The 70,629-nt window shown below is 51.9% G+C and overlaps 1 protein-coding gene across 2 annotated transcripts; it reads left to right on the forward strand.

Moving 5' to 3' along the window:
• Window positions 1-15,253: 15,253 nt before the first annotated feature.
• On the forward strand, window positions 15,254-45,870 carry CYTH4 (cytohesin 4). Of its 2 annotated transcripts, XM_068970135.1 has the most exons (14): window positions 15,254-15,340; window positions 24,524-24,606; window positions 26,483-26,547; window positions 27,813-27,879; window positions 29,378-29,496; window positions 31,172-31,252; window positions 32,831-32,943; window positions 34,990-35,138; window positions 40,047-40,158; window positions 40,260-40,262; window positions 41,533-41,609; window positions 42,071-42,142; window positions 42,671-42,825; window positions 44,051-45,870. In XM_068970135.1, exons 1-14 carry the CDS (start codon window positions 15,322-15,324, stop codon window positions 44,121-44,123), a joined length of 1,188 nt encoding a protein of 395 aa, XP_068826236.1. In that variant the 5' UTR covers window positions 15,254-15,321; the 3' UTR covers window positions 44,124-45,870. The 2 variants fall into 2 exon arrangements, with proteins under 2 accessions (XP_068826236.1, XP_068826235.1); XM_068970134.1 differs by lacking the exon at window positions 40,260-40,262.
• The last annotated feature ends 24,759 nt before the right edge of the window (window positions 45,871-70,629 follow it).

Raw genomic sequence — 70,629 nt, forward strand, 5'->3', positions numbered from 1 at the left:
GGGATTTTCCAGGCAGGAATACTGGAGTGAGCATTTCTGCCTCCAGGGGATCCTCCCTACCCGGGGACTGAACCCACATCTTCTGTGTCTCCTGCACTGGCAGGTGGCTTTACCATTGCAACACCTGGGCGCCCTCGTAAGACAGCATCCAGACTCAATCTTTCTTGCTCTGCATCTTCCCACTCACCACCCTCTGCTCTGGCTTAATTCTCAGGCTCCTTCTGGTGGTACAGGAGGCTCCAGATTTGTATCACCTACCCAGCAAGAAATCACACCTGAAAGTTTTGTTTTCCTCCTTGTTCTGGCAGAAGTCCCAGGACTGAATCTCACTGGCCCTACTTGAGTCATGGGACTACTGCTGAACCAGTTACCACAGCCAGGGGATGGAATATTATTAGCTGCACCTGGGTCATCCCTTCTCCACCTGCCTCCTGGAGCTACGGATGAGGTCAGCCTCATAAATCACCTGGACTGAACGTGGAGGTATGCTGGTCCCAAAAGAAAGCTAAGACCCTCTCTGGTTAAGGAAGAGCAGATGCCAGGTAAACATGAACAGCTGATGTCTCTAAATCCTGCCCTGGCCTTCCTTGACCTCTCTCCTACAGGCCTTCTGCCTGTCTAACCTCACTCTCATCTCTGGGCCCTTCATCCAGCTTGGAACCTTTAGCACAGTGCTCCACGGGGATCTGGTCTCAGTCCTTTTCTCACTCCGAAGCCACCGTGACCTCACGCAGTTCCGTGACCCTGTGGTCATCTGCACGGTGACGATGCCCAGACGCATACAGCAAGCTAGATCTCGCTGCGGAATTCCAAATGTGTCAACCCGCGATACTGGGTCATGTATAAACACGTATAATATACACATACATTTGTAATATGTAAATACACACCACAAATGCACATAACATAAAAATCGCCGTCTTAACTGTCTTGAAGTGTACAGTTCCGTGGTATTAAATGCACTCATAATGTGCATCCAGCAACCCCCCAGAGCTCTTTTCACCTTGTAAAACTGAAACTCTGTCCCCATTAAACAGTGACTCCCCGCCCCCTCCCCCCAACCCCTAGCAACCGCTGTCCTACTTTCTGTCTCTATGATCTTGACTATTCAAAGGACCTCATATAAGTGGAATCATATAGTATTTGTCCCTTTGGGACTTTTTTTACTTATCATAATGTCCTCACATTCCATGTAGTGCGGATGGAGCTTGCAGACAGTCTTCATTTTGCAGAATTACTTCAAAAAATTCTTCGTTTTGCAGAATTTCCTCTTCTTTAAGGCTGAATCATATTCCATCATGTGTATAGACCACATTTTGCTTATCCATGCAACCATCAATGGCTACTTGGGTTGCTTCCACATTTCAGCTATTGTGAATAATGCGGCCACAAACATGGGTATCTTTGAGGCTGTCTTCAATCTTTGGGGTCTATACACAGAAGTGGAATTTCTGGATCAAATGGTAATTCCATTTTTAATTTCTTGAGGAACCACCCTGTCGTTTTCTACAGCAATTGTACCTTTTACGTTCCCACCAACAGTGCACAAAGGATCCAATTTCTCCACATCTTTACCAACACTTGTTGTTTCCTGTTTGTCTGCTTTTGTAAAACAATAGTCACCCTAATGGATATGAGACTGTATCTCACTGTAGTTCTTCATTTCTCTGATGATCAGCGATGTTGAGCATCTTTTTATGTGTTTATTGACCATTTGTATAACTTCTTTGGAAAAAATGTGTGTTCAAGTCATTTGCCCATTTTTTACTTGGGCTGTATGTTTATCTGTTGTTGAGTTTTAGAAGTTCTGTATATATTGTGTATACTAATCCCTTATCCTGAAGGAAATCAACCCTGAATATTCATTGGAAGGACTGATGCCGAAGCTGAAGTTCCAATACTTTGGCCACCTAATGTGAAGAGATAGCTCATTGGAAAAGACCCTGATGATGAAAAAGATTGAAGGAAGGAGGAGAAGGGGACAACAGAGGATAAAATGGTTGGATGGCATCACTGACTCAATGGACATGAGTTTGAGCAAACTCTGGGAGATGGTGAAGGACAGGGAAGCCTGGTGCGCTGCAGTCCATGGGGTCACAGAATCGGACTTGACTTAGCAACTGAACAACAATAATACTTTATCAGATATGTGATTTGCAAATATTTTCTCCCATTCCCTGGGTTGCATTTTTACTCTGTTGATAGTGTGTTTTTGCACTAATATTTAAAATTTTCATGAACTCCAATTTATGTATTTTTTTGTTTTGTCACCTGTGCCTTTGATGTCTTATCCAGGAAAGCATTGCCAAATCCAATGCCATGAAAATTCTGTTCTATATTTTCTTTAAAGAAGTGTCTTGTTTTACATCTTACATTTAGGCCTTTGATCCATTTTGAGTTAATGTTTGTAGATGGTATTAGGTAAAGGACCAGCTTCATTCTCGTGCATGTGGATATCCAGTTTTCCCAGCACCTGTTGTTGAAAATAATACTTTTCTCTATTGAACAGTCTTGGCCTCTTTGTTGAAAATCATTGGTGTCTGTCTACTTTTAATCTATCTTATCAAGTCCTTTTTTTAAAAAAAAAAATATATATATATATAACTGTCAGAGCAACCTTTCTAAACTGTAAATTAGCAGTAGGCTTGACTCCCAGCTCTTCACATCAGGTTGTGTGATCCACAGGGTACTCAGCCTCACTCATCTATGAAACAAGATCACAATAGCTGTCTCAAAGGGATGTGGTGAGGAGCTCTGGAGACAAACGACATGAACACCCCTCTACAGTGTCTGGCACAAGAGAGGTTTCCTACCAAGGGTGGTTCCTTCCTGATCTATTATCAGTCGGGTAAGATAAGAAATATATGCTGTGTTCTGGCATGCAGAACCTCTCACAGTCTAGCAGCCATTTTTCTTTGAAAGCTCATCTCCCCGCCCCCTACTAAAGCCACAAGCACAGATTCTCTCACCTAACAGCCTGCGCTCCGACCTACAGGTGTGCCTAGGGGTCACCTGCTCAGCCTCACCTCTGTGGTCCTCATATGCTGTTCCCACCACTCGATCCCCCTCCTTCTTCTGCCTTCTCTCCTCCAAGCCAATTCACATAACCTCCCCTCTGGTCCCTTCACTGGTTATCCACACCCAGAATCCATTAATGAGGAACAGCTATGACCTGCATACCTGTCCCAAGAACTCATCACCTGCCCGTAGAACCATCAGAGGATGGCCTGCCCTATCTGACTGGCTGTCCAGGGCACGGCTGGACCTCACTCTGTCTTGAGCAGAGGCAGTGACATGAAAAGACAGATGTGGTTGTTGTGGGATCTCACATCCCTACCACTCACAGACCCTGGGACCCTGGACAATACACTTCACCCTGGGGACCTCAGGTCCTCATCTGTAAAATGAGGATAATCATAACTATTTCACTGAATGTTTGTGAACATCAAGGATCAATGGATTGTTTAACGATGTATTCAAGTATTACAGGAATGATTTTTAAATGTAAAACTCTGTCAAATGGGACTTGTAGATGTTGAATGGACACATAGGTCACCCAGGATGGGAAGCCAGGAAGCAAATGTAGCCCACCTAAATGGAGGATGCAGGTTCTCAGCCACCCTGGCAGATGGACAGATGGCGAAGGGATGGAGGAAAGAAGGGATGGTGGATGATGGACGGAGGCCGGGAGGGTGGGCCGGTCACTGGATGGAGTCAAGAGGCCGCCTGTGAGGCTTTTCCTGCTGAAGTCCAGCCTCCCCCAACTTACCCCCACTACCCCCCAAAAGGGGCTGGACTAGGGTGAGACACTTTGAGGCAGTCATCTCTGGTGCTAAAGGGAAGCCAAAGTCACTGATCAAGATAAATTAACCTTTAGGTGATAGCTTTGGAAATCAGGCGCCAAAAAGTCATGGTGAACAAAATATCGAAGTAATGTTAATTTTTTACCTTTGAAATAAAGATTAAATCTCATCCAGCAGTTGTATGACCTCATCTGCCTCCCTTGGTCCTGACCTTACCTACCACCCCAGCACCTCCTTACCCCTCACCCATCTCCCCCAAGGCATCATTTCCCCACCACCCGCATCCCCACCCTGAGCCAGCATGGAGAGTCAGGGAGGGAAGTGATGGAGAATGAAAAAGAAGGCAGGTTTGGGCCACCGCTGCCACGTTATTCCCAGCGCCCAACCCTGACCCCCACACAGACCCCTCAGAGGAGCTCCAGGCCATGGCTTCTCTGAGTGGTATCCCCTCAGTCACCACAGGGTGGAGCCCGTGGGCCGGTTTTGGTCTCAGAGGAACCCAAGGTAGAGGGAAGGGAAGAGGGTGGTCAGAACCTCCTGGGTTCCCCATGGCTGGGTGTTGGCTGCTTTTTGTGGGTTCTTTCATGAAATTCCTCACACCTTCCCTCGTGGGAGGTGCTGACATGATCCCAGGTTTTAGAGAGAAGGAAAAAGAGGCCCAGGAAGGGAAAGTGGGCCACAGCTGGTGGGGACCTGGCCGTGTCTGCCAGGCTCCAACCACTGACTGGGAGCCCAGAGCCCTTGAGCCTCGAAGAGCGTACTCTGGGTTGGTCTTGGGTAGGCAAACGAGCCCATTCTATAGAGCTGGAGACTGAGGCTGATGTGACTAAGGCCTTTAGTTCCTGTCACACAGCCAAGGGGGACGGAGGAAGCAGGAGAAGCTTGACTGCCTGGTATCATCCCATGCCTTCCACCCCCTGCCCAGAGTGACCCCCAGCCGTGAGGCCCCTTGTCCTGGCCTGCAGACCTGGGCCCAGAGAGAAAGTTCTAGCAGGCGGGGGTCAGAAGTCTTTGTCCATCCCTACTCAGTGACGACTTTAGCCAATTCACATGCCTCATCTGTCCCAGGACCATCTCAGGGCCCTGTGGGCCTGGGGTCACTTGAAGAAACCAAATGGGGCCTCCTCTCAGCACTCGCAACAACCTGGTGACCCAAACAGCAGAGTCTGAGGGGCAACCAAGGCAATTGGACAGGAGATAAAGAATAAAAAGCCCCACCACCATTTTTTCCTCTATAACCATAAGGGGCCTTTGAGCAGATTTCAGGATTGAGGGGATTTCAGGATTGCAGCCCCATTGCCATCACAAACTGATTTATATCAGCATCCCTGGACATGAGTCCTATGGCCCAGCCTGGCCTAGGGGCCTGGCTTCCTGATGACTGAAGGTTCTGGTTACCAGAGCTGCCATGATCACGTGGGGATGACCAACCTCAGAGAGAAACAATGGCTCTCATTTCATCCCAGGGCCCCATTGGGAGCATTGCCATCTCTGAAACCACGGTTAGCAGATGGAGAAGAGGTGCCGGCTGGCCACCTGCCTTTTGGTTAGAAGGGACTTTGCAGTTGTAAAACATAGAAGGTCGGGGATCAAAAAGTCCTGAGAACAGATTTCGTCAAACCCTGACACCCACCCCAGCCATTTATTCATTCGACAAATACTTAACATCACCATGTTCCTCAGGCTAATGTGTTAGAACCAGCCCCTTAGAGTTTATGATCCAGCAATGAAAACAAATATTATTGTCCTGAAGGCAAAAGGGAGCCAACTAAAGGTTCTTAGGCAGAAGAGTGGCGTGACCAGATTTGTGTCTTAGAAAGATTAGTCTGAGTACTATGAGGGCAAAGGGTCAGGTAAGGGCGGGGCGAGGCTTGAGGCCAAAGGACCTGCTTGGCCTGTCACAAGAGGAAGGACAATGATGGCCCGAATAGGGAGGTGGCAGCAAGGAGGCAGCACTCCTGAACAGGGAGCCCATGGCTCTGAGAGTCGTTCCAGACACCAGGCTCTAGGGAACATTGATTGTCCAGGCAGGGAGGAGGGAAGAGAAGGGGTCAAAATTGACACTTGGGATCCCACCTGAGTGACTGGGGGTGAGGTGGGAGCAGGGAAGCAGTGTTGCCCTTTGCTGAGCTGGAAAACACGCAAGGAGCCAGTTTTGAGACCCACTGAGCTGAGAAAGCACCCAAATGGAGCTGTCAGGTGGAAAACTGGAAATGTAGGTCAGGAGTCAGAACAGAGCACTGGACGGAATGTCGGTGTGCGGGTGCAGGCCTTGAACGATAAAGAAAAGGTTGCTAGCCTGCTACAAGCCACTGTGCCCATGTCTGCAGGGCCCGATGTGTTGACTGACGTGAGGAAGAGTGGCAGCTGGTGTTTTCCAAAGAGGGCACCACCAGTCTCCCACCCACATAGCCTCTCCCAGTGTGACCCTGTGACTGTGGTGGAAGTGACACCGAGAGACTTCCAGGGCCAGCTCATAAAAGGCGACTGTTTCCACCTGGCTCTTCCATGGGCCACACCCCTTGGCTCCCAAAGCTGCTGGCTACCCTGGAACTGCCATGTTGGAGGGACCATGTGGAGAGGCCACAGAGAGCAAGAGAGAGAGATGCCAAGGAGTTCTAGATGTTCAAGCCCACAGACCTGTCACCAAACATGTAAGACAGAGAGTCATCAGATATCCCAGGACCAGTCTTGGGCTGACCCAGTTGAGACCAACTGGGGTTGAGACCAGCTGTCCCCATTGAGCCCTGCCTACATTACAGATGTGTGAGCAAAATCAATGTCATTTAGACCCACCAGGAGGTTTTGGAGTGATTTGTTACACAGCAGAGCAGACTGGCACTTCATAAATATGCATGAACAAACACTTCAGGACACGTGGAGAAAGAGAGCCTGCAGAGGAGACTGAGAGATGGTCAGGAGGTCAGAAGGAATCAGAGAGTGTGAGTGAGTGGCCCAAGGACACACAGCAGGCTGGTGGCCAAAACTAAGTTTGGTCTCCCCTGACCACTACACTTGGGTTTTGCCTGAGATTTTTATTCCATCTTCTTCCCTTTCTTTCATGTTGAGAATCTGTATCTCCCAGACTCCCATGTATACAAAAATCTAGGAATATGAAAGTAGAAACTCAGGTTCAGGAGAAAAGAAGAAGGCAAATATGGCAAATGATGCTAAAACTGAGCTTCAGATTTGCCTGAGTTTCCTGGCAGCTGGAGTAAAAAGGGAAACAGGGCAAGTTACTCAGTTCTCCTTACTGGAAAGGCGGAAACAGACGAGTTCCCCGGTGAGTTGCATTTTCCTAACACCCTGCTAGAAGAAAACTCTGTGTACTCTTGATGTAAGGACCACTGAGTGACATCATGCCTTCAACAGCAAACACAGAAGTGGTTTCCTTATTTCCTGTAATAACCACTTTGCTAAAGACTGACCCCAGAGCTCTGAAGCCCAGAATATATCTTGACATCATTTCAGAGAGGAGGACAACGTCTCCCTTGCTGAGGTCTCAAGCATCTGAGCATATGGTGATTTTTCTAAATTTTTATTTATTTTTGGCTCTGCTGGGTCTTCATTGCCGCTCGCGGGATTTCTCTAGCTGCAGCAAGCAGCGGCTCCTCTCCAGTTGTGGTGTGCGGGCTTCTCATTGAGCTGAATTCTCTTGCTGCTGAGCTCGGGCCCAGTAGATGTGGTGCACAGGCTCATTTCCCCCATGGCATGTGGGATCTTCCCAGACCAGGGATTGCAGAAAAGGGGACTGGGGGACCCTCGAGGACATGTGTAAACTGAATGTATTATTAAAGCTCTATAATGAGACTTTTGAGCAAAAAATGAGACGGTGGTAGATTGAGGCTGACTCAAATTTACATTCTGAAGTACTGGGTTTCCATCTTTTGAAGACTGACAGAAACTTATTTTGGAGGAGTGGCCTCCAAAATAAGTAGACCTGATATCCCAGGGAGATGACCCAACCTCAACCAGAGTAACCCAAAAGTCAGAACCAAACTCTGGGCTGAATCCCTGCCTGCTGGTGGTGACCAGGGGGCAAAATGGGGGTGAGGCATCTCTGAACTGGTTTCCTAGTCTACAGAGCAGGGAGCTGAGGGGCCTGGGGGACTCCTCTGGCTCTGCCCCCTCAGCTGCCCTCCACTCTGGTACATCCCCTCCTCCTTCCTGGGACCCTCTCCAGTCACAAACACCCTGGGTCCCTAACCTGGCTCAAGTAAAGTCACTCCCTTCTTTAAAGTGCCCTCCTCCACCCACCAGCAGACCCTACTCTCACTCTTTCCTCTCCAACAACCCTGCACTGCCTCCACTTCCTGCCTGCTGCCCTTGCCTGGCCACTTCCCACTCCAGCCACCCAGCCGTAATGCAATGGACACTCAGGGACCTTCGACTCTGCCCCCTGACTCTGCTGGAGACACCCTCATCTCAGGGTCTCTGGCCACACCCAGGCTTCCTTCTGTCTCTCCAGCTGCTCCTCCTCCATCCCCATGGTGACCTCTCCCTCCAAGGCCCCACAGGCCAACACGTTGGTTCCTACTACAGCCCCTCCCTGGCTGGGAGAGCCCACCAACTACCTAGAGGCTGCAGACACCAGGGGCTCAGTTTACCAGGATCTCTGGCATCCAGGTGTGAGCATGGGTCTGCCCTGGCCACATGGGATGAACAGAGCCCTGGTGGGCGCAGCCAACTAAATATGAGATGCCTGGAGCTGCTGCAGCCACCTGGTGACCACGAGGGAGGGAGGACATGGGGATACACGGCCTCTGGCTTGTCTCAGACCTCAGCCCCACCCCACCCCACGATGCAGCCACCCAGGCCCACTGGAGACCTTCTGCTTCTTCCCTGTCCCCACTCCAGTGAACTTGGGAGGAAGGCGGCACCTGGGTCACCTTCTGCATGTGGGTTATGCACACAGTGCCCTTGATTTGTGCACGTGTGTGTTCCTGTGCCCAGCAGAAACTTCTGTCCCCAAACTACTGCAGCCTTAAAATGAGAAATCAGAGGAAATTATGAAGGATTGGAAAGGGGAAGCGGGAGTCAGGGAACCGCCGAGTGGAGGGCAGAGGCCTGGGAAGAGGAAGAGGGGCAGGGGAGGCGCAGAGCTCAGGCAAAACCAGATCCAGGCCTGAATTCATCCCAAGCCCCACCCTCCATTTTACCTCAAGCTTCCAAGCCTTGGCTTGTGCTGTTTCTTCAAACCCTTCCTTCACCTTCTCTGAAGCACAGACTCTTGCTTAAACTTCCAGAGGATTCTTTCCTTCCTTGTACACATACCAAGACTCCAGACCAGCATCCCTGCTCTGGGAAGCCCTCACTGAGTGGTGTGGCAGTGATTGGTCCAGGGATGGGCACGTGACCTCGGCCTAGCCAATCAAAGTCATTCCCTGAGAATCTTTTCAGGTACGTCCTCTTTCTGAACTCAAAGGTGACTTGATATGAACCTGGAGCCTTCTGTGGCCAGATTGGCTGCCCCACGGAGAAAACCCATGAGACAGAAAGAGCTAAGACAGACAGAGAATGAGCGAAAGACAGAGAGAGAACAAGGATATTTTGAACTTCTGGCCCAAAGCCAATCCCATCCCTGACTCTCCAGAAACTGAGTCAGTATATTCCAGTTGAATCCAGACTGAGTTATGCTTACTTACAAACAAAAGATGGCTGAATTCTGCATTATCCTCACTCTTTTTAATGACTCACACTGACCCATCATCTGGGCACAAAATAATTTATTAAGCATTTAGTCCCTGATTTGCATTTTGACTCATCCCTGATTCCCTGGTTATCAGTGATACTGAGAGGAGCCTCTGTGAGCTCACTCACCCGTTTGCACATATGTGCAGTTATTTCACTAGAGCCAATTTCTATGTGACCTTGAATATGAAAGTGTGCTTCACTGCCCGTACACCTATCCATCCAACCCTGTCTTTGGCTGCGGCATGGACCCTCCCACAAGTCTAGGTTCCTCTGTCCCTCTGTCCTACAGGCTCCCAGGAAGTCTTGTGGTCAAACCCAGATGAGGAGTGACAGGTCTGGTGGAAATCAGGCTTGTTTGGTGAGCCCATGGACTTTGAGAGCCCTGCTTGCTGCTCAGGTCTCACAGGGCAGACCCCCAGCAGCCCCCAAATGCAGGACTGCCCCACCCACCAGACCAATGCTATCTCCAGCTACGAGTCATGAGAAAAATGAGAAATCAGAGAAAATTGTGAAGGAGAGGGACTTCAGAGATGATTCATCCCAGATACTCACCCTACCCACCGCATCCCACCCAGTCCAGCTGGCTTAACCACGTGCCCCATGAAGGCCAAGATTTTTGTCTGTCATGTGCCAGTGCCCAAAACAGCACATAACACATAGCAAGTCCTCCATAAACACCAACTAAATGAGTGGACAAATGGATGGATGTATGGATGGGTGGGTGGGTAGATGGGTGGGTGGATGATTGGGTGGATGGGTGGATGGATGGAGGGATATATGGATGGATGGATGGATGGAGGGTGGGTAGATGGGTGTGTAGGTGGGTGGATGGATGGGTGGGTGGGTGGTGCATCAGTGGGAGGATGGAACACTCTGCAGCATGAAGGATTTCAAGGGCGGGTTCTGCCCCTTCCTCTAAGTCCCCTCCCTCTTCAGGTCTCAGTTACCTTATATGTAAAATGAAGTTATTGAATTAAACCACCTCTAAGCTCCTAGCAATCCACTCCAGTACTACTGCCTGGAAAATCCTATGGACAGAGAAGCCTGGTCGGCTACAGTCTGTGGGGTCACAATGAGTCGGACACGACTGAGCAACTACACTTCAAGCTCCTTCCAGGTCTCTTTCCCTGAGCCCACTGTGTTCAGATGCGGAATCCTGAATGTTGTGGCAAGCAAAGGTTTTACCCACATAGTTTTGCTACAATTTGATTCAAGTGCTTTTTGTCTTTTCCCTAAGGTGTGGACAGGATGCTGAATTTCGTTCTAAATGTTCAAAATGATGCTCCCATAAATTCAGAGTGGCCATGAAGTCAGCACAGGGCTTGAATCTGAGTTTTGCCTCTTCCTGGCTGCGTGACCTTGGACAATTCACTTAACCTCTCTGAGCTCAGTTTCCTCCTGTATAAAACAGGAATTGTAACACACTTCATTGAGATGTAAAAAGGATTAAATGAGATGATATGCACATCGCCTGACAAGTAGTGGGCCCTCCAGAAATAGTTGTGTTGGTTGTTTGGGGATTGTTGTGTGTTGTCCCATAACCAACTATGAACCTTCACCTAGTGTACATGAAGGAAACAGAGGCTTCTAACATCAGATCAGAAAGAACTTCAGAAACAGCCCTTTAAGGGGAGCCCTTCTCATCTTCACTCTTCTTCCTAATCTCAAATTCAAGCATAACAGCTAGAGATTATGCGGCCACTTTGGACCATGAGGAAACCTCAAGGACAGAAGCAGTAAGTTAGAAGGAGCCTGCATCACTGATTACCAGGCTTCCATGAGAGTAGTCCTGTATTACCTACCTTGGGCTTCTTTCTCGTAAGAGATAAATACCTCTGCTGCTGGTGCTGCTGCTGCTGCTGCTGCTACGTCGCTTCAGTCATGTCCAACTCTGTGCAACCCCATAGACAGCAGCCCACCAGGCTCCCCCGTCCCTGGGATTCTCCAGGCAAGAACACTGGAGTGGGTTGCCACTTCCTTCTCCAATGCATGAAAGTGAAAAGTGAAAGTTAAGTTTCTCAGTCGTGTCCGACTCTTTGCGACCCCATGGTCTGCAGCCCACCAGGCTCCTCTGTCCACAGGATTTTCCAGGCAAGAGTACTGGAGCGGGCTGCCATTGCTATACCTCTAGTTTCTTTAAACCATTGTTATTTGGGTTTTCTGTTTCATGTTAACAAACTTAGTCTTATCTGTCCCCATTTTGCAGATGACTAAAAACAAGGCTCAAAACAAGGGAGAAGTTCACACAAGTGGCAGATGTTGAGTCGGGATTTGAATCCAGGTCTCCATAGTTCCCCTACTGTTGACTCTACCAAACCCTTTGCCACTCATAGTGAGAGCACCTGAGCTGCAAGAGACGTGGGTTCAATCCCTGTGTCAGGAAGATTCCCCTGGAGTAGGGAATGGCACCTGACTCCAGTATTCTAGCCTGGGAAATCCCGTGGACTGAGGAGCCTGAGAGTCGGACGTGACAGAGCAACTGAGCACACACACTCCGCCACTTCCCCTTTCGTAGCCGTTTGTTTGTTTTCTGTGTCTATGATCTTCTTCTGTTTTGTAAATGAGTCCATTTGTAGCAATTTTTTTTAGATTCCACATAGTATGATAATCTCTAGGTCCATCCATGTTGCTATAAATGGCATTATTTCATTCTTTTTATGGCTGAGTAATATTCCTCTGTGTGTGTGTGTGTGTGTGTGGAACATCTTTATCCATTCATCTGTTGATGGACACTTGGGTTGTTTCGATGCCTTAACTACTGTAATAATACAAGCAAGTCTTTTAAAGGATAACATTTTCAGACCCATTGTTAACACTTTTTTGCACAGACAATGGTACCTTTCTCCCCATTTCTCTTTTTGAAGTGACCCAGGAAATTTTTTTTGTGCCTGAGGCCCAGATTTGTTGAGAAGGTTCTAGTTTATCATGAATATAAACTCAATAAGTGTCCTAAGAGACAACCTTGAGTTAGGCAAGAACCAGTGGGCAAGGGGTGGTGGCATAAGGGCAGGTCTGAAGAGTCCTGAAAGTTCTAGACCAGTAGTGAATAGGCCCAGCCACTGGTCCTGAGCTGGCCACTCACTCAAATTCCAACTTGGCCAAGCATCTCCCAGAAAGGAGCCCCAGTTTTCTCTTTTCTGCATGTCTCCATCCTCAACAGGCCACCCAGGGTAGCTGGGCCACAGGGCTTCTTAAAACCTTGCCTCGAAAATCATGTAATATCATTTTGCCACATTCTAGAGGTTGAAGAAAGACATAGCCCAGCCTAGATTCAAGGGGAAGAGAAGCAGACACCACCTCTTAGTGGGAAGAATGGCAGTGTCACAATGCAAAGGGTGTGGAGAGAGCAAATGGTGGGGATCTCAGCCAGCTTTTGCGTCAGCCAGGCCATCTCGACTGTGTGCCCTTCACTCACCCATTCATTCATGCATCCACCCATTCAGTGTATACATGACCACCTACCAGGCTCCCAGCACTTCCCAGACATGGAATACAGAGGGGAGCTTGTCTTCAGGGGGCCTCAAGACTGATGGGGAAACAGATAAGCAAGCCAACATGCGCCACAAAGTTACAAGGAATTCGTGTTTACAGATCTTTATTTACACCGCACTTTTTCTGATAAAGGATTGAATCAGCCTATCCAAAAAGGCACAAGCAATAAAATTATGCATTTTAACCCCCAAAGAAAACTGAAACCAAAAGGAGAAAGAAGATAGTGTTTGCTGAATAGCCAAGCACCTCACACATATTCTCTCCCTCCATCTTTTTCACAAGCTTGAGGAAAGGATTCAGTTCAGTTCAGTTCAGTTGCTCAGTCGTGTCCGACTCTTTGCGACCCCATGAATCGCAGCACGCCAGGCCTCCCTGTCCATCACCATCTCCCAGAGTTCACTCAGACTCACGTCCATCGAGTCCGTGGTGCCATCCAGCCATCTCATGCTCTGTCATCCCCTTCTCCTCCTGCCCCCAATCCCTCCCAGCATCAGAGTCTTTTCCAGTGAGTCGACTCTTCGCATGAGGTGGCCAAAGTACCGGAGCTTCAGCTTTAGCATCATTCCTTCCAAAGAAATCCCAGGGCTGATCTCCTTCAGAATGGACTGGTTGGATCTCCTTGCAGTCCAAGGGACTCTCAAGAGTCTTCTCCAACACCACAGTTCAAAAGCATCATTCTTTGGCGCTCAGCCTTCTTCACAGTCCAACTCTCACATCCATACATGACCACAGGAAAAACCATAGCCTTGACTAGATGGACCTTAGTCAGCAAAGTAATGTCTCTGCTTTTGAAAAGGATTATTATACCCCTTTTATAGTTAAGTAAACTGAGGTTCATGGCAGATAAATAACTCACTCAAGTTCCCACAGGTCCTGAATGGCAGGGGTGAGTCTCACTGCTGAGTCTGGCCTCAAAGTCTGTGTGTGACAACAGAGCAGCTGTAAAAGAGCTTTGGATTTGATGGAGCTTCCTAGCAGCCTGGGGGAAAAGGGAAACTGAACATATTGCCCAGTTCAGTTCAGTCGCTCAGTCATATCAGACTCTTTGCAATCCCATGAATTGCAGCACGCCAGGCCTCCCTGTCCATCGCCAACTCCCAGAATTCACCCAAACTCGTGTCCATCGAGTCAGTGATGCCATCCAGCCATCTCATTCTCTGTTGTCCCCTTCTCCTCCTGCCCCCAATCTCTCCCAGCATCAGAGTCTTTTCCAATGAGTCAACTTTTCGCATGAGGTGGCCAAACTACTGGAGTTTCAGCTTTAGCATCAGTCTTTCCAAAGAACACCCAGGACTGATCTCCTTTAGAATGGACTGGTTGGATCTCCTTGCAGTCCAAGGGACTCTCAAGAGTCTTCTCCAACACCACAGTTCAAAAGCATCAATTCTTCAGTGCTCAGCTTTCTTCACAGTCCAACTCTCACATCCATATATGACCACTGGAAAAAACCATAGCCTTGACTAGATGGACCTTTTTTGGCAAAGTAATGTCTCTGCTTTTGAATATGCTATCTAGGTTGATCATAACTTTCCTTCCAAGGAGTAAGCGTCTTTTAATTTCATGGCTGCATATTGCCCAGTGGACACCTAGATGAGAAAAAACTAGGTATTACATTAAGGGGAGGCAAAGCCCTGCTTAGCACTGAATTAATTTTTCTTTGCTCAAGGAAGAGTTGGTGAAAGAGAGTTTATGGGATGGAATTGATGGGGCTCAGCTTGGACCATCTAAGTTGGATGATCCTTTTTAAAAAAAAAAATATGTATGTATTTGGCTGTGCTAGGTCTTAGTTGCTGCTCACAGGATCTTTGTTCTTCATTGCAGCATGCAGAATCTTTAGTTGCAGCATGTGGGATCTAGTTCCCTGGCCAGGGATTGAACCTGGGCCCCCTGCATTGGGACTGGGAATATTAGCCACTGGGCCTTGAGGGAAACCCCCTGAATGGCCCCTAAGTTTATAGGCAGGGAGGTTCTGTCCTCCAGTAAGCATCTTCATCTGTGTGTGTGTGTTTCTCTGTGTCACTGTCTTTCTCTTTTCACCCACCCTCTCATCCCTCTTTCTGCCTCCTTTGCCTCTATTCCGCCCTTGCCTACACTCGAAATGCAAAGAATCCCTACCACTCAAACTCTGCCGGTTTTAGGAAGTACTGCTACGTCAAGAGCCTGCGCACCAGACCCCAGCAAGACAGGACTTCCTCCCCAGGCTGTGCTGGGCGGGGCGAACGGGAAAGGGCCTGGTGTGTCTGAGGTGACACAGCCCTGCCTGAGCAGCCCGAGTGGCAGCGGGGTCAGCGGGCTGCGGGAGCGCAGGCCACTCTCCCCCAGGGGCTTCAGAATGGACTTGTGCCACCCAGGTAAGCACCTGGGCCGACCTGGCTAGGCCTCACTTTCCTGTTCTATAGTATGGGGGTAATAGTGCCTGCCTCACAGGAAGCAGCATGTATAAATAGATAGAACACAGGTGGGACATGCAGAAGCAGGCGACAGACCTTGATGAGCTCAGGCTAGGCGCCAAGCTGTGTTGCAAGTAATGGGAGTCCAGCAAACCAAGCAGGCATGGCCCCTGCCCTAATGAGCTCACACTCCAGAGGAGACAGACAGTAAATATATGAATGTGCTGTCAGATGGTGACAAGCAGGATGAAGAACAGTAAGGTGAGATAAGGAAGATGGGAGAGGGTGGCCAAGAAGGCCTCAAGAGGAGGCACTGTTTGAGCAGAGACTTGTAGCAGAGAAGGGAGTGATCCATGTGAGTTTCTGGGGAAAGAACATTCCAGGCAAAGGAATCGTCAGTGCAAAGGCCCTGAGGTGGAATTGAGAAAGGTGGTTTGTGTTGAAGATGATGATGTTGGTGAGGATGATAACTGTCTGGGTGACATAATAACCCTGCAGCCCGTTTGGCCTCTGGTGGGCGATGATGGCCTTTGGGGAGGCTGAGGACACCAGCTTTGCCAGTGAAGGGACCGGCAGGGTTGAGCAGCAGGGGCTGTGGCTGAGAGTCTGCCTGGTAAGCAGGCAAGGAGGCTGAGCAGCTGGTATGAGAGCAGGACCAGGCTGTGTCGCGTTGTGTATCTGTGATGCAGAAAGGACTGGGACTAAACCTCTGTGCCCTGCATCTCAGAATGTTCCAGCATGGCCTGAAACTCCAGAAGACATAGGCTGCCTGGAGCTGTCCAGTTCCCCAGGTCCAGATGACATGAACCCTGTTAGCAACAGAACCCTTTCTTCAAACAAAACCTAAGACAGAGCATTCTGACCCCACCCACTGCGCCTCCCCTTGCCCCAAGTGTTCTGGGGAACACAGTTAGAGAACCACTGATCTGTTTCAACAGCCCTCCTTTACTTGTGTGCTCAGTTGCTAAGTCGTGTCTGACTCTTTTGTGACCCCATGGACTGTAGTCCACCAGGCTCCTCTCTGTCCATGGGATTTTCCCAGGCAAGAATGTTGGAGTGGGCTGCCATTTCCTCCTGCAAGGGATCTTCCCAACCCAGGGACTGAACCCATGTCTCCTGAGTCTCCTGCATTGGCAGGCGGGTTCTCTACCCCTGAGCCACCTGGGAAGCCCTCATTTACACATGGAACGAAAGAGGGGACACAGTCTTGCTGAGGCAGGATGACTCCACGCCTCCCGGCTGCCTGTTCAGCACTCTCACCAGGCCCCTGTGCTTCTCCTGGAGGCTTTTGGGGCCCGGTGGCTCATGGAGTGTATGTCTTCAGTTAACACATCTTAGTGGCAACTAGGGGGGCAAGAGGAGCCCCAGGAGGAGCAGTGCCAGGCTCAAGGTCACTCAGCAGCTGCGAGGATGACGGGAGACAGTGAAGTAATTCCTGCCCCCCAACTACCTGTCTTTGCACCATTATTCCTGGGGTCTTCAGACACAAAAATCTTTAGGATGGTTTGTTTCCACCACGCGGGGAGGTTGTCCTCAGGAGACTGAAGCTCACAGAGGTGAACTGGAGGACAGGATGGAATTGTTCAAAGTCAGGCAGCCAATAAGTGGCAGAATAGGGACAAGATCTGAGAGGAGTGAGAGCCCCAGTTTAGCCTGGGCTGTGGGGGAGGGACGGGAGGGGTGGGGCCTCCCAGGGAGGCCAAGAGGTGAGTCTCTGCTTCAGGCTGGTCCTGGAAGGACAGGGATCCAGCGGAGTCACTGCAGGCAGTCTCTTGGGAGATCTGAGGATTCCACGGATCAGTTCACCTATTCATTCGTTCATACAATAAGCAGTCCTCTGGTGTGCAGGTCCTGGGCTGTGCGATGCTGGAGACAGCAATGACCAGGCCACAAGCCCAGCCCCGAGGGAGCTGCTGGTCTGGCATGTAGGGCAGGGGAAGAAAAATCCTGCAGGACGGTGACCCAGGGCAGATGTGCAGAGGGGCACAGACCTGCAGCCTGGGAGGGAGACACTTTCCACCCAGGGCAAGGGTGATCTGGGAGGACTTCCTGGAGGAAATGAAGGGAAGAAAGGTCATTTCTCTGCTACCTAGACTGGGTCTTTATTGGAGCTCCTTCACAGCCTGGTGACTTTCCCTCTCTGAGCTCAGGAGTGTCATCTCTAAGTGGGCACCATCATCCCAGCAAGACCTAGGGAAGCGACCTGGTTCAGATCCCACCTCTGCACCAACCTGCCAGCGGTCACAATGGGCCTCTTCCTTCTGTGGGTTTCAGTTTCCCCACTCGTACAATGGATGGGATGGTGGCGAAGGGGCTGCCTCCCCACCTCCAGCTGTGGGTGTTTGATACCCGCAGGTCCCCTCCCCCGGGTCTGCTGAAACGCTGAGCGGTCTGGGCAACAAAGCCCCGGTGTGACCAAAGGCAGCCGTGGGGCTGGTGCAGCAAGACTGCAGGTTAAAAATAGAGGCAGCTGGGCTGGGGGAGGAAGCCACACGATGCGATGGGCGCACAGGGCCTCAGGGGCTGGGGCGAGTGTAGCTCTGCTGGCCGCCCCCCACCCCAGATCCCCTTGCTGGATTCAAGGCCCGTGGATCGCACCCCCTCCTGCCCTAGAAAGGGGAAGCGGGTCCAGCTGTCCTGGAAGTGGGGCTATGAGCAGATTTCTAAAAATATGCTGGGAAAGAGGAAGGACAAAGGGGAAGTAGAGAGGAGCTGGGGAGCTGGTTGGGGCGGCACCTGGGCACACTCAGCCGGCCTGGGCCTGGGGCACAAGAGGCGGGGCGGGGGTGGGGGGACAGCCCAGCTTGGTGAGGAGGAGTCGTTGGCAAGGGCGGCCTTCCAGAGGTATGGATTTACAGCCCGGTGAAGGGTAAACAGATCTCATGGCAGCGGCAGTTGTTACTATTTTAATATTCTTGTGTCTTTTATCGTTATTGTCACTATTCTTATTATTATTAAAAATCCATCTGCCGCGAGCCGCGCCAGTGCCTGAAACTTCGTCATCACCTGAACTGAAATCAGCAGTGACCCCTCTCAGGCTGCGCCCTTGCCACCCTTTCTGAACCTCAGTGCCCTCGGCTCTGAAATGGGGAGAAATCCCTACTTTTAAGCAAACAGGTGAAGCGTCGGAAAGCCCCTGTCCACCACGTGAGGAGAGCAGCAGGCTCGGGGTGGTCTGCACTGTTTCGGGGTTGGAGTGGGGTTAGACGTACTTGGCCAGCCTCCAGCTATTTGGGTCAGGACCTGACAGAAGGGGACGGTGGCCTGAGAGAGTTCAGGAACACACCTGCCAAACCATGAAAGGAGCTACATGAATAAAAAGGCAAGACCTCCTGGCGGTCCAGTAGTTAAGACTCTGCACTTCCAAAGCAGGTAGCACGGGTTCGATCCCTGGTCGGGGAACTGAGATCCCGCGTGCCATGTGGCCAAAAAATTTAAATCATTAAAATAAAATTGAGCCTTAAAAGAAAAATTTTTTAAATAAATAACCTCTCACTACCCCCTTGTCATTCCACTTTCCCAGGCGGAAAAAAATAGCACTTTCCCCAGCTCTATAATGTTGGCCTCGTTTTATTTTTTTACCCCAAAAGAGAAGGGGCCTCAGACTGCGGCCATCACCCTGCACCTTGTCTTCATCCTCCTTGGTGGTCAGCAGTTCTGGGTCAGAAGATCCACACTTAGAGTCTTGTGGGGGTTTTTGACGATCTGTACAGAGATGCCTGGCTGCAGAAGATGGGTGTCAAATTGGGTATCAAAGCTGTGGCCTCAGAGCCCCAGATGGGCCGGGGTGTGAGCCACAACTCTGCCACCTTCCAGCTGTGTCCCCTTGGGCAGGTCACTTAACCTCTCTGAGCCCCCAGTGCCTCATCTATAGAATGAGATTTAGAAATACCAGGCTCCAGAGTCAGGGTCAGGATCAAACAAGATAGTGGATGGCAAGAGCCTGGAGTGCCCAGGGCCTGCAACACAGTAGGGGCTCAACCAGCATGTCTTTCCTTTGCCAGCAACTTGGCTTGTTTGTGGAGCAAGATCCCAGATTTGCTGCGGGGATAGAGGAGGTTGGTGGTGCACAGATGGAGGGCCCCAGAGGAGATGGAGAGAATGAGTAGGAGCTGCCAGGCAGGGAGGAGAACGAAGGGCATTCCCGAACCAAGGAACAGAATGTGCAAAGACCTGTGGAGGGAAAGAGCAGCCAAGAGGCCCTCAGGCCAAGGGCAGGGGTGGGTGCAGTGTGAGATGAGCGTCGGCCAGGTAAGACTTGGAGTCTTCTTTTTAAGATTGATTTATTTGGCTATGCCAGGTATTAGTTGCTACATGAGGGACATTTAGCTGCAGCATGCAAACTCTTGGTTGCAGCATGTGGGATCTAGTTCCCTGACCAGGGATCAAACCTGGGCCCCCTGCATTGGGAGGGCGGAGTCTTAGCCACTGGACAATGGGATGTCATGGGAGACTGCATGGGAGGGACAGAGTGGAGGCAGGGAGGATTCAGGAGGCTCTAAGTTATCTGGAGAGAGTAGCCTAGGGTCTGGGTGAGGGTGGAGGCTGTGGAAACAGAAAGAAGATAAACAGGGCTTGGTGATGAAGGACACACGAGGCTGAGTGAGGTGTGTGTCAAGGTGCTTCCTGGGGTTCTGGCCAGGGTATCTGAGGGGCCATTCCCACAGCTTCAGAACTCAGGAAGAAGGCCAGGTTGAGGGGACATTCTAGGAGTTCTGCTTTAGTCGCAGAGACAAATGAGCTGATGGTCAGAACACAAGAGGGGTGGAAGGGTCTGAAGCTCAGGGCAGGGAGTTGGAGCTGAGAGTATGGGTGTGATTCCTTGGCCCAGGAGGAGAGGGGGTAATAATGAGACCCCACAGGAAGAGAGGAGAAGTCAGCCTGGGCCCCAGCCATGGGATCTCCATGGCTCATCCTTGACCATCTACCGTGGGGAGCATCCACAGGAACGTGGAATTCCTTCCTGGCTTCTATCCAGCAAGCAGCCAGTCAGGAATTTACTTGGCCTCCACCAGCAGGTGTACCCTGGGCGAGAAACGGGCCTTCAGGACAAACCCCTGCCAACAGGAAAACAATGAAAAGCAAACAAACACAAAAGTTGGATCTTTCACTCCAAAGTCAACTAGAAGTGACTGGGTTTTTCCACCGTGGAACTCAGCCTCCCTCCACTCCTGACGGAAGAGTTCCTGGTCCCAGTCTCTAGCACTGCCTCCACGCTATGGCCCCGCTCCAGTCTCCATGAAGATGGCCCCTCACTCTGTTCATCCCTGCATGTTTCCAAAGGCATGCAGAATCTACCTCTCCTGGGATGGAAGCTTAGGTGTGGGAAAACTAGGGTTCTGATGCCAGCACTGCCACTTCCTGGCTGTGTGACCCAGAGCAAGTCACTTCACCTCTCTGAGTCTCAGTGTCTTAAACTGAGAAAGATCCATTTAGAGGTTAATGAGACGCTTACTTTGTCCCTTGGTATAAGTGCTACCTCCCCTCACCTCCACCCCACTCCCACTTGGAAACCAGGATCTCTAGACCTCACAGTTGCAAGGAGAGAAAGGAAATCTCCCAAGGTGGTCACTAGAAGGGTGGTACCACTCCTGGTTCCTGAATCCCAGTAGATTACCTCTTGGGAACAAAGCACCATCTAATGGTCGTTGATTTAAGGTGTGTAGTACATCTTCAAGGATGGTGCCCCATCCAAGCAGTTTAACACCTCCAACTGACAGCTCAGCTGCATCTTCAACAGGCTGCTCGTGGCTCCATCAGGCCAGCATCTTCCAGTGGTGAAATGTGTGAGAAGACCATTGGGTCCTTAGGCCGCATGCTCCTCCCGCACCTTCTTCAGTGTAAAGAGGGCTCCTTGGTCCAGTGGGATGTTTTGCTGTGTTCTGGGTCAGCAGATTGAGCCCTTGGATAGTGGTGCTAGCCCAGGCTCTGTGGGCAGGAAAAGCCACCATAAGCAGAATGAGGGACCCAGTTTAATAGATTTGCTGCCAAGTTGCTGGCTGCTCTTGTCGAAAAACAGTGGGTCTCTGTTGCTGGCAGGTCTGAAATGAAATAGTGGCAGTAGCTTGGGGACCCTGGATGAGTGAGTCCACACAGGGCCTCCAAAGAGGCCACATGGCTGCTTCATCCATGTACCATGATAAAAGCATTGGGCTATCCAGGCAGAGACTGGCTGAGTCATTCTCTCTGCCTGGTGATTTAGTGACTCCCTTGTGGTGGCTGTCTCCTGGGGAACATCAGCGTGTTTACAAAAATCTTCACACTCTGCCCACTGCCATAGGGGCACCCGCTTGCCTCTTCCCCAGGCCTTTTTGTTCTCAGTCTTCTTTCTTTCTGAACAGTCAAGGCACCTTCTTCTACTCATGCATGCAGGTATATTCTCGCTTCACACTGCTTCTCTTTCCACATGAAATAGATGCCTTTCCCAAAGCTCTGCCTACTGGAAGGACTTCTCACCATTGTCCTTCTGGAACATCTTGAGCAGGGTTGTAGTTGAATAGCTATTCGGTTTTACTTGTAGCCAAACCCTGAGCCATCCATCCCAGAACTAAGTGCAGCCTTTTCCTCCTTTGCCATAAGGTCGCAAGGGACCCATCCGTGAAGACACAGTATGAGCTGGGGCACCTGGTGTAGCAGCAGTGGATGACATGGGGGTCTGGGTCAGCTGTCCCTGGGGCTTCCTGGATCCTTCTGTCTCTAAGGACTGCTGTTGGGCTCACTTGACTTTATCACTTGGTGGGTCAGACAGACCTATTCGGCTGCTTGATGAGGGGATCATTATCATATATTCTTGATATAGTGTTGCAGAAGCCTTCCTTCTCTGGGCTTGGCCTCTCCTTCAGTCAATAGGGCTTGGGTCTAAAAACTGGCTTGGGCCTTGACTCTTTATATAGTGACTGCCCAATGGGAGCAGTGTATCCTTGGGTGAGGCAGCTCCATTTGGGCTGAGGTAAGTTCTGAGGAGGGACTCAGCTGCGAGTCCTCAGCAGGTCACACACGCCCACACCAGCCACTGGGGGAGTGGGTGCCTTGGTCCTGCAAGGGAGAACCAGGAGGCATAACGTGGCATCCATTATATGTGTGTTGTACCCTTACCATATGCCACATACTCACAGAGTGTTTGGCCAAAGTCAGCATTTTCAGTCCTGACAACCACCCTCTAGGTTGTGGTTCATGTTTCAGAGACAAGAACACTGTGTTAGCTGTTTCACGGTTGGCTGATGTAACAAAAAGGCTCAGAATAACAGAGAGTGAGACATCCTCTTCTTCATCCAAAACTTCTCTCTCTCATTGAAAAATGATTCTTCTCCATATGGATGCCTGGAGCCCAGATTCCTTCTAGCCTGATGCCCTGCCATCTCAATACCCAGCTGACATCTCAAAGTCCAAGATAGCTGCTCAGTCGACAGAAGGGGGACGTAGGGAAAGGGACCCCTTGATATTCTCTCTGCTTTTATTTGGAAGAGATCATGTCTGTACTCGCAAAACCTTTAAGAAATGTGATCAGGCGCTTCCCAAAGTGAAGCCTTGAGAGTCGAGAGGATTTGGATGAGCAGACAAGAAGAGGCATCCTAGGGTGGAGGAGCTATGGAGGCCAAGGTGGGGAAGTAAGACTGTTAGACCATTTGAGGGCAGGCTGCAGTGGTGGGCTCTTGTTGAGAATGGTGGGGAACAAGGCTGGCTGGAGAGGCCTGGGAGACTGTGGAGGCCTCAGGACCAGGACAAAGACTTTCTCCTCTAAGGAATGAAGATTGCATGGAGATTTTGACCAGGAGAGTATTATGGGACAGAAAGCACAGCAGGGTGAATAGCAGTGGGTCAGCTGACCCAGGCAGGGAAACGGTCATAGCGCCTTGCTCAGGACACTGGAGCACCCACGTCTCCTTTCATTCATTTCCAGGTGAATTGTAGTCACCCCCACCCAAGTCCCACCCTGGCAGCAACTTGCCCCTTTGGAACCCTGGCCAGTCCCCCTCACCTCTCTGAGCTTGAGTGAAATGTCCCCCCAAATCCAGTTTCCTCATCTTTATAGTAAGGATATCAGGACCACCCTACTAAAGGCTCATTACCTAGCCTCTCCTGAAGGTAGCTGTGGCCATGTGACAACAGGTGGCCAATGGGATGTCAGGGAAAATGATTGCCACTTCCTGGTCACACAAATACATGACTAGATGAGAGATACATGATCCAGTGAAGGAATGAAGTTACGGTGAAGGATGAATGCCTCTGGCAAGTATGGCACTGAGTGCTTGCTGTGTCAGCCTCTTTCTAGGTGTGGTGTGTGTGCTCAGTCATGTCCAATGTTTTGTGGCCCTGTGGACTGTAGCCCACCAGATTCCTCTGCCTGTGGAATGTTCCAGGCAGGACTGGAGTGGGGTGTCATTTCCTCCTCCAAGGGATCTTGCCGACCTGGGAATCGAAACCTCGTCTTTTGGGCCTCCTGCATTGGCCGGTGGACTCTTTCCTTTTTTTTTAAATGTATTTATTTTGGGGCTCTGCTGAGTCTTGGTTGCTGTGCAGGCTTTTCACTGGTTGTGGTGAGCGGGGGCTGCTCTCTAGTGGTGCTCAGGCTCCTCACTGCAGTGACGTCTCTTGCTGTGGAGCGCGGGCTCTAGGGTGCAGGCTCAATAGCTGTGACACACAGACCTAGCTGTTCCGTGGCATGTGAGATCTTCCCAGATCAAGGATTGGACCTGTGTCTCCTGCAATGGCAAGTGGATTCTTCGTCACTAGCGCCACCTAGGAAGCCCCTTACTAGGTCCTGAGGATATAGCAATGAGCAAAATTGTTGAAACGCCTGTGCTCAGGGGGTTGAGTGGAATGAGTAGAATACAAACGACGCAAGTGAACAGATGGCTGAGCGAGTCTGAGTGAGTCTGTACCCAGAGGGGCAGAAGAAACAAAAAGCTGGTGGAAGGCGAGGGTGGGGCAAGAACTGCTTTAGAGAGAGCAGTCAGGGAAGGCCTCGTGGAGGAGGTGGCGTCTCAGCCAAGGCCTGAGTGAAGAGGGCAAGCAAGTCATGGGTTTCTGGAGGGAGGAGAGCCCTGGGGAAATGAGAGCTAGCCGGGTGGCTAAGGATGGAGCTGAGGGATGGAGGGGAGGGCTGGGAATGAGCCAGGGAACGACTAGCTCTTCTCTCTCCAGACCCAGGGGAGCTGAGCAGCGGAGAGGCGGAGGAGCTGCAGAAGATCAAATGGCACCGGAAACAGCTTCTGGAGGATATCCAGGTGTGTTCACACTCAGCTCACAATACACACGCTTTTGTCCACACTCATGTTCACGCCCTCGAACCGCACCCACACATGAGCAAACACTCTTACTCACTCCTGACGCAACCAGGACCAAGAGCAGGCCTAGATTCCAGCCCACTCGGAGCCTTGGCCTTGGCCCTTAGGAGTGGGAAGGACAGAATTCCCAAGGGGACTCCCTACTCCTGGCTCAGCTTCCAGGGCCTAGAGATAGCCACGAGAGCAAGGCAGAGAAAGGGAGCAATTGATTAAGCACCTACTATGTGCAGAACCCCACCTTCGTGGCCTCTATCTGGTTTCATCCCCATCCTGAGCCTCAGCTTCCACCCTCCTAACATGTAGACCATTTAGTCAAGATAATGCCAATATCTGCCTAGCACTTTGCCACCTCACCAGCTCTCAGACATTAGCTCATTGATTCCCAGAAACCTTCTGAGACAGGCGCTGCTTCTGCTCTTGGAATGAGCCATGCAGCTCAGTCCTGCCCCTGGGCCTTTGCACTCACAGTTCCCTCTGCCTGATACTCTCCAAGCCCTCCTTAGAGCTCCTCCTTCTCCTAGTTCATTCTTGGCTCAAATGTCTCTCCTCTTAGGGGCTGCCCTGTCCACCCTGGCTGTAGCTGCTGGAACCCTACCCTCCACCCCACCACGCATATACCTAGGATTCCAGAGAAAGACAAAGGCACAGGCTCATTCCCTCAGCAAGTACCTACCACCTGACAGGCTCTTTCTAGACCACTGCTTTGATCATGTTCTGTGTGGTCATTTCAATTGTCCCAAGATCCCAACCCCACTGGACCGTGAGCTCCATGTAAGGGGAGCCTGGGTCTGTTTCCTACCACTGCATCCCCAGCCCAATGGTAAGAGCATAGTAGGTGTTCAATTAATAATTTTGCATGAACCCACCCCTCATTTTATTTGTGGAGAATTCACTCAGTGACTGGGCCAAGATCACATGGACTTAAAAGCTCTAGGTTCCACGCTGCCCCTAGGTCCCAGGACAAACCCCTAGGAACCACCCCGCCTTCCAAGGTCTTGGTGGAGGAGAGGGAGGGCCGGGGTGCCTTCAGGGGCTCTTTCCAGGTGCTCATGCTGGAGAGGGATGCTGGACAAGCTGCCACCTCTCCCCATCTACCCAGTGGTGGTTGTTGGCAGAGTTAGGGGGTCCCCTGGAAACATGTTGGACACATGATCTCATCTCTCTGGGCCTCAGTGTCCTCTTCTGTAAATTCCGCTGGAATTGCAGAGTCCACGAGAAGAGAGCCTAGGCTGTCTTGTACCATAGTGCACCCAGAGAATCTGGCTTGTAGTGGCCACAGAGTCTAGGGTAGGGTAAATGGATGGAGGGAGGGAAACCAGAGAGGAGTTGGGCCCTGATCACAGGGCAGGAGTTTGTCCTTCCTGATGTGGAGGTAGTAAGAAGCTATGGACAGAGTTTGAGCAGAAGGGCCGGCACCAAGCCCTGCTTCAGAAAAATGGCAGCTGGGTGGAGGAGGGCGTGTGCGGAAGGTTGGACTCAGGGCGGGACACCTTACAGCAGCAGAGGCAGGAGATGGGAAGACTGGAAATAGAGTGTGGACTGGGGACTCCCTCACCCTGAGACAGGAGCCTCGGGAGAATTAGATACAGACAGAGGCAGTAGGGTTGGCTTGGGGTTTTGAAGATAAGAGACATCTGGAAAAGGGGTCTTCCTGGGGAGGGACCCTTAGTGACCGCTCAAGACAGAGATCTGGGAGTCATGCCCAGGGTGAGAGTGATTGTGTTGGGGGGGGTGATGGAGAGGGCTGTGAAGCCCACTTTGTCCTGGCCTCCACCCGCTGACTCTCCCTCTTTGTAATGCCCCTGCCACTCCACAGAAGCTGAAGGATGAGATCGCAGATGTGTTTGCCCAAATCGACTGCTTCGAGACAGCAGAGGAGAGGTGAGGGGCCGGCCGGGGACCCAGGGAAACTGCCACGGTGGTTTCTCGAGGATATCGCATGTCAGGAGTAAGAGTGAGCCAGGCCCTGGTGAAACTGGGGATCAGACCCCCAGAGGGGAGGCTCCGGGGTGAAATAGGAACACGGCAGCTCTGACAGTCCATCCTCTGGTCTGGTCTGGTCCTTGCTTCCAGACTGCCCCCTCTCTTCAGTACCAACCCCCCTTCTCCTGCCTCCTCCACCCCAAGTCTCTCCCAGCCCACCTGACCCCACCCCTGACCAATCACTGGCCAGCAGTATCCTGGGAAAGGTCAGGGAGGAGGAAAACTCAGCCCCGAGGATGAGGACCAGCAAGCCAAAGGCCTTATGGAAACAAAAGCCACGCCTGTGGTCAGGCCGAAGCTGGTCCACCCCACCCCACCCATGGGTGTCATCCACTCTGCCCCTTCTGTGGGAAGATGCCCTCTGGCTCTGAAACCTGCGGTTGGTCCTCTCCTTTCTCTGGGCTTCAGTTCCCCACTTGTGCAACGAGAAGGTTGGTCTGTACATAACCCCTAGGGCCCCAGGGCACTGACTCCTACGTTCGGTGTCTCAGAAGATCCCCACCCTGCCCCTGCCAGCCTCAGTTCTCTGATGCCTCTGATCTCCACCTTCCAAGCAGGACACACACACGCACACACGCATGCACACTGATGCACACACACACACACGTGCACAGCCCGCATGTCTCTAGATCCCCTGCTCCAGCCCCAGCAATGACAATAACATAATAGTTACGCAGCTCCTACCACCCGTTGTTTTCAATGCTTTAACCTCTCAACAGTGCTTGGGGTGCCGGAGGTGGAGTCACCCCCATTTTACAGAAGAGGAAACTGAGTCCCAGAGAGATGAAGTGACTCCCCTTGAGTGGGATTTGCACCAGGAGTCTGGCTCCAGAGCTTATGCTCTCCTCCCCCTCCCCCACCCTACCCACCAGCCTCCTTGTTATGTTGCTTCCACTCCAAGCCCTTCTAAATCCTCTCCCCGGGAGCATCTCTGGCTCCCGAGGTCACAGCTTCAGAGCTGGTTAAAATGCTGGTGCTGAGCCCATTGGAAATTGGCTCAGGAAGCGGTCCAGACCCTGCATTTCTCACATTCTCCCAGGTGACTCTGACACCACTTGGAGGTCCTTAAGGAATACTGGCTCTAGCCAAGGAAAGCGTCCTTGGGGATTGGAGGGGTGCCCGGGGGTCCAGGGGCGTCCAGGCTGATGTCTTTCCATCTACAGCCGCATGGCCCAGAGGGAGAAAGAGCTGTGCATCGGCCGCAAGAAATTCAACATGGACCCCATGAAGGTGGGCAGTGTGGGGGCTCGGGCTGGGGGGCCAAGGAAACTGCATGCTGGGCATCTCCACAGTCTCTCCTTCTTCCCCTCAACCGACACAATTACCTACTTTCCAGAGGAGGAAACTGAGGCCCCGCTGGGCTCAGCATCTTGTCCAGTGCCCCAAGCCATCAGGGCTGGGGGCTCCCCCACCCCACAGCCAAGTAGCCCCGGGGCCTGAGGTGGGAGCCAGGAGGATGATGGGGGCTCTGCGATGTCTATGAACTTGGGGTCCTGTGACTCTGGGCTCCTGTCTCCCACTCTGTGAGTAGGACTTTGGTTGGTCAGGCCTTTGGACACTGGGGCTCAGTCTCTGGAAGTGTCTTTTAGTTGCTCAGCTTAGGCAGCCTGTCCTGAGATGCTGGCATAGAGCCCTGAAAGCTCAGATCTCAGCTATGGTCTAACCCCCATCCCCACTGGTCTCAGAGCAACCCCAGCCCCCACCCCTCGCCCAGCTAGGTGGCAGCTGGGCTCCTTTCCTGCAGGAACCGAGACAGGAGGAAGCCACAGCTGACACAAGGAAGTGGGGTCAGGGCAGCCACGGGGTCCCTGGAAATTTACTGCTCTGGTTTAGAAAGCTGCCTCCTGTGCATCACAGATCTCCTGTGTTCCCAGACACAGAAATGGACCCCTGCTCCCATCCACATGGACCGCACAGACCACACACACACACACACTCACATTCCTTCCTGAGTGCCCCTCATGGAGGGGCCTCTGAGGGGTTTCCCGGACCATCTGCCTGTCACACAGAGCCTTCCACAGTCTATCCCCACTCTTCCAAGCAGCCTCTTCTCCAAAAGAAACAGGGATGCAAAGGCATCATCACAGAAAACCGGAGCCCAACCCCTCCAACTCCTAAAATTAGAATGACAGACTTTGAGTGCCTGGGTTGTGAGGTGAGATGTTTTGATACTGTCAAATCTGAAAAGTGGGGCAAGGCACACTCCCATTTTCATGTAGAAAGGGTAGGAAAGGCACTGCCAGGGCAAGTGTCTACCTCTGAACCATAGCAATTTCCTCTCCTTTTGATTGAGCTGGGATTTTTTTCTAATTTTTATACAATGGACATAGATTACTCGTGAGAAAAAAATGAAACACTATTTTTAAATAATACAAATAATAAGGGGACAAAAGGAATAGCTGAGTCATTCAATCTTAAAATTATAAATTCATTGAATCATCAAAGCATATGATCAGAGAGTGGCAGACTGAGGGGGACCTGGGGGAGCAGCTGGCATGAACCTGGTTCATGGCAGGCACCCATGTCTGTTTGCACACCTCTGCTGATAGGGAACTCATCACCTTACAAAGGCAACTTCAGTTAAGGAGGGTCACAAATTCCCAGAACAAGCTGAGCCAATGCTAGAATTCCAGGCCCCAGGGCTCTGGCCACAGGTGCTCCCTCTCTCCCCCTTCCCCGGCCAGCTGCTGGGTGGGGGCTGCTTACAGGCTCTGTGTACCACCTCCAGGGCATCCAGTATCTCATTGAGCACAAGCTGCTGACCCCCAACGTCCAGGACATCGCCCAGTTCTTGTACAAGGGCGAGGGCCTCAACAAGACAGCCATCGGCACCTACTTGGGAGAGAGGTAAGGAGGGTGGGGCCTTAGGAAGGCAGGGAATGAGGATGTGCAGCTGTGCACAGCTATGTGTGAGGGGTGGGTTGTGTGTGCAGGTAACTAAGGAATGAAGCATGTTAGAAAGGTCGTAGCTCCTGAGGCTTGAGCAGGTTAAGCCATCACTCTCCTTCCAGACCTTGAACCAAAGCATGTCTGCCTTCATTCCTTCCGTCATTCACTTAGAAAACAAGTAGATATTTTTAATATCTACTGTGCTTCCTGCATAGCTTAGTCGGTAAAGCATCTGCCTGCAATGTGGGAGACCTGGGTTCAATTCCTGGGTCGGGAAGTTCCCCTGGAGAAGAAAACGGCAACCCACTCCAGTAGTTTTGCCTGGAGAATCCCATGGACAGAGGAGCCTGGTAGGCTACAGTTCACGGGATTGCAAGAGTCGGACACGACTTAGGGCTATCGTTACTCGGCTTACTAGATGCACCAGGCAGTGTTCTAAGCCCTGGATTTACACCAGTGAACAAGACAAAACTACCGGGGTCGGGGAGTGGGGATAAATTGGGAGTATGGGATTAACAGATGCAATACCATACATAGCAGATTAACAACAAAGAATTACTGTGTGGCACAGAGAACTATATTCAATATCTTGTAGTAAACTACAATGGAAAAGAATTGAAATAAAGAATATATATATATATATATATATATATATATATACAAATCATTTTGCTGTACACCTGAAAATAACACAGTTATAAATCAACTATACTTCAATTAAAAAGAAAAAAAAAACTTCTGCCAGCAGGGAAGGTACATTCTAATGGGGAAGACAGGTACCAAAATATGTAAAGTAAGTTAGAAAAAATTAAAAGTTCTTTGGAACACCAACAAGCAAGAAAGGGAGATGAGAAAGTTCTGGGACCCGTGCTTCAAAGGTGGACTTTAAATAGCGTGGACACAAAGGGTCTCACAGAGAAGGTGACCTTTGGCTGAAATTTAGAGGAGGTAAGCAGTGTGGCTCTGGGGGAGCGGCATTTCAGGTAGAGGGAACAGCGCGTGGAAAGGCCCTGGGGCAGAAGCCGGCTGAAGGACCAACAAGCCATTGACACAGGAGCAGAGGGATGGAGCATGGGAGGAAGTAGTTGGCGACAGGTGGGGACCCCGAGAGGGCCCTGGGCCAAGGGGTACAGCACCCCCTCTCCCAAGCACCTCAGAGAACACTCTCCTTCTCCTTCTCCTTCTCCTAAGCAAGCTGGGAATGCAGCTGGCAAGAAGGGCAGGGCTTTCTGATTTCAGATCTGAGAAGACAGAGGAAGTGGGGGTGGACATGGTTCTCTCCATTTTACAGATGAGAATACTGGGGCTTGGGGAGGTCTGGTGGTTTGTGAGGGGTCACCCAGACAGGAAGTGACTCAGGACAGGCCACTCCGAAGCCAGAACCCTGCTCCTGACTGAGGTCAGTGCTGGTAAGCCAGGAGCGTGTGGGGGTCTGCTGTGAGTGGGAGGACATGGGTGTGCAGATAGCGGTGGGAGGATGGTGATGCAGGTCAGACATGTGAACAGACCAGAGGGTGGCTGGATTCAGAAGGAGGATGTCTCTCCTCTCCTCAGCCTCCCCAACCTCAACCCCCTCTAGAAGGGGGTACAGATGCTCAAATGTGTCCCACCCTCCCTTCTGTCTCCTCTCCAGAGACCCCATCAACCTGCAGGTCCTCCAGGCCTTTGTAGATTGCCATGAGTTTGCTAACCTCAACCTTGTCCAGGCCCTCAGGTGAGTGGTCCAGGGGGCAGGGGCCTGACTCCCAAGGGGCTGGAGGGGTGTTGGGGGCACCATCATCCACATGGCTAACAGCACAAACAAAGCATCAAGAGCGAGAATTAATTAATGAGGGAATTCCCTGGGGACCCAGTGGTTCATACTCAGTTCTTTCACTGCTGAGGGCTTGAGTTCAATCCCTGGTCAGGGAACTAAGATCCTGCAAGCTGTGCAGTGCGGCCAAAAAATTGTTTTTAATAAAGAAATAGAAGCAGTTGATGACAGTATCCCCAAAGAGAGCTGAGGTTAGATGAGAGAACAGGCATGGACTGCCTGTATCAGCACCTGGTTTGTTACTACTACTACTAATTATTATATTACATCATTATTATAATAATATTTAATCATTTTAATCACTATTACTATTATTATGACTGCTATTCCCACTGCTTTTTAAATTAGTGCTTATTTTATTTACTTTATTAATACAGCTTAGTGTGTACTACATTTATTATTGCTTATTATTTTCTAATTAGGATATTATTTTTGCTACTCAGTTTTACAATGATGGGAGGCATTGATATATATGGGTAAGGAGCCCAAACTCTGGAGCTAGACTGCACAGTTCATACCCTATATCTGCTACTCACCCCTGGGGAAAATCACCAAAAAAAAAAAAATAAAATAACACACCTCTCTGTGCCTCAGTTTCTTTATCTGTAAAATGGGGTTAATAACAATACCAACCTCTTAGAACTAAGTAAGAAAGTGCTTAGAATTGATCCATAGTAAGGGCTTAGTAAGTCTTGCTGCTGCAGATGATGTCTGGAAAACCACCTCCTGAGTAGGGGCATTTGATCTGGGTTTTGACAGATGATTAGGAGTTTGCAAGGGAGAGAAGGAAAAAAATCACCATTATCTAAGCAATGTGGCCTTCCCTCCAACTCTCATGTTTTTTAAAGGAGAGGGGTAGGTTGGGAGTCTCCAAAATTCATTCGTTCACTTATTCATTTCTTCATTCTCTCACTCACTTAACAAGCCTTCACTAAGCAGGCACTGGCTCAGTAAACACAGACCCAGTGTTCAAGGCTCAGCGGGAGATGTGAGAGGAGCGGGCATGGTCCTTGACCTTCGCGAATCCAGTTGGAAGATGTGGATATCATTCAGTTCCAAGAAAAGGAAGTTCAGCCAAGGAAAGACAACCTCCCCGGGGTCCATGGATCCCAGGGCCCAGTGGCCAGGCAGAGAGAGGCCTTAGATCCTGAGAATCTGCATTGGTCCCCTCATGGGCTGGGGTGGACTGGCTCACAAGTCTGGGCCGCAGATGGGCAGAGAAGAATGTCCACTAAGCTCCTGTTTTCTAGAAGAAAAGGCATTTCTTGGCACCCTCCTGCAGACTTGGTGCTCACAGCACAGATTCCACTGACCCTTCCCGTGAGTCTAGATGTCAGGTGCAGAGTCTCCCATTTATAGGATAAAGAGACTAAGCATGAGTGAGGCAGAGCAGTTTCTTGAAGGGGAGGGATGGGGGCCCTCTTGCCCCCCTCCGAGAGTCCTCCACTTCCACGGCCCATGGCTGTTCTCTGCCCCCAGACAATTCCTGTGGAGCTTCCGGCTGCCAGGCGAGGCCCAGAAGATCGACCGCATGATGGAGACCTTCGCCTCCCGATACTGCCTCTGCAACCCCGGCGTCTTCCAGTCCACAGGTGCCTACGTGGGAGGGGACCCTGCCACGTGTGAATTTACCTCCTGAGGCACCAGGTCTCTCCCAAGCACCCAGACCCTGGGAGCCAGATCCTGTCATCAACCCTCACTGAGCACCATATCCATGCCAGACCCTCTGCTGGGTGTGTGTCAGGCAGAGCTGCCTACATACACATCTCCCAAGGGTATGATCCTTGGGAGAGAAGGCAGGAAATAATGGCATGGGGTGCTAAGGTATCAGTGTCTCATCTGAGGGTGAGGATGGGGGATTCAGCATGTCCAGGCTGGCTTTCCTGAGAACCTGATTTCTGAATGGGGTTCTGAAGGATGTATAGGAGTTCTTCAGGAGGTCAAGGGGAGAAAGGGCCTTTGGGAAAGGGGTTCTAGTTTGAACAAAGGCACGGAAGCATGAAACAGACTGGGCAGGATGCAGGGCGCCAGGGTGGATAAGAAGGATATCAGCAAAAATCGGTCCTCCACACTTCCCAACAGGGTGGGAAAGAAATGATGGCAGGCTTGTCTTGGCCTCTTCTCTGGATCTGAAGGTAGCATAGCAATAACCAAGTCCAAGTAGTAAGCACTCCCCAGATGCTAAGTGCTTTACCTATGCAAGTCATGTAATCCTTACATCTACTCTACGAGGTCAGCAGTGTTCTCATCCTTTCAGATACAGACTCAGAGAAGTGAAAGGGGCTTCTCAGCAGTGCGTCCATGGACAAGTCCTACAGAGCATTTGCCCACCTTGTGGTTATACATAAATTAGGGATTTGCTTGCTTATTATCTATCAGCCCCACAATTTTAAACAACCCACAAGGGTGGGGACCATTTAGATTTTTTCACCAGTGAATCCCCATTCTGTGGCATTTATTAGCTACTCAATAAAAATTTTAGGAAGGAAGGAATTTTAAAGCACCAGATTTGAATCACTGTTGAACTATTTAATCTTGTGACCTGGGACATGTAACTTACTCTCCCTGTGCCTCAGTTTCCTAATCTGTAAAATGGGTGGGGGCAGTAACAGTGCCTCATTAGTGTTGTCAGGGGATGTAAAGAGCTTAGCATAGGGCAAGCACCATCAACATTAGAGCCACTGTTACCAGAGGTAAAATCGCTAATGAACATGAAGCTTTGTCAAAGTTAAATCTTCTAAAATATTGCAGGGGCTTCCCATGTGGCACTAGTGGTAAAGAACCTGCCTACCAATGCAGGTTAGACATAAGAGATGCAGATTCTATCCCTGGGCCGGGAAGATCACCTGGAGAAGGGCATGGCAACCCACTCCAGTATTCTTGCCTGGGGAATCCCATAGACAGAGGAGTCTGGCGGCCTACAGTCCATGGGGTCACAAAAAGTCAGACACAACTAAAGCGACTTAACACACCTCATATTGCAGATGGGGAAGCTGAGGCTCTGGGAACTCAAGTACTTTTCAAGGTCAGTCGGAGAGCTGGGGTCACAGCTGAACTTCCCTGGCTCTGGACTCAGGGCTTTAAAATATCACAGAGTAGCGATCATCTCCCTCCCAAACGCTCGCTCAGCCCAGCCTGGCTCCTGAGCACAAACACGTGAAAGTCTGAATAATAGAACAGGAGCTCGGCTCTGGGAACCCCACAATGCCAGCAAGATTACCAAGCAGCACGTGACCAAGCCCTGAACAGGGTAGCAAACAATGAGCATCCTCTGAGTTCCAAGGAGGCAGAGAACAGAGTGGGCAGGGGGCAGGCAGGGCTCCGCGGGGAGCGGGGCTGGAGCAGGAGGGTTTAAATGGGTAGAAAGGGGAGAGGAGGGCGTGCTAGGCAGGGAGCCCAGCAGGAGCAGAAGTGCCGGGTGTGAGGCACACAGGGGCTCGGGCAACTGATAGTTGAAGCTTGTTTGCAGCAGGGAGCTCCGGAAGAGTGGGAGGTGAGGCTAGGACTTGAATGCCAAGCCGGGAGGACAGGGTGCACCTTCAGGGCATTGAGACAGCCAACCCTCCGCCCCTGAGGGGTTAGGGCGGAGGAGGGGGCGTGGCCAGGCCCAGGACTCTGACCGCTGTCGCGTCCCGCAGACACCTGCTACGTCCTGTCCTTCTCCATCATCATGCTCAACACCAGCCTCCACAACCCCAACGTCCGAGACAGGCCGCCCTTCGAGCGCTTTGTGTCCATGAACCGTGGCATTAACGACGGCAGTGACCTGCCTGAGGAGCAGCTGCGGGTAAGAGGGGCGTGGCCCCGCCCAGCAGGTCTCCAGGCATCCAGGAGGAGCCTGCCTTTGGGCGGATGACCCAAGAGGGGCTCATCTAAGAGAGAGCTCTCCAGGAGGGGGCCCTCCCAGGTCAATAACTGTCTTGAGATGTGCTAAGTTGCTTCAGCTGTGTCTGACTCTTTTGCAACACTATGGACTGTTGCCAGCCAGGCTCCTCTGTCCAGGGGATGGACAGTCACAAAAGAGGTTGGTCCTGAAATGGGCTTTCACAAGCAGTCCCATCTTAAGAAGGAGGTCCAAGACTGAACACCCAGGAGGGTGTTTCTGCCCAGACCTCAGCCTTTGGGGAGCCCTAGACACCCATCACTCACACCTTCCTCGAAAGGGTGCCTCACCCCACCTAGTCTATTTCTTGGAATCTCAGAGTCTTAGACTCTCAGTGGGTCAGAGCAGAAAATTCCCAGTCTCTGCTCAAACCCCTCCCTCTTCCAGAGAGGAAGAAACAGGTCTTCCATAGGCTACACATCAGCTCGAGAGTTGAGCGGAACCCAGGCTTCCTACCCCATCCCAAAAAGCCCCCACCCCTGCTACACTGCACCAGGCTCTGGCCTGGCATGGGGCACCCAGGGATGATTCAATCCAAGTTCAGGGTCTGGTGAGAAGATAAAACACATGTGAATTCCAGCCCTGTCTGATTCATGTTATGCTGACCATAGGAACCTAGCTATGGAGACCCAGCGGACAATATTATCAGTCTCCCAGAGGCAGGGAAAGGGTGCCATCCTGGAAGACTTCACAGAAGAGGTGACTTTTGAACTGGCCTTGAAGGTTGAGTGGGAGTTTGCCCAGAGGAGAAGCAGGGAAAGGACATTCCAGAAAGAGGAAGTGGCCAGCACTTGACCTGGTAGGGAAAGGGAGGGGCAGCTGGAGTAGCCATCTGGGTACATACAGACAGTGATGGGCACCAAGGTGGGGCCAGAGCGTCCAGGGCTTTGAACAACAGCCTCCAGGGTTTACTTGCTTCCTATGGGCAACGTGGAGCTGGGAACTATCTTAGAAAGACAGGAGTGAGATTCAAAGCCTGGCTCAGCAAAAATGAACGGACAATTCATTTCTAGGATTAGAGGTGCCCAGAACTCTACAGAGTTTCAGTTCCCTCCGGGTCAGAGTCTGGCAGGAGGGGAGAAGACTATGTGAACCCCACCCTGGCAGCTTAGCACCCTGTGTGTGTCCTGCAGCAGAAGTCTGGTGGGGGTGGGGGAGAGCCTGGATCTGGAATGACTCTGGTGCTCTTCAGTGTTTGAAAACAGCCATGCCCTTAGCCCTTCACCCTCCTTGATCCCCAGAGAAATTTTATTTTGATTGGGGGCATGATATAAAATGAGGGCTTGAGAGTAGATTAGAGCTCAGGTCAAGTCCCATCTCTCCCCCCCTCCCCCGCCCCACCCCCGTTGTTCACCTCCTGGATGACCTTGAGTAATGACTCACCCTCTTGGGGCCACCATTTATTTCCTCAACCAGGAGAATGGGAATAATGACACCTGCGTCACAGAGCTGCTGTGAGTAGTAATTTTTAAAAACGTAAAGGGCATAGCCCATGCCAGGTACATAGCACAAGCTCTAAATGGTAGCTTAGGTCGCTATTAAGAATCATTAATAATTATTTAAAATCCGCAGCCCTTAGTAAACTGCCTGAAATGTGAAAGGCTTTTGAAAACTCATCTCACTGTGGTACTTGGAGCAGGAAGCTGGACACACCTGGTCTGGCAGGTAATGAGTTAACAGCCTGCCAGCACCAGTCCTGTTGGATCTCCCAGGTGCCACTTTTCTTGCTTCTGTCCCAGGAGAGCCTCCTTCAGCAGCTCCCTCCTTAGGCATTTTTCCCAGTTCAAGTCTTTTGTTAATAACAATGCGCTGCATTTGTATAGAGCTTGTAACTTTCTTCTCATAGGGCTTTTGGGTCTATTATCTCAATTTAGCTTCAAACTCTGCCTGGGAGGTCTGGAAAGGGTTTATTATCCTCCTTGGCAGCCAAGAGGCAGGGAAAAGAACAGAGCGTTGGAGTCACAGCCACATCCAAGTGCTAGCGCCTCCATTTTCTAGTTGTGTGACTTTAGGTAAGAGGCTTGACCTCTCTGAGCTCCCAGCTTATGGGATTAGTGTAGACATGTAAGGTATTTAGCACAACACCTATGTCTCTGGGCTGGCTAATTAATCCAGAAGCTTTCGGGGCACAAAGTGAACCACACTGGCCTAGTCTTTGCTCTTCAAGGCTTTTACAGAAAGCTGCTGTGGACTGCGGGGTCTTCTTGCTTTCTTTTGGGGCTTCATCTTCCCCATGTGTAAAGCAAGGACTCAGCTTTAAGTATCTTTAAGTATGTTTGTGGCTTTGCAGAAGGATATATAACATTTTTAAGTGACCTGATTTATGAAATTAAATTGACACAGACACATCACCTAAAGAGAGGTCACTCTGTGACCATGAGGGTACGCAGGTGGGAAAGGCTTTGGAGAGGTGCATGATGGGAGCAGGGGCTCAGGCAGGTTGAGCAAGTCTTGCCCTGGCCATCCTGATGGGGACAGGACAGAGTGCCTAAAAGACTCAGGGCAAAGGCACAGGGTGTGGACCCAGAGGACAGGAGAGCAAATCCCAGCTCCGCCTTTATGGCTGAGTGTCCTTGAGTGTGAGCCTCAGTTTCTCCATCTGCAAAGTGGGCTGATGACACTGACCTTACATTGTTCTCCTGAGAAGCAGACAAAGCCCCTCAAGTGCCTGGCTCCACTCACCATAACAGGGCTGCCCAGAGAGGGAACTGGGGTGGAGAAGGGAAAGAAGGAGAAGGGACAGAAGGAGCGCTCATCCACCCTCTGGTGTCACAGGTGGAGAAACCAAGGTCCAGCAAAGGAAACAGTTAGTTCAGGGCATCTTCTGCTTGTGGGTAGGGCCAGACCTCCTGGGTTCTTGTCCAAGCATCTCCATCAGAAATGACTGTATATTGGGCTCCTTAAGTTCTCCTGACAACCGCAGGCATCAGGTATCATCCCCCCTCCCCCCCCCCCCCCCTGCCCTGCCAGTTTACAGCAAAGGAAAGTGAGCTCCAATAGAGGTAGCTGGCCAGGAGGGCTGAGGAGTCCAGGTTCAAACCCACGTCTATCTGAGCCTTTCCCTCTGCAGAGACCAGAAAGCAAGATTTGGCAATGCAGATTTTGACTTGTTTCCCAGCTTCCAGTTTCTTCCTTGGCTGGAGGAATTCTCAACTCATGTCAATGAAAAGATGGGAGACTGATGGTCAGCTTAGGTTTGGCTAGATCTGGGTACTTCACTGAGGTCAGGGCTCAATCTGGTCTCTCCATCTCTGAGCAACCTCCTCTTCCAAGTTGGCTTCCCTCTTAAACAGGCTTTCCCCCAAGTTCCCCAGAGAGGACCTGGGCAACTCCAGGCTTCCATCTTGCTTAACAGTGTAGAGTCCCAGAATGAAGGCTTATCGGCTGGTGTGGGTCACAAGTCCCTCTCTGAGTCAATCGCTGTGGCCAGTGTGATGAAATGCTCTAATTAGCCAGCTGGGAGTCATTCACTCTCTCCTGGACCCATGAGGGGTGCTGAGTGGGCAGTGTCAAACCCCTGAGCAACCTGGACAGAAAGTAAGGGGGTGATTCTCCAGAGGAGAATAGAGGAGGTGGGGAAGGATGGACGCAAGGCCAGCACAACCACTGGTGAGTGGCTGTTGTCTTTCTGACTGCATCTACCCAGCCAGGAGAAGACAGCCTGATTTGGTGGTGGCAAGTGCAAGGGCGTTTTCTTACATGGGGTGGGGGTAGCCTGGTTTTACAAGGTACAGGAAATGTGGGTGAACAGAGCTTCTTTCCTTGTGGGGGCAGAATGTGTAGGCTGTAGACGGCCCTCAGAAGCTGCCAGGGGGCTCCCCGTAGGTGTCGTGAAGGATGAGGACCTGTCTGTCCCCCTGCTTGCCCCCTTGGGCCTTCAGAATATTTGTATAGGCTGCCAGCTTTGCTGACAGAGAACAGGCCTTAGAGAACAGAACTCCTTCAACCAGCCGGCGCTACTAGGGAAACCTCAGGGCCAGGCTGGGCCAGAATGGGAGAGACAGCAGGTCTCTCTGGCTGCTCTAGGAATGTGGGGGCTCCAAAAAGGGAAAGTGGTCCCTGCCCTTCCCCACTCACCCTACCTCAGCCAGCTGAGTCCTCTCCATCAAACCCAAGAAAACCTGCTACAGGCCAGCACCCTCCTCCCCTACTCTCTTAGCCTACCACCACCCCCAAGCTCCTGGATCAGAAAAGACGTTTAAAAACCAGCAAACACCATTTCTAAAACTTTGGGGAATCGAACAGTATTTGTGAAATTTTTCATTTAACATTTCGAGGAAACGATCTGAACAGCAGCACACACAAGCACAAGAGAAGGAAATGATTTCATTATGTCGATGATGGAGACCCAGCATTGTGCCTGGTTTTAATCAGCAGAATTAGACAATTTATAATGTTTTTCCCAAACAGTTGGAAATCTGGGCAGGTTGTCCGTGGAAGGCAGTGTCCCACAGCAGGGGGTTCAAAACAAAGAGGGATGATCATTGCCAACATCTATAACTCTCCCACAGGGAATTCTCAGCTCTGGCTTGCATACCTCTGGTGACAGGGAACTCATTGTCCTACAAAGTTGCTTCTTCCATATTTCAGCAGCTCTAACAGCTAGAAAGTCCTTCACAGAGAACTGAAATCTGCTTTCTGGGAAATTCCCATCCCCCAGAAGAGATCTCTGGTCTTTGCCTAGGAGAGGGGCCTATAAGAGGCAAGATCAGCATCTCGCTTTGAGGCACACAGAGTCAGAGGCCACATAGGCCAGACCCAGGCCCTGGGTGAACGTCACAGCAGATCTTTCCTTCCCTTCTCTTGGGGCAGAACCTCTTTGACAGCATCAAGAGCGAGCCCTTCTCCATCCCCGAGGACGATGGCAATGACCTCACCCACACCTTCTTCAAACCCGACCGCGAGGGCTGGCTGCTCAAACTGGGTGAGACGTACACTCCTGCACTCTGGGGCACATGCACCGATATGCCTGCAACACTCACGCAACACAGCTGACACACGCACCCATTTGACCTGAAGCCTCAGGTGGTGGAGTTGAGAGTCTCCTGAGCCCCAGGGCAGCCGTCTGCTTGCCCCAACCCTCCCTCCGTCTGTCCTGGGGATGAGGGGACAGTGGGGGTTGGAACAATGAGCAGGAAGGGAGACAGAAACCTGACAGATTCATAGATAAGCCCTTCAACCACAGATCTTTCTTTCTGAAGTGATTCTGAGGAAGCCCAGGCCCAGTGAGGTTAAGGGACCAGCCCAACCCACATAGCCAGCCAGTGGCACTGGCTGTCCCTGAAAGACGGGGGGGTCGGGAGTGTGAGAGGATGTGGCTTGGGGAGCCTCTCCTCAACAGGACGGGGGGCAGGGAAGGCCTTGGGCCTGCAGAGGGGAGCTGTGGTGGGTGCCTCAGCAGCAGCCGCCGCAAGTTCTAGCAGCGGAACTATAGGACCCGGCCATCTGAGCCTGCCACCCTCACACATGCTGCGCACCTCTGGGCAGGGGCAGCCAGCCAGGCACAGAGGCTTTCCAAGTCAGGGGAGGACAGACGCTGTATGTGGGAGCAGGGCCCTGGCCTGCGGGCCCATCCAGACCCTCCATCTCTCCAGGCCCACCTCCCAGTCCATCCACCTGCAGACTGCAGCCTCCTTTTCTTGCCCAGCTGATAGTTCTCAGCCCCAGGGCAGCTCTTAGTCACAGGTCCCAGCTCCTCCATCCATCCTTGGCCTCAGTTTCCACAGCTGTGAAATGGTAACAGTCATCCCTGGGAGGATTAAACATGTGGGGAAATGACCGTGCACTTGGGCTCTGGGGCTCAGACACTGGGGTTCAAATCCCAGCTCTGGTACCAGACCTTGAGCAGATGGCGTACCCGCTCTGCCCTGCAATCTCCTCATCTGTAAAGCAGGGTTAATAATGGTCCCCTCCTCATAGGTAGTCATAGGCGTTAATAAGTGAATGTTTCTTGAATCCTCTTGAACATTGCCTGGCAAATGAAAGGCTTAGCCTAACACCAGGCAGGGAGCCGGCCAAGGGATGAACAGAGTGGTGGGGGCAGGAGGAAAGTGCAGGAATGGCCAGCCTGCCCCTGGTGCCGGACTAGGGAGGAGCTCTGGGGCAGCCTGGAGGTGATGGAACCCCTCAGGTTTTAAGAGGAGGAGAGATAGATAAGGGGGAGGTGTGGCAAGCTAGGGGATAGGGGGCTAGGGTGGGGGCCCAGAGGTGGGCATCGGAGGCCCAGCTCTTCCGTGGAAAGAAGTGCGGGAGCCCAGGGCAGAGGAGGGTTAACTGACTCTATCACTGGTTCTTGCAGGTGGCCGCGTGAAGACCTGGAAACGACGCTGGTTCATCCTGACAGACAGCTGCCTCTATTACTTCGAGTTCACCACTGTGAGCCTTACTCTACCCTGTCCCTCTCTTCAAACCCTTTCCAGATTCTCACTAAGCAGTCCATCTTAGAGCTGGGGCCTCTTTGAGATCATTCGGTCCTCCTCCACACCCATCTTACAGATGGGGGAAACAGCTACAAAGAGGGAAAGAGGCTGGGCCAAGGTGCAAGGCAGAGCTGGGGCTTAAAGTCCGGCCTCCTAACTCCCAGCCAGGGCTCTTCCCATGCTGCTCCCTTGCCCTCTCCAGGGCTGATCAGAGTCTGGGGAAGATGGGCACACTCCTCTTTGGGGTCTGGGGTGCTGCTGAGTTCAGACAGAGGAGCCTGGCAGTCTATAGTCCACAGGGTCACAAAGAGTTGAAGGCAACTTAGTGTCTAAACAACAAAACTTCCAAGTTCACTCCCTGCCCTTGACTCGAGACTCCCTTTGCTGATCCCGGTCTTTCTTCTTATTCTCCTGCAGGACAAAGAGCCCCGGGGAATCATACCCCTTGAGAATCTCTCAGTGCAGAAGGTGGACGACCCCAAGAAGCCAGTAGGTGTCAGCGAGGTGGCCTCAGGCCAGAGCAGCTGTAGGAATTTCCAAAACAGAGTGCAGGGAGAGGGCGGCTGTGCTGGGCTTCTCCAGGAGGCGAGGGCATGTCCGTGACACCTTCCAGTAGCTCAGGCTTGCCTCAGCCTCCCTTTTAGGGATGGGGATCCTGGTGTGAAGAGGCATCGAGAGGGCCTGGCCACACTGTCTCTCAGAGCCTGGCCCCTGATACTGGCTCTGGGACCTTCAATAAGTCTCTGCTCCTTTCTGAGCCTCCATTTTTCCATCTGTCAACTGGGGATTTTAACAGGAATCATGGATTTAGGTCAAGTCAGGCACATAGTAAGTTCTCAACATAAGGAGCTGCCCATTCTCCTCTCGCAGGAGGGCCTGGCAGTCAGGTGTGTCCTGCTGCTTTTCTAGATGCTGGTCTTGCCCAAGTGTCTAGGCCTCTCTGAGCCTCCCTGAGAGCCACACAGCTGCCCTTTCCTCCCACCCCTGCCCTGCCCTCACCTGGCCACTTCCCCGCAGTTCTGCCTGGAGCTCTGCAACCCCAGCTGCCGGGGCCAGAAGATAAAGGCCTGCAAGACTGACGGCGATGGTAAAGTGGTAGAGGGCAAGCACGAGTCTTACCGGATCTCAGCCTCCAGCGCTGAGGAGCGGGACCAATGGATCGAAGCCATTCGGTAACGGGTGGCTGGGGTGGTGGGGAGGGGTCTCTAGTTACCTTTCAGAAGTCCCTGTTCCTCTCAGGGTCCTGTTTCCTTGCCTGTAAAAAGGGCTAACTCCAGAACTTCCTTCCTGTTTCTGGCATGCAAATCCCTTCCACCATGTTCCGTGACCATCCTCTCTGGGCCAGGCCCAGAACACAGAGGAGCAAGGCACAGAATTCATAGGGATGGTGGAGACGTTACGAGTAAAGCTCTTTGCCCAGTGCCTGTTAGCATCAGGATCCTAAGTGGTCCTGGAAAGGCCTGGTACAGGTGGGGAGGAGGACTTTCTAGGTGGAAGGAGCAATGCAGGCCAAAACAAAAAGGCAGGTCAGGCATAGGGTTGCCTGGACATCTTCCTGGATAGCTGGTCCTGGGCAGCATGGAACCAGGCAATGCCGGGCAGTGCAGGGGTAGGGCTATGTGAGGACCAGGCAGCGTGGGGGCTGAGCCGTGGGAAATGAGGCTGCAAAGGATGGCGAGGCCTTGGTGGCCTTGGTGGCCATGGCAGAGAGCTCAGGTTTCTCCTGAGTGCGCTGGAGAGCCACAGACAGGTGTGATCAGGGGAGAAAGACCACCATGCAGGAGCAGGGGTTCGACAGGTGTGATGGGCAGTGGAGGGACAGGAGGAGGGAAGCCAGATGAGGGGCAGGATAACACCTTGACTCTGAGTCTATGGGGAAATACCAGTGAGGGTGAGTCCTCTTAAACAGAGGGAGACACGGAAGTGGTCAATGGGCTGGGGACCAGGTATGTCCCACAGACTTGTAGGGTCTTTTCCCTTCGATCTTGCACCAGCCCTGTGAGGCTGCCAGGTCAAACCCACTCTCACCTTCATTTTACAAATGAGGACTGAGGTCCAGAGAGGGAAAGGACTTGCCCAGGGCTACACTGCCAGAGGAGCAGAGCCAGAACTGGCAAGCAGGTCTGCTGGTCCCACCTGGGCTCTTGTCACCTCCTTCCAAGTCTGACGGGGCCTGGGGAGGCGTCCAAAGATACGTGGGGGCAGAATTCCCGAGGCTCTCAGGCCTGCCTGTGGCACACCCTGGCTCGGTCCTTGTTGGGGTCATCAGGCTTTACCCTGCAGTGGGGCAGGCCAACCCTGCCCTGGGAGAAGCACACCCTTGTTACAAGCCCTGGGAGATGAGATCCCTCTGCCAGCCCATCCAGCCCTGAAATCTTTTCACTACCCTCACTCCAGAGCCAGCATCACTCGTGTCCCCTTCTACGACCTGGTCTCTGCTCGGAAGAAGAAGATCGCCAGCAAGCAGTGAGCTTCCTTGGAGGTGGTGCCCGGTGTCCTGCGAGCCCCATGACCCATGGTACCTGGAGACCCACTCCCACCCCAGGGCCCGCACACATCCTCCCTCAACCCCCTTCATTTCGACCTGACAGTGGGGGGCGAGGGTGGGGGAGGCAGGGCTCAAGAGCCAGAGTAGGTGGGAACCACCAAGGGCTCAGAGCCCGATCATGAGGCTGCTGGCCCTGGCCATCCAGGAAAGGCCCCACCCTTGCCCCACTACAGGAAGGGGTAAGGAAAGCGGCCATAGCCTGGCACCCTGCCTTCTCTCTGGGCCTCAGTTTCCTCTTTTGTTAGAAGTCTCCTTTCCCTCTGAAATGCCATCAGCCTTCAAAGCAGGAGGGGCCTGAGTGCTTCCTACCCTCCACCATGGCGAAGCTTCCTCCTTCTGCTCAGGGGGTTCTCAGCCAGCCCCTCCCCATCCTCAGTGGGAGCTTGGCCCTCCCTGCCCAAGGGACACAGGAGACACATCTCAGATCTATGGACATGACCTCTGGGAGACCCAAGAGCACTGGACTAGGAGCCTGGACATCACAGTCTCAGTCCTAGCTTTGTCTCAACTTGCTGTGTGCCCTCGGCAGAGTCACACTCCTTCTCTGGTTCCTGGAAAACTGTGGTGCTTGGCTAGGAATGTCCCAGCCCTTCTGGTTCTGCGCACTCCACCCCTCAACCTGCCAGCAATGGCCCCTCTCAGACTGCTTCCTGTCTGTGGAAGGATAGGAATGTGCTGGGTCTCCCAAGGAGCTTCTGGCTGGAGATGTCTACACCTGTTTACTGAGCCGGAAGGGACTCTGGACTGAAGACTGCTGGGAGGCAGAGAGCAGAGTGGGCCCATCCTCAAGGATGTTCATTTTAGAGAAGGGACAGGTGGGACTCCTCAAGCAAATGGCAGAGACATACAGACATACTCAAGCAGAAATGGTGGTACAACCAAGAAACCAAGATGAGAGCTTTGTGATCTGTGGTTACCAGGAGGGCTGCCTGGAGGCAGCAGCCATGCCATGAGTGACGTACACCCTTGTAGCAGAGTCCCTGCCACAATTTCCCTGCTGGACCACTGCCCAGGGCTCCTGAGGTGATGAGCAGCTGCCCCAGCTGGGTCCTAGCATTCTGAGACTCTCTGGCATAGCACCATCAAGCGTGAAGCTGGCTTCACTACACACAGGCAGGCAGTTCCGTCTCCAGGGAGGCCCCAGCCTGGAGGAGCATTCCACAAACAGGTTTCTTCTCAGTAGCACGACTTACCCTGCCACACAGGCCCTGGGGGAGTCCCTAGAGGGAAGTTCCCTTGCAGGAAAACAGGATATGGGGTTACCTCGGCTCGACTGTCAGCCTTCGTAGGTGAGCCAGACAAGGTGAATTTCCCCACGGAGGGGAAGCAACCTTTCTTCCCCCACCTCACAACATACACACAACACAACACACACACTCTCTGTGGGGTCAGGACAGAGTAGCTGCCTTGCAAGTGGTGAGGCCACTGTCTCTGGAGGTGTTCAAGCACCTCATAATGATACTGCACTGAGGTGGATCTGTTTGGGTGTGACAGGAAGAAGATTTACAGGACCTTTGAGGTCTTCCACAGGCCCCATGGCAGCATGGGAGCTGAGTGCCACATCTGCTGCCTTTTTTGGCCCTGAAGGGGCAGCCAGGCGTCAGGGGCTCTGAGGTCCTCTCCTGCCACCGGCTGTGCAATCTTAGTCCACTCTCTTCCCCTCTCTGGTCCTCGGCTTCCTCCCCTGTCACTGAGAGGGTGGAATGGGGGATTTTCTGGGCATGAGTGGCTGTTCTGGGAATCACTCAGAATAGAGAATAAAGCTCATGAGTCAACTCATGGGTGGGGCTCTGTCCTCTCCATGACCACATCTGCCATCCTTGAGGCCAGCATAGACCCTTCACCCTCATCCCTTTCCCAGCTGGATACCAGGAGGGCCAGATGGGGAAGAGTGGGCACTCAGCAGACCCTGGACCCTCATCCTCTGGCCACTGGGGGCTGCCACCTGGACAGAAATCTCCAGGAGCTAAATTTGAAGCAAGGGTCCCTCTAAGCAGGGACAAGAGTGCACTGGTTCTGCCAAGGCCAGGGGAAAGCAAAAGAACTTCCCAATAGGCCATGCTGTCTGAAGACAGAAAGGATGCTGCTCAGGAGATAAGTAGTGAGTTCCCTGTCCGAGAAGGGATACAAGTACAGATTGGACCCAATGATCACTTGGGGAGTCACACAGGGTCTTGAATTTGTTACTCTTCATTCATACTTTCCACAGCCTTATATTAAGCGCCTTGTTTCAAGCACTGGTAGAACAAGACAAAAGCCATGCCTGCATGGGGCTGACGTTCTGGTCGTCCTGAGTTCTAGGCAGCCCCTTCAGACGTGCAGGCCACTGAGATGGCCCCCACACCTTAGTCCAGCCCCTTGTCTGAAATGCCACCATTGCGTCACTCTTTGAAGATCTTAAGGCGTTGAATTTATCAACTTTCATTCGGCCCAGGTTTTTGAAGCACCTACTATGTGCCAGGCTCCACACACAGAACCGAGGATCCAAAGATGATCAAGGCAAAGCCCTTGCCCTCGAAAGGAACTCAAGTCTAGTGGGGAAAGACAGCCCATTTCAACTCATGCTGTTACACAGAATGGAGCACATGGGCCGGTGGAGGGCTGAGCTGGGCAGCCAGGCAATCCTGGGGGCTTCTCGAAGGAGCCGTACTTGAGTGTCGGCAGCCAGGTGGGAGAGAAGACACACACCCGACTCTGCGGTGAGCTCACTTCAGCTCTGCCCCTCCCCATCACACACATCCTGACTGCGAATTCCTCACAGGCCAGATTGTCACTGCTCAGTGCCTGGCACACAGGATGCGCGAGAATTCTTTGACTGAAGTCAACTGAGAAGACTCTCTGGGCCTCAGCATTAACTAGTGCAAGTATCTAGAGGCGCAGGGAGCTGTGGGAACGGTGAGGCGGCTAGGTGGGGGCGTGGCTAGAGAGGTGGGCGGGGCCACATAGCAATCTGGTCCAGCTCTGCCTTGCTGGCCCAGGACTCACCAGCTCCGGTGGCCTCTGCCCTCCTTCCCGTCCTTCTGCCACTCCTCGCTCTGGGCAGCAGGGGGCTCCCACCACTCGTGGATGAGAGGTTCCACGACGCAGCCAGCAGGGAGCTGAACTGGCTGCCCCTTGTAGGAATGAGGCCTCGGCCCAGAGTAGAGCCTTGACGTCGGCCTCCTGGAGACGGATGCACCCGGTCGACTAGGACCTGTGGGCTCCAGCAGCCCCAGACACTTGAGGGCACAGATGCCCATCGGCCTCCCCCCTCTTCATCTGGGGCACAGTCACCCTGCTCAGTCTAGGAGTTGGGATACGCTGGCTTTCTGAGGGCTTTCTGGTTGTGTGACCCTGAACTAGTAGCTTGCCCTCTCTAGATGTGATCTTCCTTCATGAAGGGTTCAGACAGGTGAATTTCTGGACATAAACCTTTAATGGGGACTTCCCTATACGTGTCAGACATGGGTACCAGGTGGCCCCTGCCCTGAGATGAAGTGAGGCTGGTGTGTGTGGTGGGGTTGGGTGGCAAGTGAGAAGGTGCCACAAAAGCCCCTTACTGTGATAGGCCACAGGCGGCAGTAGTGAGGCCATCCTGGGTGGCGGGGATGGGGGGGTGGGGGGTGGGGGGACGGGGGGTGGGGGGTGGGGGTGGGGGCATGGGTTCAAAGCCCAACTCTACCCTGCGTCTTAAGCAAGTTTCCTAGGCATTCTGAGCCTCAGATTGCCCATCTATAAAATGAAAATAATAGACTATATGCAAAATACTTAGCACAGTGTTGAGTACCTACTCAAGATTAAGTGCCATTATTATTATTATCACTTCAAGGCAAACTATATACATGCTTTGGTGAAGATACAAAACAGGCTGGACCATTGGAGGAGGAACTATTCATGCAGAGGTTGAGGGGGGTTGTAGATCTGGGAAAGCTTCTTGGCAGAGGTGCCCATGAAAGATAAAATAACTGGAGGCCTGGGTTTTCTAGCCAGGAGGAGCCAAAACAAGGATGCTTATTCTGGGACTCCCTTGAGAGTTCCAGAACAAGCCCCCAAAGCAAGAAGGTGAAAGGTTGAGGGGCTAAGCTGTGTGCCCCAAATGTAGCCCCTTGCATCTCCAAGGCTATTTTGCCCTTTGTCATGAAACTCTGACTGGGGATCCAGTAACATGGCTGCTGAATGAGGCCATCACAGGAAGAGAGAGAACAAGCTTGGCACAGGATGGCCTGAGGTGGAGTAGGAGTGGGTAAGGAGGACCCCTGCCCAGAGCCTGGAAGCGTAGAGCTAGTCCTGGGGCCAGGAAATGGGGAGGGGGTGGGCAGCCAGGAGTCGAGTGGCAGGTGTGAGAGACCTGGAGAAATTGATTTATTAGAGACTATGAAAGGAGCTAAATATGTTTGCCAGCTCAGCGATGACTCAGGCTTTCCCCAGGGGTCCACAAAGTGTGAGCATCAAGGAATCAAAGTCAGGCCTCCTCCCACCCAGGCTCTGCCAGCCTGGAGCCTGTCCTTTGCAATGGAAGGACCACCCAGAGTGCCCTGAGAGCATGGTCCTCAGGGGGCAGCAGAGACCTCACCCCTCCAGCCAGCATCCCCTACCTGCCCCCTTACCAGCTAGACTTCTCCAGAATGGCTGAAGAATGAAGCTTCAAAGTGAGACATATCTGGGTCAAAGACCTGGCCTGGCCCCAAATTGCTGCATGATCTTAGACAAGTGACTGACCCTCTCTGGTCCCACATTCACGAGGAAGGACAGATCCCCACCAAGTCAGGGCCCTTCCTCCATCTCCCTGTCTGGCAGTGTCATTCCTACCCAATTTGGCTTCTTCCAGACAGCTGTGAACACAGCCGTCTCTGCCTAAAATCTACTAACTTCCCTCCAGGAGACAAGCCAGATTCCACAGGGCCTCATTTCCAGAGAACTCGCTCTTCCGGTGCCGGGTTCCCGGCTGGTGCTGGGCTCTGGGAGAAACAAGAATGAATCAGAGTCAGAGGCTGGAGGCAGGGCAGACAAAAGAAGGAATGGTCTCCTCGTGGGGCGAAGGGCTGGGGGGCTGCAGTAAGGTGGTGGAAAGGGGACCTGGGAGGACCAAAGGAAGAGGGGCTGTCAGGGGAAAAAAGGGTCAGTTGAGAGGGCACTGCAGGGACTGCTGGGGGAAAGGCGTGGATCCCCTGCACAGCAGTGAGCATGGATGGGGCAGACCAGGCGCAGTGAACTGTTCATCCAGCATGGAGGGGCCTGCGCCTGGAACAGCAGAACTAGGGAGCCAAACAGAAGAGGCGACGAGACTGGCCAAGGAGCAGTTAGCACCAGGGGCTGGGGCAGGGGTCACAGCAGGAGACAGGGGAGCTAGAGGTTGTTTCCAGGTGGTCCCTCTGGCTGCTAGTAGCGACAGATTAAGGAGGTACATGAAGGCAGGGGCATGGGATGCTGGGGGAAATGACTAAGGGGCTACAGCATGGAACCAAGACCATCTGACCTGAGACCTATGCAGATTTTAGTCATCAAATTACTAGCCAAAATGGGGCCCCTTCTGAGAGTGCTGGAATGCCAGATGAGAGTGGATGATGGGACAACAGTAGCAAACGAGGACTGTCCCCGGGCCCCAAGACATATGATCACCCTGGATACTGAACATATCTACTAGGGACCAGCAAGGAAGTGGGGACATACAAGGTGGACCAATGGGCTGGAAGGAACATGACCCAGGGTTGCTTAATCATGGACAAGCAAAGGCAGCTATTTCATCTAGAGCAGATGGGGCTCTACCACCACCTAATTCCAAGAAACACTTCCCCCTTATGAGTCTTCCCAAGTCCTGTCCCAAAGGGGTGTCATATGGAAGGATCATGAATGTAGCAAGCCTGCATTTGTATTCCAGACACCCTCTGCAGAAATCTGAAGCCACTGTTGTATGAGAGCGGAGTCTTTCTTGCAAGACTGAGAATGGGGACTCTGGACAGAACTGCCACAGGTGCCAGGGGCTGCACATCCCATCCTCCCAGCCCAGCTGAAGACCCCCTCCTGCAGAAAGTTGTCTCCGACTACTCCAGCCTTTAGGCTCCTTCAGGATTCCCTGAAGTTCCCGAACACAGGCCCCCTAGCCCCAGGACCTACGAAGGGGACTCAGTACCTACTTCTGTCTCAATCTTAAGTATTCACAGTTGTGGCTTTTGGAGAGCTGGCTTCATGGTCTGGTTCTTCCAGGTTCAACAGAGGGTATAAGATTTGATTCTGCTGCTGGACTCCAAGGCTCACAAGCCCCTTCTCCCCATCTCTCTACTTCTGCACAGAGAGCCTCCAGCTTCATTCACAAATGCCTTGGCCTGTAAAACCATCTTTCTTCTTCATGAGGAAACTGAGGCTCACAGAGGTCAAAGGGCATGTGCTAAGGGGTCACCCACCATTGAGGCTCCATGAGAAAGACAGAAGCAGAAAGTACCAGTATTTATTGGGCATCCTTCATCTCATCTGATCTTGTAGCTCACAGGGTAGACAGGATTATTTCCATTTAACAGATAAGAATGTGTAAGCTCAGTGAGTCTGTGACTTGCCCAGAATAACATGTTCAGGAAGCAGCATCTGATCGGATTGTTTCTGTTGAGCTGTTGAGGCCGGGAGGACCCAGGAACCTGCAGGGAGCTTCCAGCAGAAGTAGAGGATTAACTCTGTGACCTTTACAGTCCCCCTGATTCTTTGAAACTAACGCTTAACTCTCTTCTCTTCCTGCCGCCTCCAAAAGATCTTCATTTAATAAACAAGAGCCCAGAAAGGACCTAGCTTTGACCCAAGGAAATTATGTTTTGAAGAAAATGTCTCCTATGAAAAAGGAATAAAACACACTCATTGGAGAAAATTGGGAAATGCAATGATCAAGAAGAAAAAAGCTTAGATGAAGAATTCTTCAACCTGATATCATAAACATTTCAGATTATTTCTACCACACTTATACACTTTATGTGTCAAATCTCTGCAATGCTTCTACTGCATAGACAAGTTTGTAAAATCCTTAACACGACAGAAGCAATATTTCCCCAGTTATATGAGTCAGCTCAGGCTAGGTTAATGCTGTAATAACAAATACCCCCTAAACCTCAGCACGTTCACACATAAGAGTTTATGCCTTGCTCACACTGTATGCTTAGTGGGGGCTGGACAGGGGCCTCTGTTTATCACAGTCACTCAGGGACCCAGACTGGGGCAGTGCCATCCTAACACGGTCCATCCAGAGTACTGTCTGGACATGGTATCACTTCTGCCTACATTTCATTGGCTGAAGCAAATCACACAGCCACTTAACTTCAAGGAGCCAGTGAGTTACCCTCTACCACCAGCCTACCAAGAAAGGAGAACAGAAATACTTGAATTGCAGCACTAATGCCCATTATAATTAGGATGACCAATTGTCCTCATTTGTCAGGACCAAGGGCTTTCCTGGAATGCAGGACTCTCAGAACCATAACTGAAAAAGTCCAGGGCAAACCAGGACAAGCTGTTCACCCTCCCTATACCGTGTTCCATATTCTTTACAAACTCATTTCTCAATGACTGCACAACAGTCCATCTAGTAGATGAGTCATGGTTTTTCTCCCTAATCCCCTATTGTTGGAGACTTAGATTGTTTCCAGTTTTACACGTTTATAAATCCACTGTCTTAATAGCTTCATGAATAAAATCTTGTTCATACAGCTTCTCAGAAGTGCAATTACTGGCCATTTTTCAGGCTCAGAATACTCACTGTCCCTCCATATTTCAAAAGAGTTTGGAACAACATGACTGGCCTTCTACAGCAGAAGCAAGGTCCACTCCTGAACACTCACCCGGAGCCCTGGGCAATCATTCTCCAATCTTTGCAGCAGAATCCCCTGGAGGGCTTGTTAAGGAGGGCTTGTTAAAACAAACTGCTGGGCCTCACCCCCAGGGTTTCTGATTCCGTAGTTCTGCTGCTGCTGCTGCTAAGTCGCTTCAGTCGTGTATTTCTAGCAAGTTCCCAGGTGATAATGGGCGTCTGAGGCCACACTTTGAGAATCATTGCCCTAGTGGTTCAGTGTCCCTGCTTTGTAATCTGACAGGTGATGCTACTCAACTACACACCATCTGTAATTGGGGAAACTGTGTAACTGATCTCTCTCAGCTCAGTTTCCTCATCTGTGAATTGGAGCCATCGTGAGGATGAGCACAATCAACATTTGGAGAGGTTTTAAAAGCATATTAGGGACTTCCGTGGTGGGTCCAGTGGTCAAGACTACAAGCTCCCGATGCAGGAGGCATGGGTTTGATCCCTGGTTGGGGAACAAAGATCCTGCATGTCACTCCACGAGGCCAAAAAAAAAAAAAAAAGCTGTTAAAGATGGTTATAGTTTTCAGCAATAGATTGAATAACTTCATGTTTTAAAATATTTGTTAATTTGAATAGAATTGCAGTTATTAAAGTCTTTGTGCCTTTTACGTCTTGAGTGGGAATGAATTTTTTTCCATGCAGTGATGTAGCGTTTGTATTTCCTTTCGAATGTGAATTGTCAGCTCCTGTCCTTTGCCAACTTACCCTCAGATTTCTGTCTTTCCTCATGGTCTGCCCTAGCTCATTATAGAGCAAAGATAACAGACGGACCCCATGGCTGAGCTTGTTTGCTACAAAAAACTCTCCAGGGTTGCTGCTTGCCTTTCTACTGAGGTCATTTTTCTGGTCATTTTACAGAGTGGCCAAATCCATTTGACTTTTCCGTTTTTATTTCCTCTATCACTTTTAAGCTGAAATTGTCTCCCTTCCCCTGAATGTGAAAAATATAAAGGAACTGGATTGTGAATGATGGAATTTGGTGCACACTGACAGTTGGGGGTGGAGTGGGGAGTGAGAAGAGGGTGCCCTCCTGGTCCATCTCAAGCCCTCTGGTTTATGCCTCTGGGCATATTCAGAAATCCAGGGCTTCTCAGCAACACCCACCACCGGGCACTCTCAGTTATGCCCCAGATATAGCCATGTTGTCTGTCTGCCCAACGTCCCCCCCGCCACCCCCTAGAGAGGCACTGGACAGTTAAGGTTTGGATGGAGCCACTGAAAACTGTAAACTGCCCATAGGCCTTCGACAGCTTCGGGTTCAGATCCCTCAAGTGTTTGCCCTGTAAGCTTTGCCTAAGTCTCTATTTTCTCACCTTTAAAATGGGATTAATAATACCTGAAATTGATGGTAAATTTCAAATAGATCACCAGCCACGGCGTGCTTAGCACACTGCTGGGTGCAAAGAAAGCGCTCAAGTAAATGGGACTCCTGCTGCCCAATTCTGTTTCCAGGGCGGGGGCATGAGCCCCACAGCCTTTCCACCCCAGCCTTTCCTCTGTGTGGACTGAAAATACCCAGCACTGCGAGCCCCAAGTCCCCAGGTCTCTGCAGAAATGAACCTCAGTGCCTCGAAGCAATAGAGCGCCCAGGCTTCCAAGCGCGACCCCAGACTCTCAGCCCATCAGCCCTGCCCACGCCCCCGGGCTCCCGGGCTCGGATAGGCCAGGCGGGTGCTGGGAGAGCAGAGGCAGCTGCGCGCCCACCCCTATCTCCCCCCGGCGGGTGAGCTGGTCTCGGGAGCCCAGCCGCCGGCAGATGAGCCTCGCGCGCCTCCTGCTCCCGCGCCACCGCCACCAGGCGCGCTGGTGGGGCCTGATTTCCATAATAATCAGCCACAGATCTTCCGAAAAGGCCTGGAGCGGCAGCCGCCGCCCACCAGGGATGCTCCGGATGGCGCCCCCCCCCCACAAACATACCCCCTCCCCGACTCCCCGCCCAGGAGGGAGCCTCATTTTTAAAAGCTTATAAGAAACCGTGCGCGCGGGAGGCAACTGCGAGACACCAGGAACGTCACTCTCTCCATTAAAGGGGGTGGAGGTGGGGGGCAGCAGAGAGGACTTCGAGCTAGTGTAGACCAGCGCCAGGGACAGGAGCAGAGGGGGGAAACTGGGGAGCCAAGGGCGGAGGCAAATCTTCACTGCGGCCTCACAGAGCCTCTGAGAGTGGGTTCTCTGCTGCGGCTGCTGCTGAGTCACTTCAGTCGTGTCCGACTCTGTCCGACCCCATAGACGGCAGCCCACCAGGCTCCCCTGTCCATGGGATTTTCCAGGCAAGAGTACTGGAGTGGGGCGCCATTGCCTTCTCCGGGGTTCTCTGCTAAGACTCACTTTACAGATGGGGAGACTGAGGCCTGGAGAGGTTTCAGGTCTTCCCTTTGATGAGTGGCTGAGCAAGGACCCGCTTCGGGGGCTGGCGGATCCAGAGCTCGAGACTTAGCCTGCGGCCTCCTCCAGAGCAGGGTGCGTGTGCGCTTCCCAAGATGAGCCGACCTTGGAGACAGACTGCACAGAGCCCACAGGAGGAATGCCGAGATCCTGCACTGCACCTGGAGCTGATCTGGCCTGGAAGTTCACGGGCTTGCCGAACTGAATTGAACCTCAGCTCTATCACCTACCAAGCAGGGGTAAGCAAACTGCAGCCCACCAGCCAAATCCTGTCCACCACCAGGAACCAAGCATAATATTTACATATTTTAATATTTTAAAAAATCAAAAGAAGAATAAGATTTCCTGACACGTGAAAATAATATGAACTCCAAATTTCAATGTTCATATATACAGTGTTATTCAGTTCAGTTCAGTTCATTTCAGTTGCTCAGTAGTGTCTGACTCTTTGCAGCCCCATGAATCCAGCACACCAGGCCTCCCTGTCCATCACCAACTCCCGGAGTTCACTCAGACTCACATCCATCAAGTCAGTGATGCCATCCAGCCATCTCATCCTCTGTCGTCCCCTTCTCCTCCTGCATTAGAGTCTTTCCCAATGAGTCAACTCTTCGCATGAGGTGGCCAAAGTACTGGAGTTTCAGCTTTAGCATCATTCCTTCCAAAGAAATCCCAGGGCTGATCTCCTTCAGAATGGACTGGTTGGATCTCCTTGCAGTCCAAGGGACTCGCAAGAGTCTTCTCCAACACCACAGTTCAAAAGCATCAATTCTTTGGCACTCAGCTTTCTTCACAGTCCAACTCTCACATCCATACATGACTACTGGGAAAACCATAGCCTTGACTAGATGGACCTTTGTTGGCAAAGTAATGTCTCTGCTTTTGAATATGCTATCTAGGTTGGTCATAACTTTTCTTCCAAGGAGTAAGCATCTTTTAATTTCATGGCTGCAGTCACCATCTGCAGTGATTTTGGAGCCCCCCAAAATTAAGTCTGACACTGTTTCCACTGTTTCCCCATCTATTTCCCATGAAGTGATGGGACCAGATGCCATGATCTTCATTTTCTGAATGTTGAGCTTTAAGCCAAATTTTTCACCCTCCACTTTCACTTTCATCAAGAGGCTCTTTAGTTCCTCTTCACTTTCTGCCATAAAGGTGGTGTCATCTGCATATCTGAGGTTATTGATATTTCTCCCGGCAATCTTGATTCCAGCTTGTGCTTCTTCCAGTCCAGCGTTTCTCATGATGTACTCTGCATATAAGTTAAATAAGCAGGGTGACAATATACAGCCTTGATGTACTCCTTTTCTTATTTGGAACCAGTCTGTTGTTCCATGTCCAGTTCTAACTGTTGCTTCCTGACCTGCATATAAGTTTCTCAAGAGGCAGGTCAGGTGGTCTGGTATTCCCATCTCTTTCAGAATTTTCCACAGTTTCTTGTGATCCACACAGTCAAAGGCTTTGGCATAGTCAATAAAACAGAAGTAGATGTTTTTCTGGAACTCTCTTGCTTTTTCGATGATCCAGCGGATGTTGGCAATTTGATTTCTGGTTCCTCTGCCTTTTCTAAAACCAGCTTGAACATCTGGAATTTCACAGTGTTATTAGAACAGAGCTATCCTCATTAATATTGACCACTGAAATCATTGCTTTCCACTACCATGGCACAGTTGAATCGTTCTGATGAAGAGACATGGCCCATCAGGTCAAAAATATTTACAACCTCACCTTTTCTAGGAAAAGTTTGCCCATCTTTGTACTAATGGCACAAGTGATGAAGTCTCTGAGCCTCAGTTTCCTTGTCTGAACAAATGAGGACAACATTAAATGATGATTAAATGAAAAGACATCATTAAATGCAAGGCATCAGGCAATTAGCTCCTTTCTAGGCCCAACTTAGAAATACTGGTTTAGCCAAAAAGTTTGTACTTGCAGAATTTTCCATAACATGAAAAACCTGAACGAACTTTCTGGCCAACCTAATATCTTTCATTTTCTTCTAGCCCCTCCCATCCCAAATCTCAGCTACTTGAATGAAGTGAAAGTCGCTCAGTTATGTCCGACTCTTTGCAACCCCATGAACTATACAGTCCATGGAATTCTCCAGACCAGAGTACTGGAGTGGGTAGCCTTTCCCTTCTCCAGGGATCTTTCCAACCCAGGGATCAAAGCCAGGTCTCTCGCATTGCAGGCAGATTCTTTACCAGCTGAGCCACAAGGGAAGCCCAAGACTTCTGGAGTGGGTAGCCTATCCCTTCTCCAGAGCATCTTCCTGACTCAGGAATAGAACCAGGATCTCCTGCCTTGCAGGCAGATTCTTTACTTGCTGAGCTACCAGATCAACGCACCTTCAACTCAAAGTGTTCACCACCCACTGTCTAACCTTGCTTGCCCTCTTTCCATTCTTACCAACTGAGCCCCCAGCCCTCATCCAATCAGTGATCAGGCCTGACTGGCTTCCTCTCAGCTCCCAGCACAGTCCCTGGCTCACAGCAGACGCTCAGCAAACACAGTCTAGATAAATGGATGGGCAGTCTTTCCCTTGTTTCCATTCCCTCTGTTCTGACCTCCACCATCTCCTGCCAGGTCTCCCTGGCCCCTTCACGCTCTCTCTGGTGTCACACCTCCCCCTGGCTCCTCACTGCTGCCTCTATTCAAGCCATGCTCCTGGTGCAACATACAAGGTGCTGAGTTACCGGCCTTGTTCAGTCTTACCAAACATCTAAACTGCTAGGACTTCCCAGAACCCCAAAGGTTGGATCTAGCCTCCAGGAAGTTACTCATGCTATTCCTTCTTGCCTGGATTCTTCTTCCTTACCTCCCGTCCAATGGGCCTGGCATCCTCTACTAGACCCTTCCCCAAGACTCAGTTCAGTCCCAAACTCCTCCTGGAAACTTTCACCCACCTCCATGGCCTCAGTTTACAAAACTACTTGGGCACCAGTGGAATTTCAGTGCCATTATGAATATGCATGAACATGAATGCTTGAATATGCATGCTCCTCGTGAGCCCTTGAGTCCCCTGAGGTCTGAGACTGCGACTGGCATTTCTGTATCATCAGTCCTAGCAAAAGCATGGCCCAGAGAAAGTTCTTAGTAAAATTTTTAGTAAATGCAACAATGAAGGCAGGAAGGAATTAAGACATATGGGATCTTGCCCTTCCCTTGCTCAGCAACTTTCAGTGGCTCCCCAGTTCTCCTCTATAAAGGCCAGGCACCCAGCCTAGTCTTTAAGTCTTCAAGCCTTATAGGCAGTGACTCTGATCACACACCCTGATGAGGGGTGGGAAAGGGGGTGGGGGAAGCGGGCAGGAACAGAACTGGATCCCCCAGGTCTGTCTTCCCTAAACAGCCCCAGTCTCCAAGCATTTGCCCGTGCACTTTCTGCTCCCTGTACATCCTCTTGACTCTCCCCCATTTGTGCCTATGGGAGCCCAGGCTTCAGAGACGCAGAGGCACCTGAAGTAGGGAAGCCAACTACCGTCACATTGCCCAGATCCCACAGCAAAAGAGAGTGAGCAGGAGGCCTTGGGTCCAGGGTGAATCTTGCCTTTACTATGAGGACATCGCTTCACCTTTTGCAATAAAATGGAGAATAACATTTGCCATGTAGGGTTGCTGGAAGGTTAGACATGTTGTGGTTTAAAGATTCTGGCACACAGTAGGTGTTCAATAAACAGCAGCTCTTCCAGGCCTGGTGGGAGCTTTTCTGCCCAGAAAGGGCTGGGGGAGCAGACCTACAGCTCCCCTCAGTCTGCAGACCCAACCTCTCTCTTCCCCTCTCTCCTTCACCCCCGACAGCGCCTGCAGCCAGCAACTGATGCTGCCGTGGACAGAATGACAATGAGGCCAAGGCCTAAGCAAGCCCATCTGGGAACTCAAGGCTCAAGGATGAAGATGAGGCAGGGACAGGCAGGGGTAGGAGAGGGGCAGCCAGTGGGGGAGAAGTTCTGGTTGAAGGTGGGGCAGAGGCTGCATAGGAGAGGGCAGGGCAGAGCAGGGCAAGGCAGGGCAAGGGTTACCAGAAGTACGGGATGGGGCTGGGATGAGGCAGGCCTGGGAGAGGAACCAGAATGGCTGGAGCAGGGTTGGGTTCACTGGAGAGAAGAGGCTGGAACAGGGGTCCAAACAAAAATGACACCACACCCATGGGGCAGACTGTGAGAGAGGCAGGGGTCCTCCCAGGTCAGGAGTGAGAAGAAAGCAGTTTGAGAAAGAGCTGGAGGAAAAAGGAATCTGAAAGGCGAGTGTGAGCAGGGACAGGAGGAAGCCACAACACCTGAGTCCTGGGGAGAGCCCCACTTGTGCCAACTTCCTCCCTTGCCAGGTGGGGCCAGTGAAAAAGGCCAAGGACTCACCTAACCACCCCCAACCCCCCTCCCCGAGCCCAAAGAGGAAGCTGAATAGAGATCAGCTTATCTCCAGACTCAGAGAGGAGGCAGAGGGAGTGGGTGGGGCTGAAATAGGGGGCAGGGTGGGACCAGTACAGACTTCTGGGGCTAACAAACCAGAGAGACCACAGCCATTCCTCTCAGCTGATGCAAGCCCACATCACAGAAGGCTGGTCCGATTCCTGCCACCTGCCCTGCTCATCCCACCTCCTCACTTTTGCTTAAGTCAGTGCCCCCCCACCCACCCCGTGCAAACTCCTGCCCCAGGGGTGCCTTTATCTCCTCCACTCCAAACACTTCATTCCCTCCAGTCTCAACTCACCATCCCCTGTCCATTCACCTTGACTCTTCAGGCCCTCAGACAGTGCAGCGTCGATCTCCCTCAACAATGCCTTTCTCTCCCTCACCCTCGGGACTTGATGCTACTGGGGTTACATTCTGGTGATCCAAAGTGCATGTTGGTCCCCCATAAATGTGCTTTAGTCCTCACAAACAGTTTGAGATTCCGCATGGCCAGGATCAAGTCCCAGCAGCTTCATTTTCTAACTGAATTTGTATTTTGTATTGGAAGCACAGCTGACTTACAATGTCATGTTGGCTTCAGGTGTTTAGCAAAGTGATCCAGTCATGCATGGGTGCTCAGCTGCTCACTGGTGTCTGACTCTCTGTGACCCCATGGACTGTAGCCCTCCAGGCTCCTCTGTCCATGGAATTTTTCAGTGAAGAATAATGGAGCAGGTTGCCATTTCCTCCTCCAGTGGATCTTCCCGACCCAGGATCAAACCCCGTCTCCTGCATTGGCAGGTGAATTCTTTACCATCGTGCCACCTGGGAAGCCCTGATATGCATATATCCATTCCTTTTCAGATTCTTTTCCCATATAGTTATTACAGAATATTGAATAGAGTTCTCTGTGCTATACAGTAGGTCCTTGTTGATTATCTATTTTAGAGTAGTATGTATATGTTAGTCCCAAACTCCTGGTTTATCCCTACCCTCCACATTTCCCGTTTGCTAACCATAAGCTTGTTTTCTAAGCCTGTGAGTCTGTTTTGAAAATCAGTTCATTTGTATCATTTCTTTAGACTCTACATTTAAGCGATATCATATGTTATTTGTCCAGCAGCTTCATTTTTGTATAGTAGCTGCTTCATAAGTACCAGCCCCTTCCCCTTTGGACACACACACACACCCACACACAGCATATGACCAGCAGCAGCTCCTGGACTGAGCCTAGGTGCCCTTCTGTTCCCAGAGGGTGTCTCCCCTGCCTTGGCCTCTCAGCCCTAGCCTAAACTGTCCAGCTTGGGAGAAAGGCCCATTGCTCATTCCCCTTGAGTTTCTGCAGCTCGGGCAATCAATCGGTCACCATAGCAACCAGCGCTCCAATCAGAAGCAGACACTTCACGGGCTGAGCTAGAACCACCCACTCTCTCACCCACTCAGGCCAGGCTGTACAGGTCCCTTACCTAGGACTACCTGGGCTCTGGCACAGTCTGGGGACACCTGCCAGCACCCTCAAGACCCTGAGATCTCCAAAGAAAGTGCATTTTCTTGGGGGGAGGGGGAAGTGACAGAATGACCACTCCATCTGACCTCTTGATTTTCACATGCTTGGTTTCCACATGTTCCTGCTGTCAGTGCTCAGAAGAGGCCTGAGAGGTGAGCATCATTAGCACCCTGGACAGACAGGAAAGCTGAGCCCAGCTAGAGAGAGAGCGCTGAAACTGGGTATATATTCCCTCCTTAAGACCCTACCTTCAACCCTCTCCTTCCTGGCCAGAATGGGAGTAGGAAAGGGGAAAACAGAGAAACTCTTGGCCTCACTACAGGCAGCACCTGCCTTCCCACTAAATCTGTGTTTGATACTTCCAGTGCCCACTAGCACCTGGCCCACCAGGGATCATTAGCCAAGATCTACGGGCTCACCCACCCACACTCGGCTGTGGCCTCCAGCCCCAATCACCCACCTGTCCCATGGTGCCAGCCAGATGGGACAGAGCCTAGACTCTGAACCAGAAAGGCCCACATTTGACAACTGACTCCTTGTTGTTGAGCCTAAGCAAGCCAGGTAACCTCTCTGAGCCTCAGTTCCTCTGTTGGGAAAGTAGGAATAACTATCCCTGTCTCACAGGGGAGTGGTAGAGTCAAACAAAGTGTGTAGAGACCTCAGCACAAGCCACAGAGTATGTAGCTTGTACTCAGTGAGTGGAGAGAAGCCCCTCTCTCCATCCTCATTGCCCCTCTCAGTGCCCAAAACCATCCCTTGGAGCTGACCTAAGGCTCCTCCAGGACACCCTCACTAGGAGAAGGCAGGAGGCAACAGCTGTCATTATTAATAACCAGCCCAGGAAAATGTAAGTTACAGAGGAGATTTAGAAAAGGCAGTGCAAATGCAATCAGAAAGAGGCAGGATTCAAACCTAGGTCTGTCCAGTTGAGACCCGAGCCCTCTCTTCTGCAGCCCAGGCTCTCCTGGTCAGTGCAGCTGCAGCCAGAGCCCAGCACCCTGTGCCCCTGCTGCCCAGCTCTCCCCAGTGTTCAACACTGACTGAGGACCCGCGGTATGCTTGGCTCACTAGGTACCCACCATGATTCACAGGGCTACAGAAGCCAAGTCAAGGGGGTGCTGCGATGCACTGGGGGATCCAACCTGTTTTAGGGTCACCGGGTAGACTTCTGGGAGCAGCACCACACAGGTTGCTCCTGCTACCCACTGGAGTTTTTGCCCCTCTGCCTAGAAGTTTCCCATTACCGTGCTCTGTCTTCCAGGACCCAAAAGGTGCTGCCCAGAGAGCCATCTGGCCCACCATCACAAGCCCAGCCAAAAGGGTCAGTTGTCTCAGCCCCACCCAACCTGATTCCAGCTTCCTTCTCCATCCTGCCAGTTGGACTTCAAACCCAAGGTTGTCTCTTGTCCCCTTTCCTAGGCACCTACTATGTGCAGACACTGCAAGGGGCATATTTACAAATGTTAGCCCAGCCACTCTGCTGGGCTGTCACCCTCTTGAAGAAGAGGAAATGGAGGCAAAGAGAGGTAAAGCGGATTTCTCAGGGTCACACAGCTGACATAGTCCTGAGCTAGGATTTGAACTCAGGTCTGTGAGACTTCAAAGGTCTATACATCAGTGAAAATAGCTGAAAGAAGACACCAGGACCCCACCTTTTGGATCTGCCTCTTTTCCCTGCTCCCCTTCCTAAAGACTCTTGTAGGACAGGATGGAGCAACTTGATTCAAGTTATCATATTTCTGCTTCCCTCTTTCCTCCTCCAGAAAACAAACTGATTCATCAAATTACACTTTTAATCTGTCCTGGGGAAGGTGAGGGATGAGCCTCAGCCTCCCCAGGAGGAAGCATGGCTGATTGTCAGCCCACCCATCCATGTGCTGGGAATGTTTCCCCATGCTCTATCCTCCCATGATTAAACACTAATTGCCACCATGCTCTCAAATTGAGGACTTTAATTTCCCGAAACGAAAAGTACATTTCAATCAGTTCCTCTCTCAAACCATCCCTCCTAAGAGGAGCCAGGACCAGAACACAGGCTCCTCAAGGCCACAGACAGATGAACCTACTTCCTATATGCCTGTCTTCCCCTTCCCCCACCAGCGCCACATCTGTCCTTCCCAGGTACCACCCACGCCTGCGTGCATGCTAAGTCATGCCTCAGTCATGCCTCAGTCGTGTCTGACCTTTTGCGACCCCATGGACTATACCCTATCAGGCTCCTCTGTCCATGGGATTCTCCAGGCAAGAATACTGGAATGGGTTGCCATGCCCTCCTCTAGAGGATCTTCCTGACGCAGGGATCAAACCTGTACCTCTTACGTCTCTTCCGTTGGCAGGTGGGTTCTTTACCACTAGCATCACCCGGGTACCACCCAAGAGATTCCTACAATTCTGGGTTCAAAAAAGTGAGGCAGGGCCCCCAGCGCTGAGGTCAGAATCAGATGACAGGAGCAAAGGAGCGTCAGCCACAGGCAGGGTGGCGGTTGCTCCCTCCACTCTCACTCCCGCTTAGATGCTTCAACTCAGCCCAAGAGAATGAAATGAAGGCTGGACAGGGGGCGCAGTAGAAGAGACTGGGAGGAGGGCAGAAGACCTCCCTTCTCTGGGTCTCAGGGTCTTCATCTGTCCCAGAGAGACTGGGGAGGGGCTGAATCAAGAGCTAGAAGGCTCTTTGGTCTGTGCCTCCTAGGGACCAGGACTCAGCTTGCTGCAAATCCTCTTACACGGGTCCTGAGGTACTAGCACACCAGGTCTGGAAAGGGGTCCAGGAGCTGACTTTTTTTTTTTAAGTTTTTCAAAAGACACTAATATACTGCTGGAGGATTTGGGTACTGCCAACCGAGGGTAGTCCAGCCCGTTCAGTTGACAGATGTGAATGTGGGCTCAGAGAGGAAGAGTGTCTAGCTCATTGTCACCCAGCAAACTAGAGGATTAGACCAGATGACCTAATAACTCTTCCAGTTTAAACACTTCAAATAAAGTGGCAAAGACAGAGTGAAGGGGGCTTAGGTGTGGCACCCACTGCCAGGGAGAGGAAGGGTTGCAGAGGGGTCCAGGGCTGAGAACCCTCGAATTTCCACTCGGAACCACATCCCTTCCCCAGTGTTGGCTGTGATCCTGAGCAAGTCACGCATCCATCCCTAAATGGAGAGGGGTCTGGGGACTCACATGAGGTCTCTCCAAAGTCCATTCTGGCTCCAGAGTCCTCCGGTCAGGCCAGCTGGAGCCATCATCACCACCATCATGGTCATCAACCTGGCAGACATGTATTGAGCATTCCCTGAGTCCAGGCACTGAGCTAAGCAATCTGCATGGCTTGGAGTTGTCTATCCTCCCCACCATCCTAAGAGGGGTTCTCTTGTTCTCCACCCTCTCCCTGCCCCCACCAACCCTTAGAGAGTAGCAAAATGAGACTCAGAGACGGGTCTTTCACAAGAGAGCAAGCAGGGAGAATCGGTCCTGTCGGGATTCGAACCCAGTGACAGTCAGTGGCGTCAGCGCTTCAGGCAGTGCAAGGAAGACCGGGCAGGACAGCGCGCACCCTGGGCCCCAGAGTTCATTAGCCGGGCGCCACGCGGGCCTTCGTTCAAGCTCAGCTACTGGAGGATGCCTTCGTTCAAGCTCAGCTACTGGAGGATGCCCGCTGCGGCCCCACCCAGGCGCTCCCGGCACCCAGGGCGGGACAACTGCTAGGAGGGGAGCGCGGGGTGGGAGGTGGAGCAAGGTCCCCTACCCTCGGGGACCGCCCCTGTGCAAGTGCACTGAGGGAAGAGGAGGGGGAAGCCCTTCAAACTGGGGGGCAATGCCAACGCAGAGAGAAGCCCTGGAACGTCCACTTTCCCCCACACGCTTTCACTCGTTCCCACAGCCACTTACCCACCCACGCCACACACCCATTTTACAGGTGGTTCGCCCGAGGTTGCGAGCGGGAACGAAGTTGCTCTCCGCCCCATCTCCAGACCTGATCTAGAGCCTAGGGATGAGGGGACGGGGCGAGGACCTGACCCGCACTTAGAAGAGGGCTTGGAAGGGGTGTGGGAGGACATGCAGAAGGCGCCGGTACCCGCCAGAGCGGAAGCGGCAGGAAACCGAGCCTCTCGGGCCACAGCGCCGCCGCAGCTCCCTCTCACTCCCGGGCTCGCCTCCGTCAGCCTCCTCCTCCCTGGAGCGCTCCCCTCCTCCTCCAGACTCTCTTTCCGGAAACATGTCCTCTCCCCGCCCCGATCCCCACCCGGCTGGTTTACCGCAGTCTCGACCCACTTCTGCGTCCTGCTGTGTGACCCTAGATGAGTGTCTTAACCCCTCTGAGCTTTAGTAGTGTCCTCCGTTATAGATTTAAAAGGAAAAAAAAAAATCAGAAGACCCCAGTGATGAAATGCCATCCTTTAATGGGTTAAAAAGGGGAAAATGTACATGTTTGCTTATCTCTGGGCGGACACCCTGGGAGGAAAGCGAAGTCGCTGCCAGCGTAGCTGGCTGTCTGCCTCCAAGGACAGGAGCCTGGCCTTCTGAGGGAAGGGACGAAAACACAGAGACCCAGCATTGCACACATGCATCTTTTAAATATTGATATATAAATGCATTAGCAATTCCAATGAATAGGTTAAATAAAAGGCAAACATTTACAAAATTGAACTTTAGAAATAATACTGGTACCCGGAGGTGTTGTGAGATGTGTGTATGTGTGAAGCAGACAGACACATGGAAATTTCAATGAACAGTCTCTATTTTGGTTGTCGCTGCCGGCTCACTAGCCAGCCCTCTCCTGCTCTCAGTTTCTGTTCTTTTCTCCCCCACCTTCTACTGGCCTCCTGTTGTCTCCCTCCCCTCCTTTTCTTCTCCCCCCAAGCCTTTCGGGTGTAAAGCACCTTGCCACACACCCCCAGCTTGTCTCAGCTAAGCGCCAGGGACATTTGACAGTGGAGCCAGGGGGCGGAGATAGGGGGCAGAGGCCCCTCCCACCAGCCCGCGGCAGCATCTTGGGGACCCCTCAGGCTGCACACTGCAGAGCCTGGGGCCCCTCGCACTCCCTCTTCTCCTAGGTTCCTCCCCTCCCCAGCCTCCTCCAGCTCTCCTCTTGGCAATACAGGCAAGACTGTACCCAGAAATGGCAACGAGTAATCAGCAGGTGGGCCCAGTCTGAGGTGTGCCGGTGTGGCCTCAACCCACAGCAAGGTGAGGCTGGTCCAGGAACTGGGAGCCTTCCAGAATCTCACTAGCAGCACCTCCCAGAGCTCCACTGCAGGGGGCAAGGGAGAAGGGATCACCCTCGCAGCCCCAGGAAGGCAGGGTGGGGATGGTTGGGGACCCCTAGAAAGACCTTCCTCCCTAGTCTCCCTCTCTCCAGGCCACCTCCTACAATGCAGGTCTTACCCCTTTCATAGATGAAGAGGCTGGGGCTCAGAGAGGTTAAGAGACTTGTTCGAGATCACATAATCTGTGTTTTCTGGGCTCCCATTGCAGTTGGCTTCCAGCTGGATTTGGCCAATGGCTGGGAGCCTGGAGGATGGGAGGAAGGAAGAAGTCTGGGTCTTTCTGCCTACCTGTCTGCCTTGGGCATGGCTGTGTCTCCTCCAAGGCTCCAGCTCCTGCTGGAAATGCTCAGCCTAATCCTAAGGTTCTTGTCATCATTGTTCAGTTGCTAAGTCTGACTCTTTACAACTCTATGGACTGCAACACACCAGGCTTCCCTGTCCTTCACTGTCTCCTGGAGTTTGCTCAAATTCATGTACATTGAATCAGTGATGCCATCCAATCATCTTACCCTCTGTCCCCCCCCTTCTGCTCCTGCCTTCAATCTTTTTCAACATCAAGGTCTTTTCCAATGAGTTGACTTCTCATCAGGTGACCAAAGTATTGGAGCTTCAGCATCAGTCCTTCCAAATGAATATTCAGGATTGATTTCCTTTAGGATCGACTGATTTGATCTCCTTGCAGTCCATGGGACTCTCAAGAGTCTTCTCCAACAGCACAATTGGAAAGCGTCAATTCTTGGATGCTCAGCCTTCTTTATGGTGCAGCTCTCACATCCATAATGCCCTTAAACTGCAGTAATTCTACCCCTCCTGTGTCCCCCTGGCCTACGGGAATCTCTTCTTGTCACCCCCTAACTCTTCTAGGCACCCTGTGTAAGCAGCCCCCTGTGGCGGGTCCTGTGTGTCTAGACCTCAGCTCCATTGCGTGCACTCTCTGTCTGTGGTTGCTGCTCCGGCACCTCATGTAGGCTCCCCAGTCTCTCACCGGGTGCTCTGGGCCCTTTCACATGCTGTGCCCTCTGCCGAGGACAGTCTTCCTGAAGCTCTTTGCCTCACTGGTCCATCCATCCCTCTGCTTAGCATTTGCTTAAGGAAGCCCCCTCTACCTCCCAGTCTTGCTTCTTTTTCCCTCACAAGGCCCCATCTTCTCCTTCAAAGCCCTGGGTGCTGCCTGTGGCTACACACCATCTGATTGTTTGCTAAATGCTGGGTTTGGCCCCTGGACCACAGGCTCAGGAACTCCTAGTGAGAAGGCATGTTTGCCTTCTGTGGCCGTGGCCCCAGCGTTTGTTACTGTTCCTGGGCATAGCCATCCTCAGTCAGTAATTGCTGAATGAATGACTGAATCTATGAAAGGGTCAGTGTATAGTAGGATTTGCAGATGGACACAGGGGCCAGGCCAGACCACCAAAGGCTTAAAGTGTTGGACTACAGTAAGAAGGTGAGTGGACCTGAGGAAAATCTTTCCACCTCCTCTTTTTCTCATCAGATGCCTGACTTGGCTGATGTCCCCAAGCTCACATAAGAGCACAGTAAATGGGTTTCCCAGTTCTTAAAAACTCTCCAGCCACCCTGACCCTTTCCAAGCACACACATACACAGCGTGGGAGGCCCGGGAGGGAGGCATGGGGGACTGCGTCAGGCAGCGTGGGTCACCCAGAGCCCAGAGCCCTGATCAGTCTCCTCTGCTTAGAGCGGCCCCTCAGGCCATGTTGCTCTGCTAGCGTGTCCCCTTCTTTACCCTGAGAGCCCCAGGGAGGGGTGATGTCAGCACAGCCCAAGGCAACCCACAGGGTCTGATCACTGGGTTAGTCTCAGGGAAAAGAGACGTTGAGACCTGAGAAGAGACGTGGCATGATCCCCATCCAGTCCCGGGAGTGATCCAGCCCCTGGCCCCTCCTGAGGAGAGCTGGGGGGCTTCCCTAACTGTGAGCACTCTACTTGGAGTCACTCAGCCCAGGGATTCTTAGCCTCTCGGGGCCTCAGACCTCATAGTGTCTCTTCCTCCATGAAATGAGGGCATGCCAGGTGAACTGGGACACTGCCAGGGCTATGAGGGAAAAGAACAGAGGTGGCAGAGAGGACACGGGATAGAGCCCAGCCTGGGAAGTCCCATGGCCTCCCTGTGCTTCGGTTTTCTCTTTTGTTAAAAGAGGCCATCTGATTACACCAAGGGAAATAAGCCAGACCCCAAAGCATAAATAGTGGCTTATTCCACTTATATGGAGTATCTCAAATAGGTGAATTCATACAGAAAGAAAGTAGACGGTGGTTACCAGGGTCTAGGGGAGAGAAGGAGAATGGGGAGGTGTGTCTAATGGGTAGAAATTCTGTTTGGAAAGTGAGAAAGTTCTGAGGATGGATGCTGGTGATGGCTGGGTAGCACTGTGAATGTCCTTAGTATCATAGAATTGTACACTTTAACAAGGTTAAGATGGTAAGTTTCATGTCACATCTTTCTATCACATTTAAAAAAAATACGAAGTAGATAAAGTGATCAGCCCTTATCGCGCAGGGCTGGCTGGGCCCCTGCTGGGAAAGGGCATGAGATCTGAGTTCTGAGGGGCTGTGCTGAGCCCAGGGCAGTGGAAGAGCTGCCGGGACCTCTCCTCTGCCTTCTTCCTCAGGCCTGAGGCAGGCAGGCCCTGAGCCCAGGGCGAGTGGAGAGCAGGAACCCGGGGACCCAGGGATGAGCCAGGGAGACCCTGGGTGCTCTACCAGCCAAGCCCATCACCAGCGTGTGTCCTTGTTGTCTGCACCTCTGTTTGCGACTCAGCAAAACTCTGTCCCTTTCCCAGGGAGGCAGGGCATGGGTCATCAGGCCCATTTTCCAGGAGAGAAGACTGAGGCCTGAACAGACTCAGAGACACCCCCACAGTCCAGCAACCTGGGCTAGGGTTGGTGGAACCTGCAACCTGACTCCAGAGCCCATCCAGCCTGGTACCTGGGAGTTTTTCTGAAGCAGGCACTGTCTGGTATACATCCTGCCCAGACCAGGCCCTCCTCCCATCTCTAAGTGCCCGCCTTAGTCAGTAAATGCCTCCAGAGTCTCCCTTCCTTCCCTTCCACTGCAGCCCACCCTGGGAATATCCTCAAAGTGTAGAAACAGGCAAAGGAGGCTCTGAAAAAAAGCCAAATAGCCCCGTGAGAAACTGCTACTAACCTCCTGGGAGGCTTCAGGGGAGACACAGCAGGAGTAGGGCACTTGTCCAGCCTCCCCCACTATGGTGGAGAGACAAGGAGAGGCGGGTGTCAGCGTCAGGCGGCGAGGAGGCGGCAAGGCGCTCGGAGTCCAGTGAATTCTATCACAGATCCCATCCCCGTCTGGCGGCAACCGCACAGCGAGCACCTGCTGAATGCTCTGGGGCTTCTGTAGGAACGGTGAGCCTGGAGAGGACAGCACCAGGGATATTAACCCCATTGTACAGATGAGAAAAGTGAGGCCCAAGCAAGGCCATGGACAGTTGGTCCTGGTACCACAAAGGTCATACAGCTGAAAAATTCCTGAGCTTGGGCTGAGGCTGGGAAAAGCACATCCCTCTGAAGCTGAAATCAGAGCGACAAGGGCAGATGGACAGAGAGAAGGAGGGAGAAAGAGAGGGAGCAGAGAGGGACAGAGAGAAATGGAGAGATGGGGGAAAGGTCAAGCAAGAAGTATGTGAGGAGAGAAGCCCACTGTCCTCACCAGCAGCCCTGGGAGCAGCCACATAAATGGAAATTAGGTGCTGAGTGGAGGTGGAGGACTGGAGTTGGCCAAGCCTGCCTCTGAGAGCTCTAACCTGGGAGGCCCAGGAGCTGAAGGGGGCTCAGTGCCTCCCCCTCCACTGCTGTCCACTTTGTAACCCGCTGCCCATCCTTTGGCTGGTTACCATGGCACCCCGCCCTCCCTCGCTGCTCCTCCAGGGCCCACCCATCCAGCCACAGAGCCAGGGAGCTGTCATCGCAGCAGGGCAGTACCCACCTTTCCTGCCCAGCTCAGAGTCAAGGAGCAGAGGAGTCTGAAGACCTGAATCTTGGTCCCTACTCTGCTACTGTTCAGCCTCAAGCAAGTCACGTTCCCTCTCTGGGCCAGGTTTCCAGGATGGTTGAACATTTCCCAGCTGGTTCTGTTTCTGGGGTTTTCATGCTAGCTGACAACATTGCCAGCTCAGGGGAAGCTCTTTGGTGCCATCAGAAGAGCAGTGATTCTGGAGTCCAGAGGAGAAGTTTCAAATCCTGCCTCTCATCCATCCCTTAAGCACCTACTATGTGCCAAGGACTGGTTCAGAAAGACTGGAAATACTGAAATATTGCTTTCTTTCACGACCTCTAAAAGTGAAAGTCGATCAGTCGTGTCCGACTCTTTGAGGCCCCATGGAATTCTCCAGGCCAAAATACCAGAGTGGGTAACCTTTCTCTTCTCCAAGGGATCTCCTCAACCCAGGAACTGAACCGGGGTCCCCTGCATTGCAGGCAGAGTCTTTTCCAATTGAGCTATCAGGGAAGCAATTCTGAACCTTGGCTTCCTCATCTATAAAATAGACTGGTGATGGAGAGCTCCTCCTGCAGAACAAGAAAGAGGCACAAATGAGACCATTTATGGGAATTGCCCCTAGACAGACCACTGCTGTGATCCTCTTCCTGCTGGGGCTCTATTTCCCCCAGATCTCCGCTCAGAGTCAGGCTGGGTCGCTTACCACTTGTGTCACCCTTTGGGGATCCTCAAGATAATCCAGTCTGATATGCATTGAGTGGGTGCCTCCCCCAACCTCCCTCCCCCGGCCCACTTGCTCCATGAACTCCCCAACCCTCACCCCATCCCCAGAGGATTCGGACTTGGGTCCTCGGAGGCCTTCCCAGGAAGGTCTCAAATCTGAAAGGGTGCAGAGCAGTCAGACGAAATACAGCTTTCTTCACACCTGTTTCTCTCCCCCCTCTCCAAAACCTTCTGTGGCCCCTCATTGTCCTCCAAATGAGCTTTTCTTCTCTGGGTTTTCAGGCCCTTCAGAACAGGAGCCCACCTCCTTTCTGTCTTGATCTCCACCATCACTTCCCTGGTTCTACCCTCTCTTCCAGCCAGGCCTGCCTC

The sequence above is a fragment of the Capricornis sumatraensis genome, chromosome 4 (genome assembly GCF_032405125.1).
Source record: "Capricornis sumatraensis isolate serow.1 chromosome 4, serow.2, whole genome shotgun sequence".
In the NCBI taxonomy this organism is placed as follows: Eukaryota; Metazoa; Chordata; class Mammalia; order Artiodactyla; family Bovidae; genus Capricornis; species Capricornis sumatraensis.

Excerpts from the sequence above, each read along its gene's own strand:
- CYTH4 (XM_068970135.1), top strand. Across the intron at positions 29,497-31,171 it reads GGCACCTACTTGGGAGAGAG|AGACCCCATCAACCTGCAGG; the intron begins GTAAGGAGGGTG and ends TCTCCTCTCCAG. Across the intron at positions 35,139-40,046 it reads TGCCTGAGGAGCAGCTGCGG|AACCTCTTTGACAGCATCAA; the intron begins GTAAGAGGGGCG and ends CTCTTGGGGCAG.